Raw genomic sequence first — 64,592 nt, forward strand, 5'->3', positions numbered from 1 at the left:
GAATTGTGTAGATTGGTAGATTCCACTTCCCGTTCATATGACAGATTAATACTAGTTTAAACATGATACGATTATGTAAATAAACTATATGAAGAGGGTGAAGTAATGTGGTCTAATTATATTTGCACTACAACACAGACACACACACACCATTTTACTTCAACTAAACTAAAAACCTGGATACTCTGATTAGTCCCCTTGAAATGAACAACCACTGGTCTGCTGCAACTGACCCCGAGTGTTCACAGTTGATGGTTTGGCAGTCAAAGTTGCTCTTTAGTCTATAGTTCAGTCCCAAGGCTGTGGTAATATTGACATGTGGGCAGGTCGCTCAACGTAATCTGTGGCAGTTTATTCCAGTTATCTTGCTTTGCATCAGTCTCTTGAGCAGCGGTTACGTGGAGCTGTTTGTTTTCTGCTGTCCTTTTGAGTTACTGGTCGTTGCTGGTTACAACCACAAAACACTGCTATGTGACAAACTAGCCACTCATACCTCTGCAAGCTTAATGTCCCATTTAAAGATAGTTAGCAAACACCCACCATTCACACTTTAATCAACCGGGAGTGGAGTTCACACCCTAAAATCATATACAGGCATAGTGAATCTCCAACAATTGCATCATTTGAAGACATTCATATAGATTTCTTGTTGAAATGTTTGGCATTAAATTTCTTTTTACTGTTTCTTAAACTTCATAAAAAATGATGGAACTCATTCCACACAACAGCAGATTGCAGTAATCTAGAAGTTTAACTACCCTTCCAGTTAAATTACCTTTGTGTATCATTAGAAATCCCATAGTTTTTCTTGAAGAAACTTTATCAGAACCATTACAGGCTACATAATCACCAGCAACACCAAGCACAAAGTGAGTAGACAGGATGACACACTAGTCTGGTGGTTTTGAGTGTAATCAATTGTCAGCTTTGTGAGGAAAAGCTGTCTCTATAATATAATATAGAGTATGTCAGTATGTGATACAGCATATAGAGAGTAACCATTTGATATGGTACCGTCTATGATTTATTATGCCATCCTTGTTTAAATGCTGATGTATTTCTTTATGATTTTGTCAATGCTTGTTCATGTTGGAACTAGACACATTTCAGACTGTTCTTTTTTAACACATAACTGCTTTTTTGTTTTTCTGCATATATCTGAGAAAGCCAGTGAAAGTATTTCCCTCCAAACTGTACATCTCCAAAGGAGACGGAAAATACCCTATACAGTAATAAAAAGAACTAGAAAAAAAAAAACACCAAGTATTTTATTTAAAGTCTTTTAGGTGAGGTAGAGTTTTTCTGTTTCTCAATTTTCTCAGTAGTTGTTGGTGTTTCTTTTTTTTCACCTTTTAAAAAAAATGAGTAATTTACACTTTAGGGTAGCAGTAAAAAAAAAAAAAAAAGTTTTTCAAAATACCCCTGATAAGGAACTGGTATTAAAGTGGCCCCCTTTATTGCGAAAATGTGGATTAGGTTTGTGTACTGCAATTGCTGAACCGTGCAATGTGTATTTGTTGAATTTTATGTTATATCGCGACCTAAATATGATTGCTAAAATCTTGCCAGGACCATCTGAAAATATGAATTGAGGGGTGTTCTAGTAAAATGTGATATCCCACAATTTTAGATTCACTTCAGTATTGTCATGAAAAACTGTTTTCTGGAAGATTAAAAAAAAAACAAAAAAAAATCATGGAAAAACCTGAAAATCTACAAATATTACAAAAAAAAATGTATTTGTCATAGAACGCAAGGATAGGGTATGTAAAGAAAATTAAATTGTAAGTTATTTAGTTTTTTCAGGACTCCCCTAAATTGGGAACTTGGGGTAAAATAAATAAATTAATGTGATTAAGATCTGGAACTTGTCATTATTGTTGAGCCTGGAAGAGCAAGCAGACTATTTATTTACAAAGGATTAAGAAAGCTGGACACAGGTTTCTGTACTTACAACACATACAGTGTGTTGCCTTGATTGGATAGTTAGGGACTGGTTCCCATCATCAAAGTAGCATTACTTGTTTTGACCCTGGACACAGGTAGGAGAAGTAGTTGTACTTCTCAGGACATCTTGGCAGAGCTGCATGGGAACCAAGAAAGCGTGACTTTACCAGTATCGCCTTGTTCACAGAGATAAAGCTAGTAATCCATATATACAACAAGAGTGGCCTGCTTTTCCCTAATTGCATTTGTCCTTATTTTCCCCTCATCCTTTTTGGGGTGGCCAGTAATTAAAGACAGTTGTGTCATCACCTCTTATAAATATATATTGATGTATACCTGAGGAGAAAGACACACCTTGACGTAAATCGGTGTAATTTATTATGTAATGACTAGACTGGCTGAAGACTGGCCCCCTCATTGGTAACTGCTAACTGGTTTGCTTTCAGTTGTAGAACCCTCTTCATTGAGAACTTTCACTTGTGACCTAAACCAAACTTCAGGCTTGCAACATTGAAAGGTCAGTTCACAAATCAGCTGAGACACTCAAAAATTGATTATGGGTAGTGGCAGACGAGACAAAACCCTGACACTTGTGCACCAAGTAACACATGGCTTGAGATTATTTTTAGGAAATTCTCTGTTTATGTGTCAATTCTTTACTAATCTGGTTAAATTATTTAAAACATAAACAACTTCAAGCTCCTAGATGGTAAACAACAAACTCAAACATAGACACAAGCACCCACACACATAAACACACCCATGGGTTTACATTGGAACAGCTGTAGTTGCATAACTGCAAAGAGCTCTCAGCTGTCTTTTTGAGTATTGTTTATAACAGTAAAGTATAAAGAAAAATGCCCTTGTTGTGATTGGAAATAGCTTTAAAAAGCATATTACCATGTGTGTTTTCTTTGGTCTGTAAGCAAAGCTTTTCTTTGCTTCCCCAATTGGGAGTCCAGACAGATTGAAAACTACCACTTATTATAAATACAGCTTATTTCCTGGACGAAACCCTAGAAAACCCTGAGCAGAGTACAGTATTACCAGCAATAGAAATACTGCACTGCGGCCCTGGAATGTAAGAGTGCTTGTACTGTTATGGTACCATGATTCTACAAATGATTCAGTAAATGTCAAAATATGAAGACTACAATAGCTTTTAGCATTGTAGTTGCCTTTGCTATGTACAATAGTACAGAACCATTGCCACTGACAATGATTTTGTGAGAAACTGGATCCCAGATGTCCTGTAAAACAGGAACCTAAAAATAAAATGTGTAATGACAGCTAATTTTAACAGCATGACAGCATTTTACCAACCAACCCCCACATCTACCTGTCATCAGCAGGCTTTAAAACTTCTTGCAAATATAGAGAAATATGTTTAGAAACAAAGCATTTTTGACAGTGACACAATACAAATTTAGCATGACTGTTTTTTTTAGTATATGGGCTCTGAACAGGGTTTCCAAATTGGCGATTTTATTTATTTATTTTTTTTTACATTTGCTTCACACAGAAAAAAAGGTTAAAGAATGTCTTCAAGACAAGGGTTATAGTGTCTGTCTTGGTAAATATATGGATACCCAGAAGTCTGACTACGCATTTGATTGGTTTAATATTACAACATCTAAAGTTCTTGTAACTTGTCTGACAAACTAAAGTTTGGTACTTCTCTTTACGCAGCCTTCAGTGTTGCTCCCACCCATTCCTGCAGCCTTCAGTTCCGCTCCCATCCTTTCTCATTAAAACTCTTTGTTCCCAGTCCCACCAGTTCCTGTCAGTTTAATTTCTGTTTCCATCCATTCCTGCAAACAAAGAGAAATGTATTCCTGTACCAGTCCCATCCTAATGTCACTCTCTCTCTAGTTGGAGTAACCTAAATTACACTGCAAAACATTTCCTCCTTAACTTCCACTGACAATATTATCTAGTCTAGAGCTTTTTTTGTAATCCAAGCCAATGACATCACTACTTGTCTAGCCTACTCTTACTTTAGATAATGTCTAAAATTAGAAACGGAAGTGATTTAAGCTTACTTTAAGGATTTGAGCAAGTTGTGGTTTTATGTCTTTTGGTCTAACCGTGTTCTCTGAGGCAGAAAAAAGGCAGAGGGTTTGGGGGTCCCATTACGCCCCTTAGCAGCAGTAGAATTATATTGTGACTGACAACACTTTTCAGATTATTTATTTATTTATTTATTTATTTATTTATTTGGCAAACACTTTTATCCAAGGTGACTTACAGGTGTTACAGGGCAGTACTGTACATGGTTAAATACGGCATAGTTTACAGTAAGTGCAAATAATGCTACTAAAATGCAATATGAACTAGGATTACAACAAGTTATATCTACATGACATATTAGTATGCAATAGTGCAAGGATAGTGCATCAGTTGAGGATCCAGTAACATGGTGCTTAGGTCAGGCAAGTCCAGTGCATAGTAGGAAGGGTAGATCAAAATATCTACAAGTGCAATCTAAACAGCTTTTACCCCAATTCGGCTGTTAAACGCATTCTCTCCACTAGCCAGCAGAGAAAAGAAAACAGTAGCCCATCATAGTTTATTCTAATAATGTAACTGTTACACACTGTCAGCGTATGTTGAAAAATGCACTGTATACAACATGAATATACCTTTTAGATTTCAAGACCACGTCACTAACACACTTTGCATACAATATTTTCTAAACAAAGTTTTTAAGGCAGGAGAAAGGCAGACAAAAAAAATCAAGCACATCCTATCGACTTAATTTGACTTAAATAAATGATTATATGCTGTACAGGCGAAAAGAGAGTGAACGAGTTTGCCTGCGCTGGGGAAAATAAACAAATACTGTTGGGGAAGGGCTAAAATAAAATAAATACGACTGATGAAAAAACTCTCTGGACCCCTCCAATTAAAACCCGTGCTCAGATCATGTGATCTGCTACTGCTAATACTGTGGTTAATAGCAGATAGGAGTTTATAACGGAGCCTTGCCTGCCTGCTCTGGGGAGCCAGAACTGCTTGTACTATAGAAATGTTGAATCTAGGGTTGAGGTTCAAATGTCATTTGTTCTTGCATTTTAGACAATATTTTTGTTTTTGTTTTATTGAACATTATTATATTATAATCAGTGCTTCAGATAAGGTGCTGGTAGTAAATTACCCTCTAATTTTAACACAGAGAGAGTAAAATGTATTGTAGTGATCTCGGTTAACGCAAGCAGACGCATCACACAGGGCGAGGCAATCCACACACAGGCGGAGGGTGGGCGCGAACCGGGGACCTCTCGCACTAAAGCATAGCTCTTTTGCGAGGAGCGTATATCGGGCTTATGTCTCTGTGTGTGATTACGTCACCTACCAGCCCTACTGCTGCCTACCCCCGTGCACGCTGTAGTATTTTCAGGGGGTAAAATGCAACATTACAATAAAGTCATGAGTACTCTCGATAAATACTGTACAATCGTTAATGGTAATGAGGTAGACATTAAAAAGGACTGCAATGTTACTATGAACTACTGTACAACAATAAACTGTACAAACTATTAAAAGCAATAATCGACTCTTTTATGTCAGGAAACAGCCACAGGTGTAAGGGGATTCACATTTATTTTGCATGATGTTTTGTTATGCCATTAACGACTTGCAGGAAATAAGCCTCTTATTTTCACTGTTGGCTTATAAGGTAACTATTATAAAATAACAATGCAAATATTTTGAAATATAGCATTACAGTAGATTTAGATTTCTTGGATACAGTTCTTTTATTTGCAATTTCAAAAGTGCAATTATTTAGGGAATACTGCAGCAACATACTGTTTCTAAACTCAGACAACAGGTAGGCAGCCTCAACATTGAAAAGACATGTTGTGTATGCAGGAAAACAAATATACTTTCCTGCCGGCTCTGCACATGCCTTGTTTTAGGCTGGGTGGGACTGAAGAACTGGATAGCAAATTCCATCTCAGGTTTCAAAATGACAGCAAGTCCAGACACTCTGGTTTGCTGTATTCCACTAGCCCTATCCAGATATTCCCAGCTGCTGGTGACTTATTAAAAACCAGTTGAGAGGTAAAGATTCCAGCTTATTCCACCATAGAAAGCTTCCACAGTGGAATTCTGTATGAGAAACACATGCATGAGACTTGGATAACTTCCAAACCAGTTTGAGTCTAATAATATTATAAAAGTCATAATTTTATAAACCGTGATGTTGTTTTGCTGAAGTATCTTTCCTTGACGTCCTGTACCAGACTGCACTGTTGATTAGAGTTCAATTAATGTTTAAAGTTGTAAAACATGCATTACATGTTTTATAACTGGAGCATACTGTATATTAATAATTTTCTAAAGTGCATCATATATTCTTTTGAGTGTGCAATAACATTTACGAGTTGGTAGGCTGGAATCTCTGTTGCTGTTTCCAATTGCCACCCTTTCTATAAAGTTTACAGCTGTGAAAAAGGCAGTTTTTTTTTTATTTTTGTCAGTAAAGTTTTTGTTGCCAAGTGAAAGTGGCACCAGAAAGTATTATCTAAGTGAGAGTATTGCATCAAGCAAGTTAAAACAAAACTCTCGTGTGTGCAGGCAAACAAACTCCCTTAACATTAAAACATGTCATAGCAGAACATAGGTTATTATTACTGTTCGCTATTAAAAATGAACTTTAGAAGAGTACAGTTTCCCTGGTAATTTATACAAAGGGGCGACAGGAAATTGCACGTTTACAACTAATCGGGACTTAATGTCCATACAGTAATTGGACTGGATACTAAATATATTTCAATCTAATAGTTGCTTTTGAAATTGTTCTACGCAAGGTTTTCAGTCCATGGCTTTTACCCTTAGACCATTTGCCTGCAATACCACTTCACTAGCAGTGCAGTGCATAACAAATAATCTAAACAGGGAGAATTCAAAATGATATTTTTCAATGTTTTGTTCCGAACAGGGCACTTAAGTTATGAAGGAACATGCTGTCAGTTTGTCTAAAACTTTTCTTTTAGTATGAGATTTATTAAATGCAGTAAAGTGGGTCCCCCACTATCCCATTAATTACCCTCATTAAAGGAGTGTTTACAAGATTTAAAATCCATTTTCTCAGCTCCATGTTAGCATAAGCAACTTTATCTCTGGTCTCCTTTTTCCTGTTTGTTTTTTGCTATTTTTAAAGATATAGAATGTCCTGTAGATCAAGCATCATAGCCAATATCATATAGTGTGTTCATTAAGATGTTCTCTGTTAACTTGGACATCCACACCTGGTTGACTATTTGCACCACACATTCATCTGATCTGAATTTGTTTCCTAAGACTAGTACCTTTTTAAACTTGCTAGTCCTTATGCAAACTTATGTGAAGTTCCTGAGTCAGAATCAACAACAGCTGTCGGGGTCCCTAAAATATTAGTCTTCAAATTTATTTTCCTAAAAAATGAACACTGATATTCTTTTTTTTTTTTTCACATCTGCCTTCCCCACATTCCAATCCCCAATAAAGTCTGTGTGTGGATAACACTGTTGATAGCTTACTTCATGTAGCCTCAGTAATTGAAATATCTGTAGAACCGTCCGAGATAACTGACAAATATTTAGCAGTTCCCATTCCGGTTAACTGGGCTGGATGCTGGGTCCTCGCAATAGCATATATACACTCCTGCCCCTGTTTAGAATTTCTATAGGTTTTCCCCACTTTTTAATCCTTTTGCCTCATCCAGGTCACACATCCATTCAAAATCAGAATAGTCTTGCTGCTTTGCAAGGGCGTGAGCTGTTCTAAAAAGCACTTTTAGCTTTAAAATCAAAAGTGTTTTATTGTGTGTAGTAATTGTTACGCTTTTGATGTGCCTTGTTTAGCCGTCTTTACTTCATCAGTTTCACAGTTATAATGATTACTTGATTTTTCATGTGATTTAAAATAGACTCTATCTTAAAGGTAGACGAACCAGTCTCAAATGGGCACAAACCTTGCAGCACATCTTATTTTCTGAAGGCACAGACTTACTGAAGCCAGTCAAATTGTGAGTGTCAGGTTAATTGAAAAGTGTGCTTCTTTTCATTGTCATATTCCTTGTGTTCGCGAATCATTGTCATTTTTTTTGTGTGTGTGTGGTGGAGGGTCTTCTGTTCTACACTGCAGACCTGTATGGTCTAGGAAAGCTTTTTAAACACATGTAAAACTGACAATTTGTGTTTGATTGGCAGCATTTATGTGTGGAAGGTTAAGAAGATGAGACATTGCCTTCATTTCTGGTACATGGTTAGATGTGCAGGACAGTACTACACAGCATCGTGTCCAGTTTGAGCAGAAGTGGGGCCGCATCACAAAAAGTACCCTCAAAACTGGCACTGAAATTAAAACTGATGCCATAATTTGCCCATTTTGACAGTATAGAATGTGGCTGCAAAATGGCCGCCACTTATACAGTGACTGAAGCCTGATTTTAAGTGCTTTCAGATGCCTGCTTGTATATATGTGGCAAATAAAGTGTATGCATCTTCATGCTTGTCATATTTAAACTAAAGAAATGTACCTGTTGGGCAAAACCAAGTTCCCAACATCTGCACATTAAGAAAGAGACAGAAACAATGGCTTTTGTGTAAACGTAGGTATGTTTATTGCAATGTGCATCTTGCATTTATACATCAAAGTGAATACCTGCAGTCAGTCACAAGGACACAGTAGCAACAATATCCTAAATGTTACGGTTACAAGTGCTAACAAGACTTCTTTGTGCGAGTGTGGTCTTTGTTGGTTCGTAATTAAGCTAGACAAGTCTTTGGTCACTATTAAAACACATTTCTCGGTTGAAAATGTGTGGGTTTGTCAGACAACAGTCAACACCTGTTTTTCGCTTTAAGAGTTCAAGTCAACACAATGTTTTGATATAAAAAGAAAAAAATTCTTACATTGCGAGTGCACCTGGCACCTTACACTCCTGTTCTTCATCTTGTGCAATGGCATCCCTATTTGGAATACTTCTTTTTATACTATGTACACATTTCCAGTGCAATGCAAATTTGTAAGATTTCTTCCCCAAATCAATATACATCAGTTAACATTTCTACAGACAGTTCATTTTCATTACAAAAGGACTTATTTTGTAATATCCAAAGCAGCATAACCCCGACTGCAGAGTATACAAGTGACTTATTATATATCACAAATAATCAGTGTAGCTGACTGGATCAGTTTTATTTAGTCCCCTCCTAGTTTTTCAGGAGTTTTATTTTCCTTAAATAAAAAAAAAGATGACGGTTGCAGAGTTAACAGTCATGTCGAAGTGAAAGCTCCAGATTCTCTAAGTGCTCTTCAGAAACGATAAATCCCAGGGCATCCATTCGTGGAAGGATGGTGGTCCGTCTCTCTCTGGAGATTTCTTTTTCCTTGGCATGATTCTGTGATGCGGAAGATGTGCCTCTTGGGTGTCCGGGCTCCGTCCACTCGGCCAGCCCCTTCAGATATCCTCTCCCACATTTGGGAGGTAAGATACGGGTAGTGCCCAGCACAGGCCTCTTCCCTGTCCCAACGCAACCTCTCTCAATGCTTTTGTTTTAGAGATTGCCTGATACACAGAAAACAGGCTATGCCATTGGAACGTCTTTTTGTTTTATGTGTACAACCAGCTCATTTGTAGTTGTGCAACAACACAAAGGAGGTCAATTTCTTGAAAGTCTAGTGGCTCTGCCCACCCCAAGACAGAGCCACTTACACCGCAGAGCCGACTGTGTGTGGGGATGCCTCTGTTTCTGCCACTCCTTGTTGGTTCTCCATTAGCGCAGGGACGTCCGAGGGCAAGTGTAGCTGGAATTTCTCCAGCTGCTCTGGGCTTGCCAGGTTCTTCAGGAGGCTATTTTCCCGTTCAAGTTGGGAATTTTTCTCAGCCAGCTCCTTGATTTGTTCTTTAAGGATTTCCACCTCCTCCCTCACTGCATACATCAAATGATTCTTAACAAGATCCTGAGGAGAAAAAAAAGGTACCCATTAGCATTTTGGATAATACAGCTGCAGTTGGCATGTGCAGCTGTGCTAGCAGCCTTGCCAGAACTCTGTTCTCAGGAAGGACCTGCTGCTTCCTGTCGCCACCCATTTTAATTTCCCCTGAACTTCAGCTACATATCCTTTCCAGCACGTTCTAGACGATTCTTGTCTGCAGAAGCCCAGAATTAAAAAAACGTCTAAAAAAACGTGTGCGGCACAATACAGTATATTCATCTTAAAGATGTGTTCTATATGACAGTTCATTCTGTGTTTGTTTTTAACACATGCACGTTTATATAAACCATGCGTAAACAAACTATTTAAGACACCGTTAAAATGTTCTGCTGCTCCATTTAAATAATTGACGGCTTACTGTAGGCTACACTGCAAGGTTTAACATTGCGGCACTGCAGTAGCGGAAAAACTGATCAGCTTCAGGGTTATTACACCACCTGCTCTCTCTCCCCGATGATGACATGAATCTGCTTGCTTTATGCAGTTGTAATGCACCACAGCTCCATCCAATAACTGCGTCCAACGAGACAATAGCCAACTGGGGAAGCAGCCAAAGGTCTGCCCAGCAACAAGCAACTAAAAATACATTTACTGCAAACACTGACATGTGCTGTTTGCATCTGCACTGCGTCTGAATTTATATAAAATAAGAACTACGGGTTACGGAAACATTGAAAAAAAAAATAGTTTTTTTTGTTTATTTGTTTTTCTATTGGATTATATTATATATATATACACACACACACAATACGTTTCGGATATGTACCGTTTGGGGTCCCCCAACAAAAAAGGCATCAAAATTATTCACGATACACTAGTATTGCAATATGTAAATTCTGCAGTGTCAGCTTACCATCGCTTGTTCGATCTTGTTGTCAATGGCTACGACGCTTGCACCAGAGGCACTGCAAAATAAGAAAAAAAAACAAAAATGAGTATGTTTTGCTACAAATACCTATGGAAGAATATGAAACCACATTACACTGTCAGTATACAGTCTAAAAAAATAGTAATTTATAATACATGGCGAATGCTGTAATGGCATGTATACCTATTGTAACAAGCGTGTAAAGTTAGTATTTCGTCAAAAGCTTCTTTGTTTTGTTACGAAGTCGAATGCAATTATACTACCCTACAACAAATCCGACATTAAATCAAACCCTGTCTACGATTTTTGAATGCCAATGATTTAAATAAAGATGCACCTCCCATGTCGTGCTAAGTACTCGGGAATGTGTCTTGCGAATTCCCTTGTTCAAATGTGAACCAGTCCAAACCAGAATATACTGAACTGACAAACCCGTGGCGACTCCAAGGAAACCCCCTCCTTATGCAACCAACACAACAGCATTGTGTGAAACAGCTTGGCTAAACTGCTTTTTTTTTATTTATTTTTTTTAAGCCAGGCTAATGTTAAATGCTGCATTACAAAAGTCAAAAGCGTATTATCAACGGGCTTTGCTAAAATAACAGCGTCTGTATTTCCTAAATCAGCCTCTATCAATTTAGCAAGGACAGTACTATAATACACACATTTTTTTAATCAAATAAACGACTTCAGTTTCAGTTTCACAATGACTACCAAGACAGTAGGACATAGTACATTTTTCTTAGAGGTTAAAAAACATCCATATTGAAAAAAAGGATTATATATTTGCAATAAAACAAAACAAACACTGATTATAATGCTGCGTCCAGAGTTTGAAAATTCCGCGTCTCCGGTTTTTATGGGTACAGTTTTATTAATCAACAACGCTACAGTTTCCACATGCACACTTATATTTACCTGTTGTCGAGCTTCACCGAGACTACATCCCCCCCAACAAACGAGGAGAAGAATGAGATTGAAAAATTGTGCAGCTGGTAAACAGCAACTTCCATTGGTGTTTTGAACATTTCTGTGCTCATATTCAGGATGAGACCCGTTTGGATTATATTCCTCGCCACTTTTGCAACCGTACGTGAAACTGACTGGGGAAAGTCTTGGTCGTTTTGTTGTTAAGTTTGCAAGATGATTTCGTTAAGTTTTACTGTAATGACTGATTTCCTCCTCAAGCACTACCACTGAACAAACTGAATCTATTTCTGAGACTTGTCTCGTTATATATGGGCCGCCTCCTGACGTCATATCATGTACCAAGTACACGAAAGCATCATATTCTAATCAGGTTCTTGGCAAGAGTTTTACCCTGCCCCCGCCCTAAACCCTGCAAAAAGAACAGTAAACACCAACTTGACTTCTACCCAGTTACATCACACGTGTTTTTGCCCGTGCATGGTAATATACCCGCTTAGCACAATTAAATGCAAGATTGGTCATTCTTTATAGTCACACCTTAGATTGTATTGGGAAGTACGATTTCGTACCTATACATATAAATAACACTGAAATAACAATATGAGAAGTACTGCAAATAACTAATATTACTGAGCTATAATGTACTTTATTGCATCTTAGAATTCCAAGACTACGTCGTTATATACTGCAATGAATTGCAGCAGCACCTTTTCATAAGGATGATGCAATCCGTGACAGAATTGCCATCTATCCACAACACGTTTAAAATGTAATTTACATTTAAATTGTTGTATATTTTACAGGTTTAGAAATGTTACAAAATAAATTAAATAAATACATACATGTAAATACAGTACGTATTTAGGATTTGATATATACTTTTACTAAAGTGGTACAGTATTTTTAACACTTTCAACACAGGACTGTTTGGTGTTGTGCTGCCACCTACAGTTTTCTTTTGGAATAACTACTATACCTGAAAATGTACAACTTGTTCATTATTTACTTGCCTTTAACGACTTCCGATGCACGAGAGAGGCGCTGTAATTTTCCATTGACAAGGTGGCATGTTTCCGAGACCTAAATTACTTCTTATCAATATCTGTACACAATGTGCAGACCTCGCAACTCATTTTGGACATCGTGTAGGTTGTATTTTTGTTTACGTGTATCTTGCACTATAGAAAGCTACCTATTCCAATAACATCGCGTAAATCATTTACCATTGTCCAATTACTTAGTCATTACATATTTAAATACATTTACTGTATTTTATATTGCATTCTGACCGTTTTTCTCTGAGATATTGCTACATTATTCTTCTGTTTTCCTTGGATGCAGAACATGTTCTATTTCATGTATTCACAAAGTAACCCCCTGAGATATGAGAATTTTGCACGCTGTAGAACGACGAACACATACTTAAAAAAAAAAAAAAAAAAAAGTTCAGTCGGGAATGGTATTTTCCATTCCAATCTTTTTCGCGTTCCAATACATTAGTATTCAAGTAGCAGTCAGTGTGTTTTTGCCTAGTATGCCCTCTAGTGAAAATAATGCAATACAGCATTCACAACAGAGTTAGGATTTATTATAGAGATCATGGATTTATTATATTTGAAACCTGTCATTTGTTTTAATGACAAAATCTTGGACAATTCTGAAAGTAATATGTTGTTGTTTTTTTTTCTTCCTGTTAACACATATTCAAATAAATAAAATTTAAAATTACACTTTTGTCTGGTTTCACAGACCCAGATTAGCGTTAATCTTGGACTACCTGATGTTAATTTAGGTAAAGTTGTCCAAGACTAGTCCTAATCGGGGTCTTAAACCAGCGGTTTGATTTCAGGTTTACGTAGCTCCATTATTTAGTTATTTTTTCCACTTGTAATTAAATACTTTTCAGTGAACAAAACTGATGTGTACAAAATGTAGTTGCATTATGTTGCTGGCCAGTTGTAGCACAGTTAGTTTTCATCTTTTATTACACTGTTTGCATACAAATATCCGTTATTACATGCAATACAGTAAAGGTGTTCAGCCTCAAATATTCTATTGTAGTTACAGTAACGGAAATATACTGTATTTAGACAAACGTTCAACTAGAAGTCTTTTGCTATGTTCTTCAAATATAGACACTGAAAACTTCTTAGCAAACCATTAAGATGTCATCCTAGCTCCTTAACCTAAGCTACAAAGCTCTTTTAACAAATAAGTTTAATAATCCATACTGCCACTACTGTATACATTTATGTAGTGACTTCATGTAGAAGCTTCACATTAACAAACTTGACTTGATAATGCCAAGTGCCAACTGAATTAGATGTAATCTTAGACGTTACAGCAAATAAATGATCCTGAACTCAATTATACTCAAACATCTTTACAAACTGTTTGTGGTTGAATAAGATATTGGTTTCTTTCTATCCAAGCTGAGCCTACCAAACCTCCAAGCCGATAACCGTTATATCACACAGAACCAGTATTCCGCTTTTTTCAAGCAGGTCTAGGTTGCAGTAAATACCAAAAACTATGCAACTGTACCGAGGCTAACCACAGCTTTGTCTGATGGGGCAGACCCTGATTCTAATACACTCCACCTTCAAGCAGGGAAACAAAGCAAAACAATGAAAATGGAAAGTCAATAAGATCAATAAGAGAGATGTTTCTCGTTAGGGTAAATTCTGGTTCAACTACTTGAGTCAATGTAATCCATCTAGAGTTATTTGCCCTAGAGGCCAACAGCGAAACGCACATTGAAAATATCAATCTGTGCACCTTTCAGTCTGGTTATTAAGGGCTTTCACATTCTGTCCTGTGCTTCACCTCTACACAGAAGGGCTCATTGTGAAGATCCCTGCCCCTCTGTTCTGTCATCTTTCAGACCTTTTAGAATTATTCCTCACTTCACCTTTGATATAGTCAGGTGTGGAGAGATACTGAAGCCCTTTTCTGCTGGGAAAATCAGCCTATCCAGCAAAAGAGCTGAAGCTTGATTTCAGCTGTTTAAATCATTAAAATAAACACCATCAACGATCGCAACTAGATATTCACATTTTCATTTTCAAAAAACAACAAAAGGTTCATACTTAGGGGTTATGATATGTTTAGAGTTAAATTCAGGTCTTTCACCCTTGACCTATGTAAGGCAGCCAAGAACAGCAAAGGCCAACAAGATGCTCGGATATATTGTGAGAAGTGTTGAATTTAAATCAAGGGAAGTAATGTTAAAACTCTACAATGCATTAGTAAGACCTCACCTAGAATATTGTGTTCCGTTCTGGTCACCTCGTTACAAAAGGGATATTGCTGCTCTAGAAAGAGTGCAAAGAAGAGCAACCAGAATTATCCCGGGTTTAAAAGTCATGTCGTATGCAGACAGGTTAAAATAATTGAATCTATTCAGTCTTGAACAAAGAAGACTACGAGGCGATCTGATTCAAACATTCAAAATCCTAAAAGGTATAGACCATGTCAACCCAGGGGACTTCTTTGACCTGAAAAAAGAAACAAGGACCAGGGGTCACAAATGGAGATTAGATAAAAGGGCATTTAGAACAGAAAATAGGAGGCACTTTTTTACACAGAGAATTGTGAGGGTCTGGAACCAACTCCCCAGTAATGTTGTTGAAGCTGACACCCTGGGATCCTTCAAGAAGCTGCTTGATGAGATTCTGGGATCAATGAGCAACTAACAACCAAACGAGCAAGATGGGCTGAATGGCCACCTCTCGTTTGTAAACGGGATTTTCTAAAAACAAAACAAATGTAGTAATATCTAAAGTTCTAGGGGATAATTTACTATTTTTTCATATTATTTTCCCAATGTCTGACAACAAACACTCCCTCTGATCGCTGCCAGCCATAGCCAGTGCACAAGGAGTACAAGCTGCTGGGCTAAGCTGTGTGTTCTGAGCTTCTGCGTACAGTCAACATATTCATCAAAGTTTACTACCACAGTCCACACCATGCACAGACACTGGGGTCTTTGTAATTGCGCATCTAACCCCCGATCACAACCCAGCACCATCCCAGCATCTGCTGCCACAAACACAGATGTTTTTGGTACCAAGTGGTGCAGGGCAATATTTATCCACACAGTATTGTCTGATGGAATTTACTTTGTGTTTTTGTTTTCTTATTTTTATGTGTTAAGTACAAGAACAAGGACCCTTGACAGGGCACATGTATGAACACACACTGGAAGTGTCTCTATTACACAAATAGCCACACAAATAGTCTGGAGAGTGTTATTGTGATTGGTAAATGGATGTGAGGGCTCAGACATTTTGATTGGCAAGTGACATCCAAATACATGGATCTTGGTGAAATGCTTGGTTTGTCCAAGCTATTTTATAACTGAAAATACACTGCCCTGAAACAAGTGTTGGTACTCCTCCTGTCCAATGGTGTAGCCCCATGTCGATTTGATATGTATAACTGGGGTTTACTGTGTGACAGTCTGGGTCCTGGGTTGCAGTATATGTGTTTCAATGTTTGTATGATATGATACACTGTTCGTTCTGGTTGACTGATTGTAGCTATTCTGTAAGGCCACCTTGCAGATCACAGAAAGAAAAGTGCCACATGATTGTGGAGGGTCTATTTGAGTTTACTTGCACCATTTGATAACAACGGGATTATTTAGCGCTGGGCAATCACCCTGGATTGTATCAAACACCTTCTGTAATTCTGGTTATCTCGCGATAACCCCTAGAAAATAAGCGGTTGATGCCATCCAGTTGAATTTCCCGGTGCCACCGCATATAGAGAAGGAGAAGAAGTAATAACAGACTTATATCTACACACACACTGTAGCAGAACGTCACATACAGCAGCACCCTTAATGGATGCTAATAGAAACCAAAGAGAATTGCACTGACAATCTTAATGATTTGATTCCTATTTTCTGAAAGGGGATTCTATTATATAAGCGTCCTCATGGAGAATGTTAACACTCAGAAGATTCTGTTAACATGTTCATGCTGACTAACCAGATTTTACGGCAGCACATTAGAGGCAATGCTACCTGCCACTACTGATTTCATGCTTGGGCGTCAAGGGACCCCTTGGAATTTCCTGAGAACTCTGTATTGGAATAATGAGCTTTACTTTACTGTGTACTGATAGTCGGTTAACAACACAAGACGCCACACCGGAATCCAACTTTTTTTATTTTTATTTTGTTTAATGTATTTTTAATATAATGTTATAGCTGCCAATGGATTCATTTGAATTGTGCATTTTGGTACACTAGAATTGATTTGGTGAAAATGTTTTACTTGTGCTTTTCTAACAAGGTGTTACATCTTCACTTACTCTGTCTAAATAGATATAAAGACATTTAACAAATAAACAAATATGCATAAGGAACATTAAAGGCACCGTTCAACTGACAAAACAGGCATACAGGATACTGAGAGCCAACAGAAATATTTGGCTGTCACAATTTCTGCTCTTTTGTGTCTAACAGAGGATGTACTGTGAAGGGAACTGGCAAGACCAAACAGCACTCCCTGTTACACCCCAATTCATAATAAAAGCCTGTTTTGTTTTGTGAGCCTAATGTTCTTCTGTTTGGGCATGATTCTGACCAGTTCTCATCAGGTGTTGTCACACACCTGTATTAGACTTTACAATACCTAAGCTTAATTTCCAATTTATAGCCAATTTCCCACCCTGTGTTCCATTATTCTTTTTCACTTTCTCAAATGCCACTGTTTCATGGTAGAGCTGTCCACAATGGGTTGCATTCAATTGACAGATATAAAAAACATGATCACTTTTATAAGGATAAATAGAAGTACAAAATAATACAGAAAAGAGGACTTTCAAATGAGTATTCCTATTTTGTAGGCAAATAATTTTTTGCACCAACTTGTTTCCAGACTCACTTTATTAATAGGGCTTATCTCAACATGGGAAATCATTGGGATATTTGGACCTTTTTCAAGTTTCTTTCTACCATACATTAATTTGAGAAATCACACCAATAAGCTGGTGTCACTGTAGGAAAACAAAACTAATTTGTACCTGGCATTACGACCACACATGTATGAAAATTCAGGATATATCAGCTTGTGGATGTAGGCCACAAAATACATTAAATTTAAAATATAATATTTCCGTTGTGGAGAGGTGAAGGACTTGTTTGAATAAGGACTGTGGATAATGCGATCTTGATTATTAATTCCATCGATAACAGAGACTGCTAGACTGACATCCCTGCCCCAGCGTAGGGGGTAGCTCAGAAAGACAGGTGTACCTGTCACAGTATATTAGTTGCATCTTTGTTGTGTGTAAATCTCCAAAATCTCTAAATTAATTACAGTTAAAACTGAGACAGGTCACAATAACCTGGAATAAACTAGTTTCTGGCTGGCTAGATGGCCTTATTGTTTGCTACAAATAAGAAAGCAAGTCTTAATAATTCTACTAAAAACACAGCCCTGGAGTATATGGAATTCCTTATTCAGAAGCCAGCCATGCACCCGTAATATGTAAAATATTTTGCTACCAAACGTTAAAATGTGATGACCATTTAATTTTGGCCCACAGCTATAACATTTTCTGCATCGCCACCTCTCCAAAAAGACACAAGACAAACAAGTATGCCTGACAGGTGGACAACCCCTGGCCTTCACCCCCTGGATGAGCCTGCTGAGCTGGGGAGGCAGGGAGGTGGCGGACTGATCTGTGACCACGACACAGTAAGTAAAACAGGCTCTCCTGTTTCCCCAACACAATTTTAAATATTTGTATTTTATACATTACATAGTTTTTTGTTTTATGCTATCTGTTGCTCTAATTAATTACCAGCAATGGTCAGAACTTGTTTCAGGCTGGTCATATTTGGTTGTAAGCTTGAAGGAGATAAACTGGTGCTGAAAAAAACATTTACAGCTCCTCATGTTCTACCTTTTCAGTAGCAAGTTTTCAGACACTGATGCATAATGCGTTTTATGTTGTATATAAAAGAAAAAATAACCAAGCCTATTGGTCAAAAACACAAATTTGAAAAAAAAAATCTTGGTTAGCCTCAAATATTGAGGAAGTTATTTCTTTATTAAATTACTACTGACAATCATTTTTGCACCTTTGTAACACTAGATTTAGATGCATCAACCTGCGTCTTAATAATGATCCAAATCTTTATCTTTTCATTATCATCTTAATCTTTATTCAAATTGCTCCCAGTGATCAAACAGATGTACACATTTATTTGCTATTGGAGTATTGCATAAGTCTACACTGGCAATGTAAAAGGACACAACAGTTCTATGTGTGACACTTTTAAATACAGATATGTTAACTACCCTGTACAGTAGCAACCACGTAATTGCCATTTTCTGACTGGGAGGACCACTATATGTTCTATTATATCCAACAGACACTACCAGTTCAAATTATTGATAATCAAGACTTTAAAGGCTCTTGCTTCTTATCAGAATTACCCCATTAGCACTGGTTGTGCTTTTCGTTTCTTGCTTGTTCGTTTCATCTTAATTCCAGAATGCTGATTCAGCTACCACACTATAGATTTCAATGCAGTAATGGCTCTTTCTTTATTCTCTATCACTCTATGCTACGCCCTCACATGCATTGTCTGTAGCTGTAGGGTCCTTCTGCAGATAGACATGTCCATCTTACCACTTGCAGTGCCTACCAGCAAAGCATATTGGATATATTATGTATTGTATTAATTAAAATGTGCTAAACTAAGTCGGTGCGTCCTATCAGCTTAACAACATTAGTATAAGAGCATTAGTACCTTGTCTCCACACAAGGTCAACAACAGCAAAGTTAGGTCTCTATGATCACTTACCGGTCCCTTTTTTTGAAAAGGCTAGGAGAGTAGGGGGGCTGGAACGTCATTGTTTTTTTCAAGCTCCCAGGAAATCGGTGAGAAGCTGGAGACACGATGGCAACTGTGTGAATTACCCAGCGAGAAAGGGCAGGCTAGGATTATTGGAAACTAAGGAGGTCAAAGAAAGACACAGAATGTGGCTCAAGGGAGGGAGACTTGCCAAAGGGAAGGAGGTTGGGATTGTGCTTGTTTTACTATCAAACTCCAGTTGTTTATTTGTGTGTAAGCATAAAGAGCACATGACCAAGAATCCAGCTGGAAATGTCTCCAGTCAGAGACAGTGGAGCCCTGTGAAAGGAGCGACATCCAAACTGCAAACCGCGATACAGAGTAGTTTCTAACATATTCTTATACATTTATAAATGAAGCTTGTATTTAATGTTACTTTATTTAAATCAGAAATTGTTTAGATGTCTCAACAGGTCTGCAACAGCTCATTTCCTAGTGTGTCTGTTACTATTAAAAATCACTAATAGTAAGCAACTTAACTTGCATTATCTATGTAAACACATTACATTAAATACAATATATTACAATATATTAACTAATCATTAACAAGGGTTTAGCATGTTTTAATATGTGAGTAAGCTAGTTGTTAACAAAAAAAGAGTTAAAATTAACAGAAAAAGGGAAATATTCTTCTAACCGCATAAGCTACACCCTTTAACGAGTGAAGTAATAATGGATATTATAGTTCACCATCAATTAAATGGTGCTCCTATATTATTATTTATTTCTTAGCAGACGCCCTTATCCAGGGAAACTTACAATTGTTACAAGATATCACATTATTTTTACATACAATTACATTCTTTTTACATACAATTACCCATTTATACAGTTGGGTTTTTACTGGAGCAATCTAGGTAAAGTACCTTGCTCAAGGGTACAGCAGCAGTGTCCCCCACCTGGGATTGAACCCACAACCCTCCGGTCAAGAGTCCAGAGCCCTAACCACTACTCCACTGCTGCCCAGTGTGGAGTATATAGTGCTGATGTGTTGAGAGTTGGCCTTAGCAGATCTGGTCACAAAATGACATGACATCTGGTTGACCTTTTGAAGTCGCTTGTAAATCAAGCTGTGTAAAACACAGTGCATATTCACATGTTTCATTCATAACCATTTCCAAACAGATGAGCAATTCAGGTTCCTTCAGTAACTTTCAAGTATTCTTTTACACTATTGACACAAAATACAGTTTACTAATATAATTCCCTGTAACTTATAATTAAGTTTTTCCTTTCATGCAGTAACAGTATTTTCACAAACCACTAAATACAGGTACAAAAAAAATACAGTTTGTCCCATTTGTAGCCCATTTTTACAAGAATTGTGACAGCTTAATAAGGTGAAAGTGTGCCTTAAATATCCACAAATGTGACTTCTGCTCTGGTGAGTTAAATAAGCAAAGCTGTTCACATATGCATGTAGTGTAATTACTGTCATGTAACCTCCCTCAGCCCTGAATGTTTTATAACTACTGCAGACGTTGCCAACACAAAATGGCCTTTAAGCAAATAACACTAACTGCAGAGTAAACATCTAATTGAATTAACCACATGCCAAAATGAACTGCATTATTTGATATATTGCTAAATGATCCTGTTTATAAAAACAACACATGTAATATTTTGTTAATTATACTTTGATTAATTATATTGAAAATGATACTATACTACAATCGATCTTGCAGTGTTTACATTCAGGGAACTTGCTGCCATCCACAAGTTACTCAAATGCACTAAATAACAATCCTCGCATTTTGGTCCTTCACATGATTTTTTTTTTATTTATTTTTTTATAAATAATTTATAATTTGATACTTATGAAACTGTTGTTTTAAAGCCTTGCTTGTTACACATTCAAAAGGATATCGCAAACTTCAATACTTGCTACAGGCCTTTGCAGCACTAATAGAGTATTATTATTATTATCATTTGTTTATTTAGCAGACATCTTTATCCAAGGCGACTTACAGAGACTAGGGTGTGTGAACTATGCATCAGCTGCAGAGTCACTTACAACTACGTCTCACCCGAAAGACAGAGCACAAGGATGTTAAGTGACTTGCTCAGGGTCACACAATGAGTCAGTGGCTGAGGTGGGATTTGAACCGGGGACCTCCTGGTTACAAGCCATTTTCTTTAACCACTGGACGCACAGCCTCCTATATTTAATAATAGTATACTATTATTAAATATTACGCATTGGCCCCGACATGGTAGCATGCTGAAATCAGTAATGTACACTATTTTTGCAGTGGATTACCTGTTACAATATGTATTATGTAAAATATGGAAATATTTACAATGTGCTACCATTCTACAAATAGCTTGTACCATTGTGGCTGGCTTGCCATTGCCCTGTTTTGCAGAACCTATAGAAAACCTGTGCCGCCACCTTGTGTTCAAATAAGGTAATAGCACTTCCATGTCTATAATGTGCAGTGGTGCAATTTACATACAGTAATTTATTTCAAAAAGGTGATCAAGTTCGCTCAGGTAAAGCATGAAAATGCCCCAGTGTTATTAGTCAAAAAGCTTTAAGAATTATTGAACAAGGTTAAGATGAAGCCAACAGGATAATTATGCTTAAATGCAGATATCCTGCTCGCATCTTCAGAGAAAGGGATATTAAAGAATTATCTTGGTGCTTGTATTTGAATCTCCAGTGTCCCACAATCATGTATAATTTTACACTCAAATATAATTTATTGCTGCCTGTCTACTTACATTTTCCCAACCCCTTTAAACCTGTACCAGGTCCAAATAGGTATACTACCATTTGCAGAACTAGGAGGATTTGTCTCTGCTTCTATCTTTGCATATTTAATTCAGTATTAACACACATTATTGGATTGTATTATTGGGTTATTATATTGGTTGTTAATTTGGTATTGAAGACATTTTATTACTGGTCCATAATTGAATAATGGTTGGTATAACTGTAGTTTTTCTTTAAACTGGTGGTTTATTCTTTAAATTCAGGGGGTTTACTAAAGTGAATAGAGACTGTATATATTAGAACTGTGATTTTGTTGTGCAGAAAGGTAGATATATGAATTAAAGGCTTGCTTTTTGGATGAGCTTTGCATTTGTTTGCATTGGAATATTCCTTGATTTGACATAATTGCATTATTAAAAAAACAAAAAAGGCTGAAATGACTATAGCACTAGAGGGAGTGTTATATAAAATGTGCATTTGTATCATCACTAACAATTCTGACAGGATTAAGTGGCACTTCTCTTGTAAGATGCATACTGTTCGAAACAGCCTTACACCCACAAGAGTCAAATGAACAAAGAACATTCCAGATATTTGCATTTTTCATAAAAACACTCAAGGGCACTGTAAAAGAGTAGACACCCCACACATATACACGTTTATCTTGTGTCTGGTTAAGGAAGAGATGTGGTACAAACCCCATCTCTGCATCCTGTTCTCCTCCAATTGATCGTCAACCAAACATTTGAAAATGTGCAGTTTGATGTGCAGAATGTGGTCAGGTTAAATTGATAAACTGATCGCCTATTTAACTTCTATTTAACATCTATTTAAGCACAGCACTTGCTGCTAGTCAGTTCAAAGAGATTGGACATCTGTGTAGCTCTATCTTGGTCACTGGTGATCAGCTCTAGCAAACACTTGACTCTACTTAAAGAGCCAGTAACTTCATATATATATATATATATGTATTATTTTTTGTTCTGAAATGAGTGAGCCACCTTGTCCTAACTGCATCCCCAGCCTCAGACCTGCTTCTGATAACGTGCCTGTTGTCTGCCATGACTGCCAAGCTAACTTTCCACATGCACAGGCAAATTATAACTTAAATCCCTTTGGATAATGTGAAAATTCTATTGATCAGGTCCTTACATGACTGCAAGTCTTTTCAATTTGTGGTGTGATAATCTAAGGTGTGGTGTAATGACTCACAACACAATTAATTTGTACAGATGTGGCCAAAAGTTTTGCATCACCCTATAGAATTCTGATTTTGCTTCATAAAGCCGAATGAAACCTGTTGAATAATGTTACGTTAACATATTTAATTACATGCCGCTTTGTAGTTTTCCATATACTTAACGAAAAACTGACAAATTGGAAAGTTTAACACGAAATACTATAATTTTGTAGTTTCTTGGATTACACCATGTAAAATAAAATATCTAAATTATGTTTTAATTATGTGTTAATCTTAAATTCTAGGTGATGCAAAACTTTTGGCCATTTTAGTTGAAAGATAAATACATTAAAAAGACGTTTTAGTTGAAAGATTAATAAATTAGAGCGACTGTCAACCTGTCTGGTTCTTGTCTACCTTTTTTTTCAGTTTACAATAGAAAATAAAAGTGCAAACGATAAAGACTGTTACATAACAAACAATGCATATCCACCCCCACTGGCTTCATAACTACGGTGTCATGTTATCTTTTAAGACACAGGCCTATTGTGCAAAACAAAGTCTCTTTATACCTGCAGGATTAAGTGACTTCCTATGCATTTGCTGATGCTTGTGAACATAAAAACAGATTTCTTGTATGAATGCATTTGCAAACATGACATTGGCTTTACCAGTAGATATTTTCTCAATGTGCATGAATGAAGTCTGATCTATTTTCAACTGCATTGTTTAATTGCTTTCAATTTCAATATTTCAGGTTAAAAAGAAAAAAAAAAGTCTGTTTTTATCCGCCAATTTTTTTTTGTTAGGGTCATAGGAAGGTGAACGTCTGTGGTCTGTTGCTATGCACAATTGTGACGTCCGTTTACCCCAAACCAACGTGATCTGGAGTCCCAGGAAATGTGAATGGCAGTAATATTCAGTTTGTCATATAATATAGTTTTTTTTGTTCACTTCAATTAATGATACTTAGTCAGCAATCACTCCAGTATTTATTACAGTACCTTTGTGTGATATTATACAGCACTGTTTGTTATGAACATTAAAGTAGGTAATGCAGATTTTAAGAAGTCCTGTACAGTCAATACAAAAACTGTGACAGCCATTCTTCATTTGCCAACAAAAATTCATATACTCTTAAATGACCTTACCATTAGAAACCCCTCAGGGAGGAAAGGTAATTAAAGCTAATTCTATAGTTTTGGAGTGGAAAATATCCAATTGGTATCTCTCATGCAAACATTAGGTGGCCCGAAGTGTGTCTCGGATTATTATTTATTATTTGTTTATTTAGCAGACACCTTTTTCCATGGTGACTTACAGACACTAGGGTGTGTGAACTATGGATCAGCTGCAGAGTCAATTACAACAATGTCTCACCTGAAAGACGGAGCACAAGGAGGTTAAGTGACTTGCTCAAGGTCACACAGGGAGTCAGTGATTGAGCCAGGATTTAATCCGGTTTAGTGGCTTGATTGAACCACAGTAACCAGCCTGCGATTATTATGTTGAAAACAAAGAACCATATTTAAAAAAAATAGTGTCTTGGCCCACCATACTCATGTTGGATTGAGGTGGGTCCTTGGAGGTCATTGTTCTCAGAAAGTAACTATCCTGGTGCAGTTGTGTCTGAATCATACTGTAGCTCAACTCAACGTCACAGGTGGAGATGTGTGGACACAGAGTTACAAGTTTGCATTGCTAAAGTGAAACATCTCTGTTTAGAACAGATGTACTTGTATGTCAAATTGGAAGGCATTATCTGTACCCTGAACAGCAATCTTACCCTATTATAATATACCAAGTCTAAAACAAGCAATTTAAGAATAGTTTCCTCAAGGTGAAACAAACAAGGTTATCTGCTGGTGGTTTACTCTAACTATGCCCACTGTCTGCAATTCTGTTAATCCACTTAGTCATTACAGTTCTCCTCACAAAGCTCTGAAAATCCTTATTACATCTTACCTTTATGTCATGGACATTCCTTATGCAGATCCTAAATTGTAGGGGTTTCAAGCCAGCGTTATTCAAGTCAGTGCTTTAATTTTAAAACCTAATATTTGGAAGCAATATCAGGACTGATTCAGACCGGATTTGTAATCCATGACGGTGGTGACTAGGGGTCTCAATGACAGTCATTATGGGTTGGTTGGTTAATGCTGCTGCTGCTGCTTTTGATGGTTTTTGTATACTGATACTGCAACTGCTGGGAAATGTTTATTATCATTTTCATAGAAAGTAACTGTGGTCCCCCTTATAAATTACCATGGTACATTTTCACAGTAATTCTGCAACGTCCCTTACACACTTTTCTCATGTCGCACCTCTCTCCTTTGTAAACTACAGGTCAAGCTGCCTGTGTTTTTAAAGCACTTCCACTGTAAATCGGTACGTGCACATATTGTGACTATTGCTGAAATTCAGTCGAGAGAAATTCTTTAACGCTATTGACTTTGAAAGACATTTTTTTTTCTGTTTACATGGACTGATAACAAAGTCAAATGACATCAATACAGATTTGCTTGACGTTTATGGCAGGTATGGCATGCAGTAATTGGCAATACATTGAATAACCCCATGAAGCAAAGTTGTAAAGTTTTGCAGCAGCAGGTAACTGATATATCTGAATTGGCTGCCCTCATGTTTCTTCCAGATATTTTAAACCCGTGTCTAGCAGATGGGGAATGACACGGAAGGTATGATTTACAGATTGATTTTGTTAGGGTTTTTTTTTTTTAATGAACTTTAAGTTGCTCATTGCACTTATCCACACATTAAGCTGATGATAATCTAAACTAGTCCTGGTGTGATTTAACTTGTTACTGTAGATATACTTTTTTATATATATACACTGTATATTATAACTTTTTATTATATTTTGTATAGCACCACTCTACCGTCTGTGCACATCTCACAATCTAAACAGGGTTAGGCCTGCTTAGTAACTGGTTGGTAGATCAGTAAAGAGTAGTCTTCTTTCAGGGCTAAAACAAACCCAATGGTCCAGCAAAAACACACTGTTGAGGGCACCATCCTCCCTCCAGATTAAATGTTACAACAAAGGACCTGTCTATTTTGCTGTTATCCCCAAGCAGAATTCAATCAATTGACCTGGTCACCCATTGTGAATGTAACTGAACCACGAATACCCCATAATATAATTAAGTAAACAAGATCTGTCCTAAGCCACACTTTGTAATTTCTGTTTCTATTAACAGTTCTGTGGGACAAAAGAAAATCAATGTAATATCCAGAAAACCAATAACTACCGGTACTCACAGTCACTGTCTGGTGCATCAATAGAGTTGACATCATCATTATGTTTACTCGCTGCCTCCTATAAAAACCATTTATGAATATGTATTCTTATGTGGATCACTGCCATCTTTACTTGCATTAGGATGATATCATGGTATCCTAATAGTAGTTCTCTAAGGGCATTTGCAGATGATACACCTGTGCCAGAATTATTAAAAGTAGAAGTTTCTTCTATGCAAAACCCTCAACAGTGGTGCACTCCAAACAAATAAATAGAGACACGGCTACAACTAAGATGTCTTAGTTGTTTTAGTTAAGTAGTATCAGTTTTCATCAGTGCAACCTGCTGTATTTTTAGTGTTGAAGTTCATCCCCAACACATTATCAGGCATTTCTTAACTAGCTGTCTGTCAGTCTGCATTACAGACTATTATGGAACTGTCCTGGCGGTCTTATGGCATCAGGAACCTATCTGTAGCACAACTGCTACTGACATTAGTTTCAGCTTATCAATCAGCACAGTTCTGCTAAATTATGTCATCAAATGGCAATTATGTTTCTCCTTCGTGTCAAGTGTGTTTATCTTGTGTATGCCCAAAGGGTGCTGTGTCTGGGCTACAACTTGTTGTTCTCCAGCTCCCACACACCCCAGCCCCAGGCTTAAAACGCAGTGCCAACTCATAAAAACTACAGCAATAATAGGCACCTCTCATTCCCATCTACGGCACGACTGGTATTTCCTTTAGTTTTTTTTGTCTTTGCTGTGTATCTGCTAGCTCCCTGAGCTTGCCTACAGCTCCATTTCCTGTGTTTATCACTGGTTTATACAGACAAGTTACAGTATTAATATTGGTTTACTGTACTCTTGAGTTTAATCTTCTTGAAACCAGCTTTAATGAGCATGATTTATGACTTCAATTTGATTAGTAAAAAAAAAAAAAAAAACTGGATGTAGGAATGTTCTAGCTATAGACCCTCAGGTATAAAAATAATAGAACAGAGCCACTTAAAAACCATGAGGAACATTCCCACAGGTGGAGAGAACAGGTGAAGCGAAAACAGAAGCTTTTACTGAAAAACACACCAAGGGCATTGAGGAGTAACGCTGTGGTGTCTCTGTTAAATATTAGTACAGCAATAAACAAAATGTTTACATTTTAATAGTACAATTCCTTATTTTAATAAAGACTGCATAGTTTTCTTACCTAGATTTTAACTACCAATGTCATGTAAACATGTACAGAAAAAATATAATTTGAGATAGCAGACAACATTGTTTCAGATAACGGCAGCATGAATTGAAACAATTAGATGGTATTGCAAACAATTACCACTGTGTATTGGTTCATACACGTGTAATATGTTGAATGTTAAAATATTAAAATGTTACCAATGGCTCGTACCATTGCAGCTGACCTGTAATGCCACTACATTGCAATAGAACACCATTTGAGTCTATTAAATAAATACATGAATACATCCACCTAGGACTCAACTTTCTCATTTCTAGACTGCTATAATGTTGCTATTGTTTTTGTATTTGGGATAGAAGTGTGTGGTAAGTGTTTAGTATCCCTCACTTTAATCAGCAGGGATATTATTTTACATTTGTCATTTTCTTTCTGAGTACCAGCATTAAGAACTAGAACAGGATGTGATGTACAGCCCCAGACACTAATCTCATAATCTGACAATACAAACTCTGACGGATTGTCTTTTTTTTCACTTTAGTTTATATACAACTAAAGCTGGATTTATTAATGGAAGAATATGCTTTGCACATGAAACCATGGTGTTTTAGACAAGTGCTAGAACTACTTACTAAACTCAAAGTACGGTAACACAGAGGGCAAGACTTACTTCAGAAAGGGTTGACACCTTTTAATAAATGTTCTCCATTTCAAAACAGAGAAACCTCCAGTATATCACCCATAGTTGGATAAATATTCACTGCTGCTAGTACTGTCTTTTGGTGGACTTTAATTCACAATGGATATCACCACATTCAAATAGTAAAGAATATAGGGCTAGTTTGTTCAGCAGGCTAATTTTACTAGTTTCTCATACCTTTCTTCACAAGAGGCCAGGGTGTGAACATGGCTTGTGTCAGGTCAAGATTGCAGTACGATTCCAGAGCTATAAGGGTAAGCACTTGCCGGCACCTTGTCTGACTGCAGACAATGCCATAGCCACTCCTCTTCTATGAGTGTTGCTGGACTAGGCAGCTCATGGTACATTTAATATTACAGTATTCAGGTAAGTGGATTTTCAGATGGAAGTGGATTTTTAATGTAACTTTGATACCTGCTTTAATTTAATTTGTATGGGTTTTTTTTTGTTGTTTTTTGGGTTTTTTTTTTTTAGATCTGTGTGATTACTGACACGGAATATGTTTTGAATTTATATCATCATGATTTATGAATATTGAATGTGTCTTTTAGAATTTGCATGGCTCCCTAAATTTGTTTTTTAGAAACTGCTTCTCCAAAAAGACTCGCTCTCACGCCACTGTTTAGTTCTGATCGTAATAACTGCTGACAAAATCGTTAACCCATAACCCGGAAACATAGTCAGTGGCACATAGGAAAGCTTTTTGTAGCCCCAGAGAGGATCCTTTGATTATACAAAGCCGCTTATTGACACTGTGCTGACAATGTGCCTGGAGCATTGGGTAGTTTGGACCATCTGTCTACAAAACCAATAACTAGAATGAACAGCTTAATTACTGTTATGAAATGCATTGCTAACAGGCGTGTTTGAATCTAGGGTTTTGGAATTATGTTCACATATGGTGGTAAATTTGTCACGGTATTTATAACTCAGACATACAATAAATTGTTCACCAGCTCCAAACAGAGGTGGCTCATGAGTTTTTTTTTAACCCACTTAGGATTTGAAGGTTAGAAATTGCACAAACAAGTTTATTTATAGGCCTTACTAGATAATCAGAAGGTATTCGCAGTCATACACTACATGCATACCTTTCCCTAGTCAACATGTCATTTGTTAAAAATATATGTATGTTGTTCCTTTTAAAATAACTGAAGTGTGTATACTGTAAGCTATCGGTTTCTCTGCTGCAACTATTGCTGCATACATGTATATTGTGCTCACAGAAGGATGCTTGTGTCCTTACAATGAAACAACATTTTGGAATGTCAACGACATGGATTATCGTTAAGATCAGCTTCCTGTTAAAATAAGAGTGTACAGAAGACTGTTATACTGAATAGCAATAATGTAACGAAACTGGAAGCGGCATTAAAGTTTACAGAAAACTCTGTTAATGCTTGTGTGATCAACTAAGTTTGAATTCAATATTCAGTTGTGCAATCGCTCCTTGTTACCTGCAAAATTAGAAACTAGTCCTTAAGTTGCAGTGCAGAAAAAAAACAATTTGCTCACACACAGTTCATTGAATTCCATTTGACCTGCACATCAACACAAATACTGTGCCAGAAACCATGGTCAGGATGTGCACACAGAAAGTAAGGAATGAGTGTGTGCAATGCAGATAATGCTTAGCTCTATATTTACTGTGCTGTAGTTTCTCCCGCATTCTCTCATGATTTTAATACACTATTAAAATAATATTATTAAAATGAAAAGGGACTTTAGGTGCAACATATATGCACTGTGGACTGCCAGTTTAAAGAATGCACCAAACAATCATACTTCCACTGAGCTTCAAAAGCTGGTTATTCAGATTTCGGGGGCAGCTGAAAAACAGCAAGAAAGTCTATTTGAAACCCCCGGAGAGGGAGTCTAAGCAACAAATTAGGATGATGGACAAGTCAAATCTGGTTGCCTGGTACTGCACTGATGACTGCACATCCTTGTGCCTTGAAATAGCCTCCCTAGATCAGACTGTTCAGACTATATGCTGAATAAGGAGGACCAAGCTTCATGATTCTCCAAGCTGTTCTTATAACAGATCAAATATATAAGGATTTCATTGTCAATCATAAGTGGTGGTTGCACCACATATTGGGAAAAACCTGCCATATGCAGCACACACTTTTTGTGGCACCTATCAGAATGTAAGCAAAGGTGAATTAAATATAGAAACAGTATGAAAAGAAATAACCTTGGTGCAGATTTCCAACTTCCCTAAAGGAATTCGAGGCACTAATCATTGTAGAATGATCATGAACAATTTAGACATCTGGTGGCCCTACACACTATTGACAGTGTTTTTAGCAGCTGTTTGTAATGTTTTTTTCTCCAGCACCTGTATAATATAATCATAGAGTATTCTCTACTGTGTTTTATATATTTTCAATTAAAACCTGTTTTTGCAAACTATAATTGTCAGTTGGTGTATAATTTGGATAGAGCTAATGCTAGCTGATCATAGCATGTAAAGAAAGAAAAAATCTTATTGTGATGACATTGTCATGATGACTGCAAGAGGATTCTGATACCCTTAAGAACTTGAACATCCATATAAGTTCCACATCAATTAGATAAGCAAAGTGTACATTTTATTTCCCAGTACAAAAGTATTGCTGTTTCCCTGCAGGGTTCAAAAAACAAACAAAAACAATAATAATTTTTGGGGCTTTGGAACTCCTGCATTACATGATTGCAAGCAGCATGCAGGGTGATGGTTCTAACACAAGATCTAAGGTAAGCCGCAAGGGAAATGTATTAAGTGAACCACAAGCATGACATGAATGTAAAAGAGGCATGCAGGAAAAAATATTGATGGGGGTGCATTGTTTCAGATGTGGCTTTATCTCTCAACAACAAAGTGAACATAACTAATTAAAAATGCATTGTTTTGCTCTGAGCTTGAAAACTGTCAGGGTCCATTACTTCCAGTAGGCCGGGCAGAGGCTGGTTTAATCAATGTCTCCCATTACCTTGCGTGAGTGTGGGGGCGATATCGCATCCAGAAGAATTCCACTCGGCGTCACAGTGCAGTTATATAACCAGCACCATCTGCTCTTGGGTCTAGGGAATTTAATGCTTTTTGGCTGACTGCTTCTGGGTCATAAAATGTATACAGGCATTACATAAAGGGCTAATGGTATAGCGGATTGAACCAGTTTTCAGACAATTTAGGCGTGTGTTCAAATCAACATTAACCTGTAGATAGAGTTTGGTTTTCCAATGAAGGTCAGTACTAACTGTATCAATCTGGGGGGGGGGGGGGGGGGTCTTAGCTCAGTCTGCAACTCACCAATGAAATGTAACTGAAAATAAAAAAAATGTAACTGAAAATAAAAATAAAAAACAGGTGGATTTTAAAAATCATATAAGAGGTCCACAGCAGACTTTCTATTTAAACCCTCATCTGCCTTTCTAACAAAACTCGAACGGTGCCTGTCCCCTATAAAAAACAGGAAAACATCAGGCTTTTTACACTCATAATGTATGCAGAATTGATGATAAGAAAGGAGATTTGCAAAAGCAACTATACAGAAAACTTTAAAAGGCTGATATTTTGATTACATTCACTAATTTTGTATTAAAGTAGAAAATAGTTCTGAAAGTTTAAAGTCAGTTGTATTTTCTGCAGTAAGTCACAGTTGTCCATCATAGTGGTCAGTTAAATTATTAAAGTAAGCATACCTATGTTTCCAGTTTCAGCCTTAACTCTACTCCAGTCTCGGCTGGGCCTCTGGACAAGCGGAAAATTTGTTTTTTAGGTAGAATTATTTGGCAACAATAGGAGCAGCACACACCGCAAATGGCTAAGGCCTTGGCTTGTGCAATACAGAAATACTGTGGCAAGAATGCAAAGAAAAGACATTGCTAAACTTCCTTCAGTTTATTTGGATGCTGTTTTTAAACCTTTATCAAGGGCTGTAACCTGATCACTTGTAATATTCAATAATGTTGCTGTTGTTGTTTTAGAGTCATCCATTATTAAATGATCAACGGCAATGCATTAGTGGGACCAGTAGCAATGCAAAGGCCTTGTCCTAAGGGAAAATGGTTTAACAAGGCGAGCTACAATGGTGTTGGTACAACTTTTATATTTTTTCACCAATTAGGTAATTGAGTGCTAATTGTATAAAAAGGAAGCAAAATCATTTGTCTGTGAGAGAGTGTTTGTGCTGTGATTTTATTTTGGCCCTTGGCCCTTGTGCCGTGCTCTGCTGTCTGTTCCTGCTTGTTTTTGTGCTTAATATAAAAATGAAGCAAAATCCTTTGTTTGTTGGAGGAGTTTGTGAGAGAGTGTTTGTGCTGTGATTTTATTTTGGCCCTTGTACCGTGCTTTGTTTGTTCCCATTTGTTTTTGTGTTTAATAAGCATGAGGATGCGTACTTAAACTGCAGCTTTCTGTTTATTATCAAATCTAGCATAGAGTAAAAACAGGTGATTTTTATAGTTTTTTCTGCTGATTTTAACAATATTATCTCAAAATACTGATTATGCAATACTTGCTTTTAGTTTGTTTTCACAAGGTTTGTCCATGAGTTCAGGGCTCGTTCTTGCGCAGTGAAATTAAGTGGCTCTTGGTTAATACATAACTGCAGCAAAACATTGTGGTGTTTAAAGAGTGAACGAGGTACAGTCAGGTAGGCTTCTTGCATGTAAATGTGTACTGCATAAAACAGAGATGTCATCTGACTAGGGAGATTATATTGATGCAATATCTGAGCCTTTTGCTTTTTTTTATAAAAAGTGTTGAGCTGCTGTTGAATAACTTCAGTAGTTTCTAACAGGATCTCACTGTGGAATCTATATTCAATTCATTCAAATACAATGACAGAATGACTAGGTGAATTGCAATGTTCTAAATGATGTAGCAAACATACTTTTCTTTTCCATATATTCTGCTTGGAGTGCTGTGATTATTTCATTCATGATGATGGTCATAAAACTGGAATAACAACAACACTCCAGTGTTCATGGTTTATCATCTCTGTGTAAATATTTTTTGTTTTTATTTGAATCAATTAAATAGCTAATGTGAGCTATTAAAAGCCCTTTTTCTGTTGCAGACATTTCAATTAAACTAAAGCTGTTTTTTCTAGAAATACTTTTTCATCACTAAATGGATTGTGGAAACTTTGCAATGTCATCAGACATTCTGAAAATAGAAATTCCCATTTATGGTTAAAATTAAAATATGTAAACAAACCAAAGTGCAATATGGAATGTTAAGTTTTTTGCTTCTAGATCTTCCGGTTTTGTTTTTGTTCCATTAAACATTTGGAGTAAAGAGCATGATAAATCTGACCCTTTTCTAAACCATGCATGCCATTTTCCATTTTTTGTGGAATTTAGTTTGGAAGTCTCAGCCAAGATAATCATCTCACATGAGTGCACACTGCAAAGCACCTGATTTGGAAACAGCCACTGTTGGCTCGCAGTTTGAACCACACAATACATCCACTTAAAAACCTGACATTCCAAATACCAGGAATTTAGGAATAATTTTTAAACACATTGGCCGAATTTGAAACTCACAGTCTTGCTGATGCTACGTTACAAATGAATGAAGAGAACTAGCCTTGCTGCAGCACACCTCGTAATTAAACTGCTGATGAAACTATTGTTAAGATGGCAGGACTTTTTACTTTGCAAATCATGGAAGATATTCTCGCTGTCATGAACGACTATTACATTTTATTACCTAAACCACCTTGCTATGCTTTAATGCTTGGGTCTTAGGAAATAAGATTAATGTGTTCACCAAATACACAGTCCTTGTGTCCTTATTGTACAGTACAGACAGAAAGGATGCAGCACAGCACCACTGGAGAAAGATTTTAGAGTATGTTTTTGTCGCTTATCATGTACTACTTCTGTGTTTATAATCTAAAGCTACCGTACCGAGAATTTAGTTGCTGACTTGCAGTTCTGAATCTTAAGACAGTGCACGCACACACGTAGGCATGCCTAGGTCCTTTTCTTTCAGGATCCAGATGGCTATCGTATAGCTTCTTCCTTACCTGGCAGCTTGCCTGTTGTTCCAGCTGATTTCCACACTGCCTACAGCCCAGCCTCTGGATGGGGGGGTCATACGCCTTGTAGAAAGCTTCTGGCCACAGTCTCTTGGGATCGTTTTAGATCACTTGTGATTAGAACTGCTTTTATTTTTTGAAGAAAAATGTTTACCACTGAGATACCATTAAGATATTATTATTATCCTGAAGTGAAGAAACCCTAACAGAATCATTAGCAGGCCACAACATCGCTAGCAATGGCAACAACATGGATTTGGAAGAAGACTAGCACAGCTGTCTTGAGTATGTAGTTAATTGGCATTGATATCATGGTACTGGTATATTTTTTTTTTCCTGTATCACATCTTGTGCTTAGCATTTTTGACGAGTCACAGTCTTTCTATCAGCTTATCCATGCTGATTTACACTTAATCTAGAAGTGTCACCTGTTGCAAGCAGTTTGGCGATAAGCAGCCCAGACATCTGCTGACACAAGCAATTTGAAACAGACCCCAGCTGAGGGTACCTGTGAAGTTTAGTATTCTGCACAAACAACGCTTATGTTATTATGAGCTGTGCTGTAAGCTTCTGTGGATTAGCCCAGTTTGAGGGCCAGGCTCCTTCAGCAGCTCACACTCAATTATGGCACTGCTGCGCTTCAACACCACTGGGTCAGGGGAAAAGGGGTAACGGCAGTGCTCCTTTTTTGGAGTCTGGGCCAATTACTTTCAGATAGAGCCCCCTTCAGGCTTCAGTTGAGGCACCTAGAAAATATCGTAATAACGTCAGCCAGCAACCTGCTATAAAAAATCAATACAAAAATAAACTGTAGCGATTATGCACAAACTCAAATAATCTTGCATGTGTATGCATGTAACTTTTGTTAGGAAGTCAACCACAAACAAGACCAGTTGTATAAATATACAAATTAATTGAATCTATCATAACAGACTTTCAAAATTAATTATTCACAAGTTTATAGCTTTGTAAATAGGGACCAGTACAGCCCTATATTTGCTGAAGCATAGAGAACAATAAGTCAGTTAATTTCTTTGCAAGTGAGGTCCTGAGTGTAAAATAGGTTTGAAGAATACAAATGGGGTGCCATTTTTATCTGAACCAGAGTGTCATTCTACAGAAACCTTGGTAGAACCATTACTCCCAGTGCTGCTAAATAATACATTCTGGGGGAAATATCTGTCTGCTTAAGTTTATTTCTGATAGACCAAAGCATTACCAGCAATGACAACACAATTGTATTTGAAATACATACTGCACGGCGGTCTTGAGCCATTAACACAGTGACAATGATGTAGTATCACGTTACTAAAAAATACCACTGGGTTACTATTCCATCAGTGGCTTATACCATTATCCATAATACATACTGTAATCACTCCATTGTGTTTCCACTGAAGATCATTTGAGAATCTCACTGAGAGGATAGAAATTCATACTCTACACACTTCCCAGTAAACTGCAGCAGTCAAATGCCCACTGAGACTAATGTGTGGATCTGTTCCATTAAGTCCCCAGTTTTGTCAGTCGATCATGGAGTAACAACCTAGTTTTCAATTTGTATAGCAGGAAACAAAAAAAGACAATTAGAGTTTCAAACACAAATCTAAAATCAAGTAGAAAATGAGGGAGTAACTGCTTGAATACCTAAGTGTGTTTTTGTGGCAGGAATTGTTTTGAAACAAAAACAGAGGCAAGCTGAAACATACACGGGCACTCTCTATTGCTGGTCTCATTTACCTGTGAATGAATCATGTGTGATTTTGTGCCAGAATATCCCTGCTGTTGTCTATCTGCTTGGGTCCTCGAGCGTGCAGAATCCCCTGGGGCTGCAATTACAGATGCTTATTTGTTTTCTTTTTGTGCAGTCTGCCACTGTTTTGTACACGCCAAGGTGTGTTTGATGTCTGCCTTGAAATCCCAATGAGGAGGGAAAAGTTCAGGTAAGATGAGTAAATCCTCAGTGTATAGGTACTAGTTGTTTTATGGTTTCTATTTTAATATTGTGTTCATGACAGGTGAGTCAGGCACAGTGGCAGCAAACACTGTTAGTTTCTCCCAAATCCTGATATTCAGCATCCCCTGTCATTGAGTCCTGGATCTCTGGTGAGCTGCCAATTGCGGTTTTGGGATGTGGACTTATGTCCACTGGGGACTAGGTTAAGACTACCAGACTAATTTAATTTGTGACCTCAAAAGCATAATAACATAATACATTAGAATGCATGTGCTACCTAGCCTTCTCCAAAACTTTTACTTGCTTATGTTGCCTTCCTGCATTAAAGTAATTAATCAATGGAAAAAATGTGTTGGATAATTGAATTCCATGTAGTCTGATTTATAGTTTGATAGTACCGGTAATGGCGTGCCTGAAAAAAGAGAGACAAGGGTTCTGTGGACAACTCTTCAGGGGATCACAACCCTACAGTCCCTCTCTTTTTGGCTGTTTCTGAGTGGAGAAGCAACAGTGGGCAGTGACTACAAAATCACCATTTTGTGTTTTTTCCTACAGTATTGCAGTCATAGTATAGTATATCAACTGTATTTAATTTGTGAGGTTGGGGTGGGTATTGGGAAAATAAATAATTATAATAAAAGCAATGATCAGTGAAAGAGATGCTGTTGGACCTTCTCCAATTTGCAGCTGTTGTGTTTGTTCAGTTTCCTCTGATAGTGATTTTGGCAGTACTCCCAGTTCTCAGACCATTTAAGGACTCAACTTGGGCCATTTTTTTCATGACTAAATATAGAGAGAGAGATTTTTAATCAAAACAGGTGCCAACAAACATCGGTATATCAAGATGAAAACAACAAGTATGAGTCTCTAAGGAGTGTCAACGGAAGAAAGTGTTATGAGCTTGATTCATATGTGGGTGTAATTCTTCAGTGATACTTCAGTTTATCCACAGAACAGGGTGGTGAGGATCCAGAGGGGTGTCTGCATTCATAATAAAGCACTAGGAATATGCACAGACAATGATACCTGAAGTGACCAACCCCAGGTCAGGAGAGGATCATGCCGAGGTGCTAATTTAGCCATAGAACAGAAGTACTGTTTGGTTGTTAAAATGGGTTAAAATTTAAAATTGGTCAACTACATAGGCAGCGCTTGTGGGTTTATTACAATAATTTTTCGGTTTATATTTTATCAATTGCTGTGGTGGACATGGTCACGCAAGAAATACTTGAAACCTACTGGAATGTTTAGTCTTTTAAAGTTTTTAAGCAAATTATTCCCTGTGAATTGAGGAATTTGGGAGAGAAAACTAATGTTATTATAATATACAGTAAACTGCATATAAAACCTGGACTCAAGAGGACCCACCTTGCCATCAAAATTTGCTGTGCTGACACTCCCAGCTGATGAAAACAGGTAACAAGTGTCATATCTCATTTCAAATGCAGGGAGCAACCCGGCACCCAATGTTGGTGTAAAAAATATTGCACTGCAAAATGCTGATAAGAGCAAAAGCATTCAGCTTCTTATCATGGGATCAACTGGAATAATATTAACCTAGGTTTAACTCTGCATTCTTTAGTTAGCTGCATTAGTAACCATTATATTCCTGCCTTTTGAGGGGAGGGGGGGGGGGGGTTCAAACATGCTTTAATAATATTGAATTCTGAATAATAGATGGATATTATTAATTGTTATTCTACTATTTCAGTACCACAAGCAGTAATTGTATGAATTAGGATTGTGAACTTTTAAATATTTGTGATTCATTTCCATTCATTGACTTTCAACTTGCATCTCATATCTCACAAATTGTTTCAGATACAGATTTTATTTGCATGGTTTATGCCAGCACATCGAGTGAAATATTTCCGCTATGCCAAGAGCTTAGCCAGAAGTAAGTTAAAGCACCGCTGTCCTGACATGAAAAACCTCTTTCTATTCCTGGACCTCCTTCTCGAGCTAATATTGCCAACAGTATCAACCACAAAAACTAATGTCATGTGCTTAAAAGCATGAAAGCCTGGTGAATTAGCATAGGAAGTTTCTCAGCTATTTCCAAATAGGGTTCATGTTTAGAGAACATTTTTTCAAAAAAAGCAAAGCTTTTGTTGAGTAGTGCCCACACATCCTGCAAGTCTGCAGGCCGGATATACTCTCTTGTTCAAAGGGGCTTTAATAATAAAACTGTCAGTAAATGCTAATGAATATAGCCCTGTAAATGGACAAAAGTTCCCTCTTACACACCTACCATTCACAATGAGCACCGCTATATGTTGTTGACAGTGCCAGTCAGCATGAACAGCACATCCGGTTCTTGTACAATCTGGTGAGTTCTATTGTGCACCTCAAGAATACTTCTCTATACAAATGGTATGGGAAGGTGTCGCATGCAAGGACATGTTTTTACATTGTTAGGCCAACAGCACTCATGGCCATCCTTTTTTATCTGATGCGCTGAAAGAACATAAGCACTGTATCTATTGTCAAGTGATCTCCTTTCCATCGCACAGGATTTTGACAGCCAGGGAAAATATTATAAATGCTTGGGCTAAAAGTGCTGTGTGTCACATAATGAAATGGCTTCTAAACACACAGCATTCACAACACAATATCTAGAAAAGCAAGTGCATGTCTCCTATATATATATATATATATATATATATATATATATATATATATATATATATATATATATATATCATACAGTAAGCTGTATTACCTGGTCCAGAACTTGAAAGTTTTATCATGCAAGTCACATAATTTCATGTAAATATACAAAATGTGAATAAGAACCACACAGATTACAGTGGGCAGGTTTGTTTCAAACTGGCAACATGTTTCACATATGTGAATATATTAGGTTGTTAATTTGCAGCTTGTTGAACAGTTACATGGCCACATTCTTTTAAAATGCCAGTGTTACAGTAGCTGAACAGCAAAGTTTGAATCCATAATGTTGCATACCGATCATATTTACCTTTGTGTTACTCTGAACATGCCCACATTTGGTTCAACCAGCTATTCCTCTCTGTTAAAATATTTTGGTTTAGTCAGGTAGACTTGTAATCTAGCAAGCACATTGCTAATTGGACAGGAAAGAATTGTAGAACATGTTATTGCCAAGGCATAACTTTGTTTATGCCTAAGAGACAGTTGAGAATTAAAAAGTAATGAATACTAACAAGTGACCTAGTGTTTCTGTAACAATTCCATGCAAATGATAATGCTTGCATTGCACGTCACAACTTTGTAAAATCAGATAGTTTGTATATTTATGTTCCAAGTAAATGTGCACTCTGTACAGTTGGACATTGTAAGGGTGTGTGGTTGTGCCCTTGATGGACTTTGTTTAAGCGTCATAGCAGGCCTATATTATACTAAAAATGCTGACATACATTTTAAGCAGCGTCAACCACAAGTATGCCATGAAACACTTAAGCTGTAGCACAGTGATCCCCTGTTTATAAGACAACCTTATAGGGTGGAACACATGCTCTTGTAACTATGGCTCCCGACTATAGCGTTATAAAGGGGGTGCACTGTATAAATGAATTTTAGCACAAACTAAAATGTATTACCTATTTTCCCATTTGTATTTTTTAATACTGATTCATTTTACAGAAGTCACTTGCTTGTGCAGAACTGTGTTTTTTAACACGGGTTTATAAGGTAGAAAAGTGTTTAAAGAAAAGTGGGGGCACTACACCTTTTAAAACACTTGATGTGCATTGTGGTATTGCCTAATTTAAATATGCCAACCTTCCACTTCCTCTTCGTTACACTAGATCTAAACAAACTATTTTGAAACACAGCTTTGAAAGAAATCAGCAACATTTTTAGACTTTTAGATTGATTCCCCTGTACGTGTATTCTCTCCAGTTTCCCACAACATCGTATCTAGAACACCTTAAACATTGAGCGCCTATACAATAATGCCTTTGTTTACAGTTGGTACAGAACAACATAATTAACCTCAATGGAAGGCTTGGGGCTTTACTGCTGTCTATCAATTACAGTTCAGTGTGAGGCAAAGGGACATGCTTTACATTCCAGACCTGTGCGCCCAGTGTTTCTTGGCAAAATAATCCAAGCTACTTTAGCTGCATTACCATAAATGTAAAAGAATGAAAGGGCTTGTTTAATTAGGGATAATTCTGTTGGCTGTTTTTTTCCCCTCATTGAAGTATGTACAACATGTAAATTATTTGGTCACCTCAGAGCAGTCGGGCCCTCCACATTTTAGCCTTCTGTGTGGTAATGTTGAGGTAAAGCTGCATGTCTATTAGACAAACAATTCAGGCATTTAGTTCCCTCCTACTAGGGTGCTTGGAGCAGTAAACATTTACACCTTAAATCATTGTTATTGCTCAGGAAGTGAAATGGAATTAAAATGTGAGATGGCCTACTCTTTCTCACAATATTTTTCTGTTGTAAAAAATACTTCTAGGCTGCCAATGTACTGCTAAGCAAATTGCACATTTCAGAAGGTGAGACAGTAGGCTAGTCTGTTTACATTGTGCTACACAGATTTATATGTAATATCTGGAAAATCTCTTCACCATTACTGGAGGCAGGGACCGCTGCTGAAAGCAGTGTACTTGTCTCTCTAAAACCTGCCATAAATTTTCACTAATAATCATGCAAAAATAGAATGGAATAAAAAATAATATGTGGGTCAGTTTAGCAATATGTGGGTCAGTTTAGCAATTTAGGAGACACAGTCCTGTTTTGTGTGATCTTTGATTGCCAAAACAATGTTTAATCAACTTTTTTTATTACAATTTTGGAAAAAGAAGTGTTGTTTACTTTAAGCATCTAAATCATATGAAAGGTCAACCAAGCTTGGCTAATCACCCCCTCTCTTGTGCTGACTAATTAAACATCATAATCTTAAATTCCCCAGAGCTATCCACAAATATGGCTTAAAATCAAACGTGTCTATATGGCAACTTGAAAGAGTAGTTCCAGTCATAACATGGCAATGTATTAAGCTTAATGTTTCCAAAAAGAATCCTGTTGCTAATTGAAATATTGGTATCAGTACCAACACTACTTCATCATTTTTCACCATCTTACAAATGGTGTACACAACTCCACAGAAACCGAAAGCACTGACATGTTGACAGGGGGGCCTCTTGTTAGCTCTTATCTCTTGGCCTCTCTGCTAGGTTTGAACTGGACCTGTTCCAGCAACTGCAAGCCAGTGTAAACCCTTGGCAACCCCTTCATCCTACTCTTCCTTCTGCACGGAACAGACACGACTCCACAGGAATGCTAGAGACGAAGTAGACAAATCCAGAACGGATGCTTTTATCACCATGTTTATACACCATGATTATACTTTGTACTGCTGTCATTTGGGAAAAGCAACAACTATTGTTAGTTATACAAAATAAAAGAATTACTGCAAATTAAAACCAGAGAATTAATCCAGAACCAACTGCAGTGAGGTAGCTGGGCATTATCTTAATGGAATGTCTGCCAGCTAAGAGTTCACTGTATCAGTGAACGTAACGTTCACTAAAACCCACCCAAACCATTTTATGGCACTTCGTAATCATTTATCAAGTTTAACACCCATGGTATAAATCCTGTAGACTCGCCAACAGCAGCTGTAAATACACGCACCACAGAGCTTCCAGGTTAGCTTGAAGTTTTCCTATAACACCACAGGGGAGTTCTTGTAAATGGCACTCCTTCCTATTACTGAGAAACATCAAGTCCATGTTGATTTAAGCAGGGAAATAGGTCACGCTTCTCATCTTTGATTCTAAGTAACATGGGAGACATAGTACAATATAAATTATATACGTAGAAAGAAGAAAAAAAAAAGACTATTTTTTGTGTGGAGACTAACGCCTGTTAATATGACAAAGCTAGAACCAAACAACTAGGTAATATATTAAAAGCCTCCCAAGCACCCTGAAGTTGTTTGTTTCTCATTTGGTAACAATAATATGAATTTAATTAAGACCAGTAAATGCATTGAAAATATGGTCCATAGTACCAAACAGAGCTAGGCTGTCTTTTAGTTTTAGTATTATTAATCCCATTGATTCACTAGATTTTGCTTCTTATTACCATGCTACAAGATAACCCACATGCATTTCAGGTTTCAGAAAGTTGTATTTGGTTGGTATTCTGTGAGTTTTTCTGTCAACCCTTAATTATCTGACAGTTTTCTTCTTCTTTACCATCTATAGAATGTTACAGGCTGAACTCTTTCCAATTGGATAAACTAATTTAAATAGCATTTAAAACAGAGATGATGATGATAATACAGTAAAGAAATGCAAAATCGAGAATGGAGTCACTCTACTGCATTTTTTTTTTAACCTCAATAAGTTTCAAGATCTGTTGATTCCTGTTTTATAAGTTTGATCGGGTTTATCAGAATTACAGATTCATTTCATGGAGCCTACTCATTTGGTTGCTTAAGCAGGGCAAAGCGTAATATATAGTATTCTATGGTACTGTATTTGCAAAAAGCCGTAGTATACTATAGTATACCACTGTTATACTGTGTTTTATATTGGTATCCATTTACTTTCGCTGAAGCACAATCTGAAGTGCAAGTCTCTTGAAAGTTGTGCTGCATGCTCTTCCTGAACCGTAAGATTTCTCAACCACAAAAGTGCTCTTCGCTTTTATCATTCGCCACCATCTCTGCCCTCATCAACAGATGAAAAGAATAATTTTTATTACTTAATTGTTGAACTACATATGTTATAAATCTCTCCACAAAGCAAACTAACTATTTAAACATGTAGACATATTATTTCGCAATAGTGTGCAAGGTGCAGTACTGATAATCAGAAAGCATGTTGACAGTTTAAGTTATCAGTGTATGCTATTTGGAATGCAGCTACAATGGGTAAGAGCAATAGTATGATTTTGCAGTGGTGACATTTTTTTTGATGTATGGTATGAACCAGTACACCATATCTAGAACAGCGTGCCACTATACAATAAAGCATTAATATCTATTGATTTAATCTTTCTGGTAATGATGTGGTGTGCTAATGGTTCTGCTAGGGTTTCTTCAGGCTAGTAAACTAGCATTATAATGCAGTTTGTTGTGTAATAGAACCCCTTGAAATTGTATTTGACACTACACCAATGTTAACTTCCATGTGCTGTAACAACAGAGCTGTTGACATATTGTGGATACAGACAATGCAAATATATTGACCTCAAACATTCACATTTACTGCAAGGCTGAAACTATTGCTTGGAGTCTTTTGCTGATGAGAAGCCAGATTGACACCTCTCACCTGTAATATGGAGTTAGTCAGCGTTTTTACACAGCATCGTCTGTAATGCTTTTTGGCTCTCACTGACATATAGTTGTGCTGTGTTTGCAGCAAAGCCATATTTGAAGGTGCCTGTTTTGACTGCAAGATGATGCTGATAAACTTACCCTGGTAACCTGTGCTTTGAGAAACCGCATTTCCTGACACGCAAGAGAAGATGATGGCATTTTGAGCTGAAAGCTGAAACAAGCTTCCATGTTTTCCAGTGTGTTTCTACATCCACCTGCTGTAGCACTGTCAGAAGGGTGTAAGCTGCCAGGACCAGTAATAACTATCGCTTTCAATTTCACCAGGGATACTGGTGCTGAAAATCAGAAGCAAAGTCTGTTGAGGCACCACTTTTGAGACTGTTCCTTGTGAAACATCAGTAATGTATTATGTCTTGGATACAGAAGCACCTGCCAACTATCAGTCTCTATCAGATCTGCTATCTTGCTTATTGTGACTAAAACTCACTGTACAACAGAGGAACGTGGTTTGATAAGCTAAAACATGGTTTCTGTCCTGTTTCACAAATGTTATTGTAATGAAGTGGCATGTGAGGGACATCTGTAGATTATTACTTTCAACCTTTAGAACTTCCAATCTATGAAACTGCTTCAATTCCAATTAATTTGATAGCCTGACACAAAATCTCCTTGCATTCTACAAAAGTCTATGCAAAAGACACTACATGAGTCAGAGAAAATGGGGGAGCACCTAGGTCATGTTTTGACTGAGACCAGTGTAATGTTTAAAACTTCAATCACCTGAACTTAAACTGGTTTTTATGTTTATATTTAACATATACTGTAAATGGTATGATTTTCATCTCCAAGAAGACAAAAACAAAATAAAAATGCTTTTTTTAATTTTCTGTTATATTCATGCAGTCTGTACAGTGAAACAAAAAGAATGTAGTTCTACATTTTGGAATAGACTTTGCCTTGATTTCTCACACCACAAGCTTGGTCCTGGATTAATAGTGAGTAGTTTTCTCCACGTATTGTAGTAATATACCATTTTTAAAAGTATGGAAAGGACAGTCATTTAGTTTTAAATGACATACAAGACTGGTAAATGGCGTACAAGACTGTCTCGTGGCTGCCAGTAAAATCCATGGGTTGTTTAAGTAAAGGCACAAGGGCTAATGTATATGAAACCAAATGAGTATCTGCCTAAAAAACAGCATGTACCCAAGTACAAGCATGTGTGCATATTTGCATATACATGGTAGTCTTTTAGGTGCATTTACTGGTAGCAGTTGAGACCTGCTATTTATCTGAATAGGGAAGCCAGAAGAGACTGCAACTTGGATCCCAGCTGGCAATTTCAAAACAGCTAGAAGCAACTCATTTTTTGAGAACCAGCATTGGACCTACTCAGAGCAATATTCAAACGTAATACAAAGGTAAGAGGTAAAATGACTGTAATAGAACTCAATTGTAATTTATATTTTATTATTGATGTTTTAGTAATCACATTTATGATCAGCTGACTGACTGGGATTATGTGCTGCTGTTACTGTCTTCCAGGACTTCCTTGAAATTGAAGTACATTCTGAAAAATGAAATAAAGGGCAGAACCAAGTACAAAACGATATGATGTGCTGTTGTACGCATTGATCTGTAAAGCAGAGTGCACCACCAGAAAGTGAATTCCACCCTCATTCCGTTGACAGTGAGGGGATTAAAATGTGTCGTTCACTAAATGTTTAAGTAGGTTGGCCTGAAGAGCAACGCATTGATTTTGTCTAGTCTAATTTATAAAAATAGCTTTTTTACAAAAAGGATCTTCATCAAGATTCAAGATAGAAAAGTAGTCCCTCAAATTGATTGACAACTTGAATTCTTGTTAGTACAACTGAAGTCTCAATGAAAGAAGCAGATGTATGATGAGTCATTATGATGAAGCTTTACACAGCTTCAGAGTTTTCACATTGCTTTCTGTATACCAAGGCTCCTGACACTGTAAAGCAATCCTGTGGCACATACATTTATTTTAAAGAAGTGTGTGTGTGTACAGCATATATATTAAGTTGCCATTTTCCTTGTCCAGCTCCTTACCACCAAACAACCTTACCACCAACCTTTTCTTGTATGTGTCACCCCTAATTGACGGGCATATAGTGGATTATGTATGTTGAGACCTGCTTATTCAATTGTAATGTAACTTGCAAAGGGCCTTCTTCAGTTACTGAGACGACCAGAATATAAAGGAATATGGGATGTTTAAAACAGTAACATATTTAAAGGCTGTTCTTTTCTATAGATCTTTATATGACCAATCCTTGTTTGTGACTTGATCCTTTTTGTAGATATCTTTATACACCAGTAACTAGCACTGACAAGGAGATATCTGTGTGTTCCTACTGCAAAGGCTCCACCTTGGCCAGTTTATGGTTTTGCTATCTTTGAGCAAGACCTGCCTGCGTTCAGTGTGATAACAACTCAGCTCAACTCTGAAGTCTTTGCTTAACCTTTACCTCACTCATCAGCTTCAATATTGTATAGCTAGGTTTGCTGCACATGGTGGAATGACAAACATAAACTTTTATTGATATGTGTTATACCAAATAAGGTATTGATGACACACTTACTTCCACAGACTTTCACAAGCCTATAATATAATTTGGTATTTGTATGCTTCATTTAAAATAAATTAAAATAAACAACTCAAATCATCTAGTGAAGTTGCAGTTCCCCTCAGTTATGTTTACTGTGAAATAACTTGTTTACTATATCCTTCCACAATTTAGCTTTTTCATTATATTGTATTACTAAATGTTAACATTTTCAGAAGTTAGTACCTGCTTGATGCTAAGAAAAACATGACTTATTGGCAAGGCAGTGGTAGGACAAGGGTAGCTACAATGGGGCCAATGGAACAGGAGTGGTAATGCGTTTATATTTTGACCGACTCATTTTTAAAAGGTTTATTTTAGTTTTGAATACTATCCAAATACTGTGTTGCATTCATTCAGCAGAATTTGGTTTTACAAGAAAAGATTTATATTAGGACTTTTCTTGTGTCTTGGGCAGTTGGAAAAGACTGTCATCCCTATAAATGTGTTGTTCTTCTCTCATGTGACAGCTTAGGATGCAGTGGCCTTTGTGAGTCTCTTTCAGTGGCACTGACTGTCAGGTATCTTATTAATACCTACACAAAAGGCTATTGTGTCTCTAAGGCTGTGGTGAAGGAAATGTGCCACCTCCTGTGCTACTAAACTACTACACTGGTGAAGCCTGTTTGTACAGTGTTTGTACGGTTTAAAACCAGTAAAGTAAGACAGCTCAGCCATATTGAATTACTTAAAGTTGCTTAAAGGCAAGGCACAGAATTGAAATTCATGTTTCAAAGTATTAAACCCCCTCTCTGCAGTATACAGTATGTATCAATCTCAGACACAACTTCTGTATTTAAGAAAAAAGGCACTGACTTTAAGTACATGCCAAGTGTGTTTATTTATTTATTTTGCTGTTTTAAGAAAAGTAACCCACATAAATGTTTTGACCTCTTTTCCGGGCTTTTTTGGGCAAAAATGTATCAAGGTATCAAGAACGACGGGCATCCTTAAACAGCAAATGTTTTTGCATGAATCACTTCATTTCATGTCATGTTTAACTAGCATCTTAAGACTGATTTGGAAAATATATAATGTATGTAAATTTATACAGTATATTATCATTATTGAAATAATAATTTAAGAAGCAACAGTGATACATCCAATATTACATATTTGGAAGTAGCTGTAAAACTAGAAAACAAACAAACAAATAAATATACAATCCCTTCAGTTTGAGGTCTTATTGTACTAAAATATTACTAATTAACCATATTATAAGTAAAACACATTAAAAATAAACAACTCCAACACCTACTGTTGTTCCTCAAGTAGAGTTGCACAAACCTGTTGCTCAACAAGCTTCCTTTACTATAAATTCCATTCTAGTCTCTTATGGAAATACCAGCATTTAACCTGGCAGACCCATCTACTGTAAGAAACTGGAAGTAAAACTCTCAACCTCACGCCTGTGATCACAGTCTTGATTTACTGATAACTGTCAAAAAAACATTCTTTGTAGGACACAGAGGCTACATTTCATTGCACGCATTGCTGCACTTTTTTTCGTCCCCATAAAAGAGGTTTTGTTTAATGAAATCCCACAAACTATTTGCAGATCTCGGATGAGAACCTGTACTGCATGATGTGTAATCAAAACTTGCTGGCTTTGTCAGTTCATTATTGTGAATGCTATGACCTAAATAAGCTCTTCTGAAAGCCAAGCATGTTATTGTGTACGTTCTATAATGTGTTTTTAAATATCTCTTTTAATTGAAGACAGTTAAAGCTAATGTATTCCAATACTATGGGCAAAGCCAATACTTGAAATGTGAAAGGGTTAAAACACAATTAAAGCAAATATTGTACAGTGGTCTTGTTATGTTATCGCACTGGTAGCCATGGATTGCCAATTTATATTGGATCATACCATTGCGTAATAAAAATGGTATGTGCCTTTGTACAACCATTTCCCCTTAGTACTGCTAGGGGACAACCTAAGGACACAAACTGTAAATCTATTGCAGTAGAAATTCTTAAACAACAGTTTAGGTACAGTCTTGCATCATAAAAGCTATAACAAGCTAAAAGAGATGGCATGAATTCAAGTTCTTAGGCTATAGGCACAAACGGTTCTTTCAACCAGAGAAACTAAATGTGGGTTTGTCATGCTCCTTCAATGTGAATTGCAAGGACCATTGCTCCTCGCTTGTGAATTCAGTACACATATTGAGGAGTACGCACCATTAATTTTATTTGTATTTTGCTTCATGGACTTTCAAAAAAGAACTATTCAAGTGACTGTGGAAGCTGTTCTTAGAAACAAAGAGAAACTTGGCATCTTCCTAATAGGCCTTTTTCTTCGTATTTCAGTAGGAGGCTATCATTAATACACTGATGCACTGAATTCAGAGCTTGTTCCAATCACAGCGATGCTTATACCTTCTGGGGCCCCAATGCTGGCTTCTTCAAACTGAATCTCCTCACTCCAAGATACCAAAACAAAGTCCACTATGGCTTTTTAATGCCCAACGGAAACATCTTTCTTCCAGTGTGCATGTGACGCTTGAATTTTACATTTTAATTTCAGTGTGCATATCACTTGTACAGTGTCTAGAAGCTGTTACAAATGTAGTAGAGTCTGTGATATGCAGCTTTTGTAAGTGTATTCTTGACATTTGAGAGCCAGGCTATTAGTGTTGTTACATCACCTGAAACATGCTTACTAACATGATAGGTTATCAGTTGATCTTATTAGAGTTTTATTCCAAGAGACATAACCTCAATGATGTTGTTGTTGGCGTCATCTGACCTGGGATAACAGAGATACAAACATACAAGCCCTACAGCCTGAGCAAAGCAGCCCACACCTGAAGATAGGTGTGAATGCAAGATGGGGGGGGCTGTACATTTACTCTTTGCCAGTTTTGACAGTCTGAAACGCCTTTGTAAAATAATCTCACATGCAAGACCATACCCTGCATAAAAGCACACTCCCATTACCTAAGCTAATGCTTTTTTGTGCAATTATACTGTAATGAGAATAATCACAATGCTATATTCAAACTAAATTATCTACAATTACACATTGAAAAGCATAACTACATGGCTGATGAGATATACTCTCATAATTCATGGCTATCAGTGTATTAACAGTGTAAGGGATAAGCCTCAATGGTCCCCACAACCTCATCCAAAAAATGTTTTGTGTTATGTATTAAAACTTTGTTGCACTTGGCATTGTTTCTGTATGATGTACACATACTGTATCTGCATCAGGAACAACCTCTGCCTTGAGTGCTGATGTTTTACACTTGACAGCCCCCTTGATTGCTGACAGTAACTATGTGAAGGATGTGCAAAGCAACACAGAAAAATCAATTTGCCATTCCCATATGGAATGAACATCTGTGCCTCGTGTATGAGACAGAATGATTGGTATAAATGGCACTCAGTCATACGGATCAGATTGATATTTTATTGAATATTTGTACCCAAAATAACATAATAAATGCATTTGTTTTGAGCTGACTCTGGATCTTATTGAAACATTATGAAACCTGCTAATTGCACATTTTTCAAAGCTTTGCCTTATACCTCGGAGCCATCGCCATACGCCTCAACCGTGAGTCATATTTCAGAATAGGGAAAAAATACTGATCATACTTTTATTTAAGTATGTTATGTGGGTAATTATGTACATATGATATTGATTTATATGCATTTTAATATTTCAAGAGTTTGGGGCTGAAGATGTATAGATAATAAACAATACTGGTTAATATGTTGCTTGTAATTTCCAGATTGTTTTTCAAATATTTGACAACCATTTCAGACAGTACATTTCTCATTGTTTAAGTTTTCACTTTGGAATTACAGATTTTTTTATACTGTAACTGTGTCCAGGTCGAGTTATTTTGGTCTGGACCTAAAAAAAACAAATACAACAATAGCATTTTTGTGTGCAATACAATCATTTGTGTGCAATGCATAAGATGTCACAGCGCAAGACTGGGCTAGCCAAAACCTTAGGTCAATGATTTGCGCCTTGCTAGTAAGTATGCAGACACATTTTTAAATACAAATTCTAATAATTCATAATTCATTCGTGTGTTTCACTTTTTATTTTTGTTGCATTGTCACATCGAAGTTGAAAAAGTCAGTTGAAAATCATTAGATAAGTTGAAGTTCTATTTTTTCAGCTCGTCAGATTAGCCAGTCACAGTTTCTTCCAGTCAGTCATCTGAGGTCTCTTTTGCCCCTCAATGTTGTTCAATATACTGTTCTTTCTGATCAGCTGGTTTTGCACTGGCTGGCTGAGGTAAACACTGCTGTATGCAAGCAAATTGAACTTGCGTGTAGTCAGCATTGTTTACTATCACTCACTCAGTCAGTTTAATGTTGCTGATCAGAAACCAACAGTACATTGAAAGTTATCACATCAGTGTGTTACAGAACTCCCTGCAGTGCTTACAAGAAACACATTACCTTTGCTGTATACCGTGTTGATTCCCCAGTTGATTTATGACCTATAATGTGTTCAGAGTCGACAGCATGTTTAAAAATATAATGCTGAGATATGGTAAACACGGACATAGCAAAGGCAACATAATGTGTTTCTTAACACTAAAGGGTGTTGTGTAACATTTAAAGGTTAACAGGTTTAATGATGTTTCAATAATATAACCTTTTCCTTCTAGGCTGGGTGGAAAGCTGGTGTTTTGCATTTTACAACCCACTGTTAGGAATGTACCCATTAAAATCCATGCAAGGTAATTATTTTCAGACACTCCCCCTCAGCCTCACGCAGGTATACAAAGCAGCCTGTAACCTTAGCTTTTAACATTTGTCTTTTCTGTGACACTTGAAACAAAACACTGGGCACGTTATGAACAGGTTCTACAGTAAATGAGGAAGGAACAAATTAAACGAGTATACAATTAAAAAAAAAAAAAGAAGAGCAGACTTCATCAGTGGAAACTTGAAATAAACCCTTCACAAGCCAGAACATTTCCCTCAGCACTCAGACCTGTAATGAACACTATGCTGCTGCTATGCATATAGAATGACATGCTTTATAGAACCATCTGTAAAAAGAGATTCAGCTCAGAGTGTGCTTACAGCAGTATTTATATCTATAAAGTAGTCTAACCAACACATATTATATTGAAATTGTCTGTCATTCAAGTAATCTGTACAACTTCGGTATGACCATTGTTGGTAATGCTGGCCAGTGTACCAATTAATTAAGATTGTAATCTTTTTACATAATTTAATTAAAAAAAAAATATTTTCATTAATAGTGTCTGATGGATCTGACTGTTGTTTAAACCTGTAATGTAGGAATGGCTAAACATTGAAAAAACTAAACTGATCTATTTACATGTTTAAATATGGCCACCTAAGATACCAACTGTTAATACTGAGTTACGGACAGCTCTTGTAAATACGCTTTTCAATGTAAATGACAGAAGCACCAGATCTGTTGTGAGTTTCACTTAATAAAGGTTAAACATTTAATGAAAATTGGATTACTTGACCAGTAGACCTTAAACTAGACATGAGACATCTGATCTTCACAGCAGCATCAATGCAAGCTTCTTTAAAAAATAGGCCAATTTAAGGTGCTTAAATTCCATTTCTATCCAGTCCAAGGCCTGCCAATGATGGTATGCAGGTTCAGTGTGCACTGGTACCACTTAGAACTGGACCCTAGCCCATTTCACATTGGCCCCCAGCAGCTTCCTGAAGTTCCCAAAAACTTTGAGGCTAAATGCTTCTTTTGCAAGTCCATCACAAGTCACCACCAATAATGCAGCAGTATTGTATTGTAATAAAAGAGGTCATTCAAACAGTATTCAAATAATACAAAGTGTACCAGATTTTGGGTCCTCATTATGGTCAAATTCCTGTAAAAACCAGTGCCTGTAAAAGGAGAACCTATTTCATTCATGGAATACTCCTCTTCCTAACCTTTGTTCTCTCTGGTTTGAAATAATAATACAGATCCCTTTCTTTAGAATGTCCTCCAGCCTAACCCAACCCATCACCGAACAGGAAGATATTTATTGTCAAATTGTCCTTTTAAGGTTTTCACAAAAGACTAGAAAATGGAAGATTTTTACACAACGCTAATCTTTCTACAGGCTCAAATGTTTTAAGTAGCTACAGCATGGGAGATCGGAGAGATTACAAGTCATCAGATATATGATGGATCTAATTCTTCATTCAAAGAACATCAGGCCAATTTGGTGTAGTATTGAAAGACAACTTGAAGATCAGTGTCGTGTGAAGCTGCACCTGCCTTAAAACCTACAGCAGCTATTTTTTTCTTTCTTAGATGTCAACACCTACCTGTGAAAGTAGAAGAGGATGGAGAGCATGGTCTGGTCAATGTTGCTGTTGCAGATCCCTTCGTTGAGAAGGAAGCAAGGGTCCCTCACTACTGACTCAAGAGAGTCCTGCCGCATGATGTTGTTCCACTTGTCCGTGTTCAAGTTCTCGAACATCAGCTGATCCCGAAGCTGCCGGAAATGGGTGACCGTCGGACTGCCCAGGTTGTTGTTGCTGCCGCCACCAGCCACGCCATCACATCCATTGGCGAGGTCCAGACAACAGCTGCAACAGTCAAGGCCAATGGGCGAGCGGCACTCTTCATCTGACATGATTAGTTACCTACCAAGCTTCCTAAAATTCAGATTTCTTTAAAACTATTTGTGATTTCTCTGGAAAGGGCAGCTCAGGTGTTTACCAAGAGCTATGAAGATTGAAGAGGTTGTCAAATAGCTTCTGTCTTCTCAACCTTCCCTTCAGGGTTGTCTTGTATCTCCACTCTTGAAAGGCAGCTCCTTGAAATAAATGTCCCTGTGTTTTGTTCTAGTGCACACACCAACAAATTAAGGAGAATGTGTTGGACAGGAAAAACACAGAAGCTGCTTATCAATTTTTCAGCAGTGCACTTTTTTTCACAGAGAAGGAGAGAGAGAGAGCACTGGGAGGAGGGGGAAGCCTCTGTGATTGGTAAAAGGCACAGCTCAGTTCACAGAGCCGGCCCTCTTTTTTTTTTTCTTTCAACCTCCTCTTAACACAACAAGGGTAGAAAAAAAAAGCATGCAGCCACAAGAGCTGGTGACGCGGTCACTGCTTCTGCTTCTACCATCAGCATTCAAAGGAAGAAAGCAGCTTACTTGCCTTTGCAGAACATCTGAGAAATTCCCCTTTATAAAATACACTGCAACCCCTCAGGATCAGGACTGAGTAAACCACTTCAGGTTCCAAGAGTATGTCCAAGGCTGTTTGTTGTTTTGCTAGGGCTTCCTATCCAGATTGTCTATTTTTTAACCACTGTAATGTAGCTGATATTGAGAGGAAACCCCTCCCAGAATGCTGAATCGAGCCTTTTTTTTGCTCTCTTCCAATTGGTCGACAGTGGAACTCTTAGGCAAACAGAGGGCTTACGTCATGTTTTCTGCAATCTGTAGGCTACGCAAATCACTTGGCAGTTTTCTTTGCTGAAAGGCACCTTTTTAACTAAACACAACTGACAGCACCTGCCTACTTCACCCTGGTGTAATGTTTTTCTAACACTCTTGTTTGAAAGTGATATTTGCACAGGATTATCAAATAGCAAAACAGTTTTAATCACATTTTTATACTATTTTGTATAGTTATTTACTGCATGAGAATAATTTATAGCACAATAGAGCAAAACTGTTATCTTATCACAGTGTACTTTATAACATTTTTGCGCCCACACAGTTAAAAGTCCAGGGCATGCCCATCACAACATGTTTTGTAATCTAATCAGTTTCTTCTCTGCAGACCTATTTTGGCAATCTGCAGCACTTCTATACCAGACATTGACTGAAACCATTATATAATTCAAATGTGTGTTTTCATGGTTTGGCATAACTTTAAATGTGCAACTCTTGGATAGGACTGTATGTACTGTATTGCAGAAATAAATGCACTGTGGCCAAAATGTGTGAAACAGCTAGCAGCTGTAGATATTATTGTTATTGAGCTGGATCATCTGTATTGGAGCCAACAACTATGTGATCTGTGTTCAGAGTGATCACCAGCAGATAAAAAATATCCTAATTCTAAATGCAAGTGTTAATCATTTATACAAATGCAAAGAAAAATGTGTCGGATTTTATTGCTTTGTTGCAAGTTGTCTGTAAGGAAGGCACTGTGCTCGTTGTTAGCTATAGAAGGTAAATCTGAATTTGTGGAAGGAAAAAATGTACCCACATCATAGAATAATTGGTAGGTTAAAGTTTTTGTAAGCAGAAGCATGATGAAAAGCTCTGAAGTAGGTAGAGTTACCACATGGTTTAAGACCTGTAGAGGGGGTTGTTATTCTTTATCATTTCAACAATCCTTAGAGTCCTGTTTGTAATGTAATGAAGACTTGGCAGCGACTGGTATCTCACTCCTACATATGTTTACGTATGTTTGATAATTAATCTAGCACAACATATGGTAGAGCATGGGGATCTGAAGTGATTCAATATATTCTTAATACAAAACCTAATTCTTCATTCGCTTCCTTATCATTATTGCCCCGCAGCGTGGTCTTTTTCTCTGCAAAACTTGAATATAAAGAGGCAGAGTAAACACGGATATGCAATGTCTTCATTCTGTTCTGTGTCGTTATGTAAGGTGTTGTGCAAGACGGGGCCCTGCTAATCAGAGGTTTCTAAAGAGAGGGACAGTTAAGTGAGTTATCTTTGTTTTTTTGTTTTTTTGAATCCCTCATGTTCCATTCAGTAACATATAATTGAACCCTGCGCATTTCACTGCTTGTGTGTGTGGTTGTCTTAGAAGCCTATGTAGTATCCATGCTCATGAGTTTTACTGAACAAGAACACCACACATGAGCAGAAAAAAAGGTAATTTAAAGTTAAGTTAAGTTCAAGTTAAATATATACAGTAAGATACATTCAAAATCTGCAGAATTATTTCATATGTGAGGGACATGTGTAGTTTGTTTAACTACATTGTATATGGTGCTCACACACATACACACGTCATTTTAAATTCTAGAACTCTTATGTTTGTCCTATTCTCTTGCCAGAGATCTGTAGAACACATCCCGATTATACATTTCCATGCTTAACCAGCAGTTCAGAATGTACTTATCTAACTTTCATCTAAAGCAAAGGGCTCTGAACACATTTTTTGGCAGGGAATCAGTGGCAGCAGCAGAATGATCTTTGCCTCCAAATTCCCTCTGTTATTTGTGTACAGACTGGGAAAATAAAATGACAATGCTAAACCCCTCAGCTGTACAGAAGGGATTCCTAAACTGAAACGAGTTGCATGTCATTCTACTCCAAAGCTAGATGGTGCTGCAATGACAGAGCACGAGTGCATTGCAAATTAAAAACTGAAAACAGCTGCAGGTAACATGGTCCTTTCTTGGTTATTTATTTAAATCAACATAAGTGATAGTAACGTGGTAACCATATGTAACAGATCATGCTTTGGAAAGCAGACGTCTGCAGCTTAAGCAGGATGATAAAAATATAAGCATGTGAAGTTCATGAGCTGTTTTTTTATTTCAATATTTCAGACGGCATTATCCATATTTGTTAAAGGAGGTGCTTATTAGCTTGTGGAACAAGAACTTCTAAATAATAACAATAATAATATGCAGGTTTTAAATAGAAACCATGTTGAATGTCAAATCTTTATTTTCTCCAGAGGAAACATGCGAGTATAACTGTTTAGTAAATAGCAAGCTGATTTGAAAACAATTGATTCATGCCAGAAATGTGTAGCTGCTTACAAAGCTTTAGATCACACTGAGTAGGAGTCTAATTAAGATAAAGTAGCAGTCTAGCTTGTGACAGTGAACCCTATCATTTTTCAACAATGTACTGCAAGCTTTTTGCCATACTCTCTTGAGAAAATAGATAATTGTAAATATTTATCACTGTTAATCTGTGCCAGTGAGGGCTCTGCTGTGGATTATCAAACAAATGTAGAAAACAAACAGGGTGGGCCCTAATATATTTTTGACGGGGTGGAGGTAAGAAGGTAACAGTGTATAGTGACACCTACCGTTACGATTAGGTAATGCAACAAGGGAGTCTGGCTGATTATTATTGGTTTATTTAGCAGACGCCTTTATCCAAGGTGACTTACAGAGATTAGGGTGTGTGAACTATACATCAGCAGAGTCACTTACAATTACGTCTCACCCAAAAGACAGAGCACAAGGAGGTTAAGTGACTTGCTCAGGATCACACAATGAGTCAGTGGCTGAGGTGGGATTTGAACTGGGGACCTCCTGGTTACAAGCCTGTTTCTTTAACCACTGGACCACACAGTCTCCAACAAGGGAGTCTGGCTGATATGCTGTGGTTCTTGTTCTTGGGGTTGCTTGCATAGGGTTCCTGATACTAATAACAATAATGAGAAAGCATTGTCTGCAACATGTTAAATAGCCTATGTAGAAAAGGCCTGTTCTGCCTTGCTGTTTGCTGCTTTGTTTATTTGTGGCTTGTTGGCAAACCACTGAAGCAATAAAGTACTACTAGGGAGTAACATTATCATGGCATTTTGACAATTTCCAAAAACTGGAGTGTGTTTTACAAGACACATGAATGCCAAGGTTATGTTAGGGCGTGGCAAGCCATTGACAAGTCAGCTGTCATTATAATTAACAAAATGGTCTCCCTTTTCTCTCTTTTTTTATCCACAATGAGAATGGCTGTATGGGTTGATCATAAATGCTTTAAACGTTTCCTCAAATGCGCTCACACAAGATAATGGGGAAATTGTCAGGCCATTGGACAAGGCAATTTAACTCTTTGTTCTGTAAAAAATGAATTTGACCAAAGAGCTGCATGGTGGAGGCAATGGGTTATGAAGGAACATTACTGCAATCAAAAGAAGACAACTGGGGTTTGAACCAGTCAGTTTAATGATAATCCATTGCAGTGTCATTTTAGAACTAGAGTGTACCAATATTAGGCAACAAGGCAATATTTGTTCAAAATCAATTGTGTTACCATGACATGTTTCTGGTCTAATAATGATTCTACTCAGGACATTCCTGGTAATATATTGGTATTACAACATTCCTATGGTATTCATAGCCTTTTTTGCAAGTGCAGTTGAATCTTCAGATCCCAAACTGCGTGCTTGACACGTTTGAACTGAAGGGTGCACTCTGCAAACAGAGCTAAGGTTTTGTTTTTCATAACTTTTTCATGGGTTTAATTTGACAAAACAAAATGTTCTGAACATTTTGTTCTCTGTTAGCTTAGAGATAATGACACCTTCTACTCCAAAACATCTGCCCTAAGTAGTAATTATCCTAAAATGAGTTGCGCTGGTATAACTTGTTTTAAGAAGCTGAATTATTTCCAAAAGTGATTATTTACATACTTGTTCTGAGAGTAATTGGTTTTTTCTTTATTGCAGCAGCTTCAATAATTCACACCACTCTGCTGTCAAAGCTAAAAATGAATTGTTTTCAGCTTTGACAGTGCACCTATAAACTCTCCACGCACAAATGAAAAAACAGTGCTTTGATTGGCTCCCAATGATGTCATGATTTATAATGCTTTTGTTTCAAGTCATGAGGAATTCCCACCAGAGGGAAGATTTTTTTTCCATTTATTTAATCACACAAAATAGCTTTAATCGAATACAATTTTTATTGATCGATTTAATCAAGTCTGCCCTAGGTAAATTTAAATATATTAGTATTTATTTTTTAAATAATAATAACAAAAAAGCTGAATATGATTATTGAATACAGCTGTCTGTATTTTTCCTGTTATTTAAAAGCAGAATGTCAATGTATTTATTTTACGGAATGTTTTGGAGCAAGGCTATTGCTACAATTGGGATTTAGCTAGATATTTAATCAATGAATCAATGGATTACTTGCTGGATTACTGGTAATTGGATTATATAAAAGAACAAGATTATAAATGCATTACAATTCAATAATTCAAATCATTTACTGTATATTTTGCTTTTAAAAGAAGACATTTGAGTGCACATATGAAAATGGTTCTTTGCAATGGAGTGGTTAGGCCTCTACAGAAACATATTTACAAATTGCAATTGTCATGGCAATGCTCTTAATCTCCCACAAAGCTTACCCTGAATATAGAAGCACAGTAGTTCTCTGACTGCAGTCTGATTCGCATTTTGTGTGTGTGTGTGTGTTTTTGTGTCTGACACAGGTTTGACGCATTGCAATTGGTGTTGCAAATATTTTATTGTTACGCAGTGTGGACTGTCTTATGTTTTTTTTTGGGGGGGGGTTGTGTTAAACTGTTTGGTTCATTAGAGTGAACTCTAGTTACTACACCAGGTTCCTCTGTCTGTTTATAAGGTGAAATGACCAATGAATTGCATATGTAACAGATTTCCTGAGATTAAGGTATGGAAACTGAGAACATTCTTTAACCTAAAGAAGTCCCACATATCATGTTTTAAAATGAAATGCATGTTTGCAGTAACATTTGTTCCTTTCAAAACTGCACATGTGAGACCTGTGTAACAAACAGACATGTAAAACAGCTTTACAGATTTATGTAATTAATTTGTTAGCTACAATCACTAGACAAAAATATAATAACCAAATAAGGTTGAGACCTATGAAGTGTAATATTACAGTGAAAAATATTTCTATTAGTCCTGTTGAGATGCATTTGTGTTGGCTGTGACAGGTGACAAATATATGTATGCTCTAAATCCAACAAGAAAAATTGATATCATTTTGCCCTTTAACAACACTCAAGCCACTTGAAACTTGCAGCAGATTTAAAAAAAGCCCAGTGAGAATTTAAAGATGCAGTTGCCATGGTATTATGTGAGTAGAACTACACAGGGCAACTTAACAAGTAACACTCCAAGACAAGCCTCTTATCATGAGGGAGAATAAATAAGCAATCGCTATGTGGTGAGAAAAACAGAAAACCAATGCAAATAAGCACAGGGCTTATATTATAGTAGATTATTCTTTTGTTAGCATGTTCCTTTCTTAGACAACATTGAGAATTTACAATTGAATGTTTAACCGTTCACACCTGACCCAGTTTAATGGCTTGACACAAAGAGAGGGACAAGAGAGATGTAGCTTTTTGCTCAGTTTTCTGTTGCGAGGGGGGGGGGGGGGGGGGGGGGCGTTTTATGGCATTTTCATACCTGGGGGGTCTCATGCTCATCTGCAACGCATTTTCTTCCTTGTGTTAGCATTGGGAATTGTATTGCTGGTCCCCTTATCATTGTACTGATATAGTTTTGTTTGTTGCTGTTTATTATTATTATCCCTATAGATACTGATAAAATACCATTCAATTTAAGATGCTTCCTGGTACCTTGTCACTACCTGTGCTGCAGGTTACATGATCTTGAGTAAGATTGCCTTACAGTACAGGATGTGATACTGTACCAAGAAGAAACAGTTTAGTCATATGGTGTTTAAAACAATCTAACTATCTGGATTAATGTAGAAAGATCTTCAACACAAGATAAGGAGGTGGTGCTAATTTTGCTAGTCCTAATAGAAGGTAAGAAAATTGAGTTTGAAAAGCTAATTTGATGGTGCCAGATTGGAACCCAGTTGAAAGGCATGATACGCTATTGAATTAGTCTGCTGCACCTCCTCTCCCCCAGTGGTGTCATATTTGACTACGTTTACAGTGTGTTTAAAGTGTTAGTGTAGGGTCTGTGTATACTCAGTTTACTGTAGATTGTTAAGGTGTGAGGGGATACACGTTGTTGCTTTGACCAGAGGCAAATACTCAAAAAACATCCAGTTTTCCATTTATTTATTTATTTTCTCCCCAATTTGGAATGTCCAATTATGTTTTTTCTCCTCACCGCAGCTGTGAGCATCCGTTGATCTCACAAGCCTAAAGCCAGAATCGCTTTCATGGCAAGCAATCCAAAGCAGAGGTGGGTGGGCTACCGATCCAGGGAACAGAAATCAGCCCTCCTTTTATCCACTCTGAATGTGCTTGGTGTCTGGCCAGTAGGGTTTGCTGTTGCACGATGAGGAGAAGCAATCCCTGCCAGTTTCCCATCCCCTACCCGGAGTCCCCAGGAAAGTTCGGCCTTTTTGCACAGCCTGGACGCAAACAGGTGCCGTCCAAACTGTATGACTCATCCTGCGCTCCCAGCAGCAGCACTGCTTTAACTGGCTGAGGTGGTGTATTCACTTTTAAGGTATTTGTAAGGTGGATGTTTCCTTCCAATACAGCATAGCTCTCAAGTCACTCTAGTTGCTTCAAAATAGATACATTGATTCCCTTAACATTTCTTGTTGTTCTTATGCTGCCATGTTTATTTATTCCAACCTTTCATTAAAATCTGCCTTTTCCTGGCTTTGATCTGCTTTAGCTTGTGCTAGGACTGAACAGGCTTCCTCATTCCATTAGAAGCATGTGACAATGTGACTCTGCTCTTCACCTAGAACCCACAACCATTCTAAAGTCTGGCAAACACCATACAATACTGAGGGAAATGTAAACCGGAATATGATGGCATTTTAGTTTACTTGCTCTTTAATCACCAGTAGCAGTGCATCAGCCAAGTTGAATTTTTCGATTTCTCACAATTGATGCAAGCATGCAATATGTTGTCCATTAAACTGCAAATAATACTCTCTTTCTCGTCTCTATGGCTACCCCTGCTGGTTTATTGAGTTGCTGCAGCTGGTCTTTCATGAACCCACGGATTGTTAAACCACTCCTGGTCAGTAGCCAGACTAACATTTTGGCACTAAAGCATCAATGATAATTAATTTCCTGTTTCTTTCCCTCCTGATGGTGCACAAGTTAATTGACTGCTGAGCTACCCTGCTGTCCTGTAATCACTTTAAATGTATAAACTTTGGTTCGAAACTTTGATGCAATAATAACAAGGGATCACCTTTGCTTAAGGGAAGCAGTCCTGTACAAATGCTTTTTATCCTGTAAACCATGTCCTGAGTCGCCAAGTATCCTACTGGAATACTGCTGTTGGGCTGTTGTAATAAAACTATCCAGATTTTTTAGCGATGTGCTCTTTTTTTTCTGTGGATGACTTGCAAAAAGACAGCACAGAATAGATCATTTCAACCCCCAAAATGTAACAATGAATAACAAAGCATAATAATAATAATAATAATAATAATAATAATAATAATAATAATAATAATAATTATTATTATTATTATTATTATACTATAATCCGAAACATATCCTTACTATCCCCAATGGAGGATACTCCTTGGTATCCTATTGTAATGTAACTTGGTAAGGACATTCCTCATTAAATAATAAGACTCTGGAGACATAAGGGGACCTGTCCATCAGCTACATTTAACATATATCTTAAGAACTGTTTATGCAAATGTAACTTGGTATGAACATTACTTGGTACTTTTTTATGGTGTCAGAAATCGTCCATGTTGTGCTGATGCACAACTTAAAGGAAATGATGGGGTCTATTCCATTGATCTAAATGGCAGCGGATGTCAATATAGCTGTCAATCAGATCATGAAATCTCTTCCTTTTTTTGCTTTATCTTATAAAAGTTTACAATAGTAAAAGCAAAGCAAAGTGTATTAAAGCATACTGAAAGCATGGTAACGGATATGTAAGCATTGCAAAGCCAAAAAAGGTGTGGTAAAGCATATTAAAGTCTACCAATGTGAAAAGCATTGTAAAAATACTGTGGTCAATTTTTATAGGGGATTATTGAAACAGATACATGAACGCACTGTTATAAGTTTGATTCATAACCTTGTACACACCTATTTAAACAACCTAAACGGTGGTGTTGTTTAGATCCACCATGGCTAAGATCAATGTACCCCTGTATTCAGAACAGCTCTCAGATTTAATAAAGCTTTCTAATGATATTTGTTCCAGACTATAAGTACTGTCATGGTGACCTACTTGTTCATAGTAATCACTGCTCATTGGTTCTGCTATTGATGGGTATATCTAGTTGTTTTTATGTTTTAACTGATAAAATACCCCAAAACAAAACACTAAATAAACCCTTATTTACCCAGCAGTTACAAAAAGAACACTAACACAGACTGATATCGCATGCAGTGTGATTCCCACTTGATTGGAATTGTGAGTGTTATTGGAATTGAGCAGTTCTTAGAATGTCTGAACACATTGTAGACAGCAGTGTATTAACAAGAATGGGATTTAACAAGAATTCCCCACTGGAGAAAATGAAGAAAATATATTTTCTGAAGGAATATCAGTTTCTACCAACAAAGGCAGGGGGCTAGATCATTTGTGTCATTCTCTCCGCTCCTCCTCTGCTGGCTGACTGGTCATGCTTTCCCTCCGCTCTCCCATGCCCGATCCTTCTCTTTCCTAGCCCCTCTGTGGTGAAACCAGCTACCAGAGAACTTCAGGACTGCTCCGTCTCTCACTGCCTTCTGCCGCCTCCTCCTATTTAGACTGCACTTGTAGATCTCTTGATCTACCCCTCCTACTATGCACTGGACTTAACTGACCTCAGCATCACTTTACTGGATCTTCAGCTAATGCACTATTGCACTACAATGTCTTTGTAGATATAACTGTTGTAATCCTAACCTGTTGAATCCCAGTTCATATTGTGTTCTAGTAGTATTGCTGTGCTTATGGTAAACCATACTGTATTTAATTATTAATCTTACTTTGTAACCCTGTAACACCTGTAAGTCTCCTTGGATGAAGGTGTCTGTCAAATGAATAAATAATAATAATAATTTGAATTGACTCCAAGGACCTCAAAGATATTTCAGTCCTGTCTCAATCTGCTCTTTAAGATGACTGCTCACGTTAAGAAAATGTGCTGTGGCCAGCGCTGGATATTTACAGTTTTAAACAGGCACATGCTCATGGCCTCCCAGTTTGGTTCACCAGCCACATGAGCCTCCCAGGAGGCGCCAGCGCAATTAAACCCACCCCCTGCACTAGACTGAGCAGCTGAAGAGCCATCAAAGGACGAAACAAACAGTGGGGATCCTTTTAAATTAGAACACATTTACAGGAAAGCTGAATGATCGCTTTGATCGCATTCACTGCAGTCTCTGTGAATGGCTCTAATCCTGTTGCGTAACACTCCATCTCGCCTCAATGTGCAAATGAATGCAGCCAAACAATTAGAGCTACCAACATCCAACATGTACTTAACAATATTGCTGTTCTCATGTAACTCTTGTTAGGCGCTTTCTTTAGAATGGGACGTACAAATAGTGCAACTATAGATCTGAGAAAGACAAGGAAAGAACATAGAAAGTGTAACTGACCAGATTATTGACCACTGTATAGAACCATGGATACTTAAGGGTACGCAGCTTCAATATTTAATTATTTACAACTGCTTTTTACCTGCCTTTGAACTTAGTCTAAGTGCTGAAACTGAACAGCCTTCCTCATTCCATTCAAAATGTGTGACAAGGTGACTCTCTCTGTCTATAAAATGTGTAGTGTAGGTGGGGCTGGCAAAGTTCAAAAGTAACTTTGTCACATGATTTTTTACAGCATGAGGAAAGCTTTTTCAGCACTTTGTATTCTCCAGAAAAGCTGAAAGCAATTTCAAATCCAGGTAAATGCAGTTTATAGAAAGATGGTAATAATTCAATATCAGAGCAACAGTATTACTGTATAATAGCTCAGAATGATTCCAAACACCATACAACAAGGGGAACGTAGAGAGACAATTAAAACTACATTTGAAGCTACTTACTGTACCTTGCTTTTTCTGCAGAGGGCAGCATTATCCCTAATACAGAATAGTACTGTTACACTAGTGTAAGATTTTTCAGTAGCCCCAAAAAATGATTCCGACAGGTACCGTAACTGAAAAACTACCTTATATATTGCAAGTTCAGTGGTGTAAAACAAAAATGTTCTCAGTAAAGCTACAGTAAGTACCCCATTTGAAATTCTAAAAAGAAAAAAAAAAGTGTAGCCATTTTTTAAAGCAATACATACTGAATAATAAAATACAATATACACATTGCTTGGAGAAGTATTTTATTAAATTATTCAGACAGGTTGTATACCAAAATATTTGTTGAATCCCCCATTGTGTTACTGTCTTAATGTGTCTCACTAATTT

At 37.2% G+C, this 64,592-nt stretch overlaps 1 protein-coding gene across 2 annotated transcripts; it reads right to left on the reverse strand.

The window, feature by feature from the left end:
* Nucleotides 1-8,533: 8,533 nt before the first annotated feature.
* Nucleotides 8,534-53,818, reverse strand: LOC117430647 (TSC22 domain family protein 3-like). Of its 2 annotated transcripts, none has more exons than XM_059001076.1 (3): nucleotides 52,856-53,818; nucleotides 10,790-10,841; nucleotides 8,534-9,900 (listed from the first exon to the last, which is right to left on the reverse strand). In XM_059001076.1, exons 1-3 carry the CDS (start codon nucleotides 53,164-53,166, stop codon nucleotides 9,649-9,651), a joined length of 615 nt encoding a protein of 204 aa, XP_058857059.1. In that variant the 5' UTR covers nucleotides 53,167-53,818; the 3' UTR covers nucleotides 8,534-9,648. The 2 variants fall into 2 exon arrangements, with proteins under 2 accessions (XP_058857059.1, XP_058857060.1); XM_059001077.1 differs by lacking the exon at nucleotides 52,856-53,818 and adding an exon at nucleotides 11,723-12,028.
* Between the last annotated feature and the right edge of the window lie 10,774 nt (nucleotides 53,819-64,592).

The sequence above is a fragment of the Acipenser ruthenus genome, chromosome 26 (assembly GCF_902713425.1).
Source record: "Acipenser ruthenus chromosome 26, fAciRut3.2 maternal haplotype, whole genome shotgun sequence".
Classification (NCBI taxonomy): domain Eukaryota; kingdom Metazoa; phylum Chordata; class Actinopteri; order Acipenseriformes; family Acipenseridae; genus Acipenser; species Acipenser ruthenus.

What these genes read in the sequence shown, in the direction of transcription:
- LOC117430647 (XM_059001076.1), bottom strand. Translation starts at nt 53,166, where the DNA reads ATGTCAGATGAAGAGTGCCGCTCGCCCATTGGCCTTGACTGTTGCAGC. An exon ending in ATCCTCTTCTACTTTCACAG is followed by an intron (nt 10,842 to 52,855) that starts GTAGGTGTTGAC and finishes CTTATTTTGCAG; the next exon opens with TGCCTCTGGTGCAAGCGTCG. An exon ending in ACAAGATCGAACAAGCGATG is followed by an intron (nt 9,901 to 10,789) that starts GTAAGCTGACAC and finishes TTTTCTCCTCAG; the next exon opens with GATCTTGTTAAGAATCATTT.